Source organism: Pinus tabuliformis, chromosome 4_1 (genome assembly GCF_031772625.1).
Source record: "Pinus tabuliformis cultivar Carrire ecotype Pingquan chromosome 4_1, CPIR1, whole genome shotgun sequence".
NCBI classification, from domain to species: Eukaryota; Viridiplantae; Streptophyta; class Pinopsida; order Pinales; family Pinaceae; genus Pinus; species Pinus tabuliformis.
The window spans coordinates 511864126-511936214 of NC_142303.1; positions in this window are offsets into that span (position 1 = coordinate 511864126).

Here is a 72089-nt window from a genome sequence, read left to right on the forward strand (position 1 = left end):
CAACCTGAACTACTGTTCGGTCCAGAAGTTAATGGAAAATCAGCATATGGATTTGTCTTACCCTTTTATGTCAGTTTACATATACATGACAAAGTCTTACACAATGCCATGTTTGACTCAGGTGCCTCACACAACCTTATGCCTAAAGCTGTAATGGAAAAGCTGAACCTTGATGTTACAATACCCTACAAAGATCTATTCTCCTTTGACTCAAGTCAAGTCAAGTGTTTAGGCCTCATCAAAGACCTGTGTGTCTCCTTAGTCCAATTTCCTAACAAGGCAATCCTCATGGATGTGGTGGTTGCTGACATTCCACCAAAGTATGGAATGCTATTGTCAAGATCTTGGGGACATAAACTCCAAGGATCCCTCCAATTAGATCTCTCTTACACCACTATATCTGTCTTTGGGCAACCAAAGAGACTGTATAGAGAAACACTGATGAAATATGTGGTAGCTAGTGAGAGCAAGCCTGAAAATTTTCCCATTTATTCAATCCATTCTGATATGGATTCTTTTATTTTATTTAATGATGAAATAAGTCCTCCCATTGATGAAAAGTTGTTAGCTTTAGAACAATCAAGGCAACCAGCATACTAGAAGAACCTCCCCAAACAGAAATTTTAGATCTGCCCAATCCTAAAATGACTGAAACTCTTGATACTAACCACAAGCAAGAAATCACATGGTATTTAGAGTTTGATGGCTCTGTTAACAAGTTAGGAGCAGGGGCAGGTGTCTAGATTCACAATACACATAACAATCATGCAGAAGGCCATGCCTACAGACTAAATTTCAAATGCACTAATAACATGGAAGAGTATGAGGCCCTCCTCTTAGGCCTTAAACTGCTCAAAGCTCTAGGAGCTGTAAAAGTGTCCATTTTAGGTGACTCCAATTTAATCATACAACAGATGAGAGGTAAATTTGTTACCAATGACAATAGAATGAGGGCCTATAGGACTGCTGCCACTAGTATACTCAATGCATTCACTGAATCCAAGCTTGCCAAGATTTCAAGAGAGCATAACATTCATGCACACAGCCTAGCCACTTTTGCTAGTACATGCAAGCTTCCCTTTGAGCCAAATCATCATTTTACTACTGAGATAAAACACAGGCCTGTTGTCCCAAATAATGTTAAAGATTGGCAAGTGTTCGAAAATGATGTCGAGATTAACAATTTCCTCACTCTTGAGCATGAGTTTTCAAATATTAACATTGACATGGATGCTATGACAGATGAACAACAACAAACAAATGAAAATCAGCAGGCTGTAACTGCTGTAATAGCCAAACAAATGTTAAACCCAACTGTCTTTGATAATACAAACATAGAAGAGCTGAAACAGATGCATTTGGAGGACATAGCAGAAACAGAGGCCGAGATCGTTGATCTGAAAGGTAACTTTCTCCCTGCTAGCCTCACTCCATTGGAAGACATGTTTGATGCAAATGATGTTCCCAAAAAACCAAAAATGCAGCCCTTAAACACTGATATAGAAGAGCACAACATTGGAACAGTAGAGCATCCAAAAATTTGCCACCTGATCAAAAGCCTAAATATGTTGATTTGTTCAAAGAATTCCAAGATGTATTTGCTTGGTGTTATGAGGACTTAAAGTCCTATGACACCTCAGTAATCCAACACACCATTCCCTTAAAACCAAACCAAAAGCCCTTCAAGCAGAAACTGAGGAGAATCATCCTATGCTTCTCCCTTTGATTGAAAAGGAAGTGAAAAGAATGTTTGAGGCAGGTATCATAGCACCCATCAGGTTTTCTGAATGGGTATCCAATCTTGTTCCCACAAGAAAAAAGACAGGTGAGATTAGGCTATGTGTAGACCTCAGAAATTTAAACCAAGTCTCGATAAAAGACCACTACCCCTTGCCCAAAATGGATCATATTCTATAGAGAGTAGTGGGGTCATCTAGAATTTCTTTGCTAGATGGCTTTTCAGGTTTCAATCAAATACTGGTTCACCCGGATGACCAAGACAAGACAGCCTTTACCACACCATGGGGAACATTTAAGTATGTGAATATGCCATTCGGACATAAAAACATTGGTGCCACCTTTCGAAGGGCAATGGATATCGCATTTGCCAAAGAAATACATGATTTTTTAGTTGTCTACCTCGATGACTTAACCCCTTTTTCCAAATCTGATCAAGAGCACCTAAAACATTTGAGGCAAATATTCATGACATGTAGGAAATATGGCATTTCCTTGAACCCCAAGAAGTCTCTCTTTGGCCTTGAAGAAGGCAAACTCCTTGGCCATATCATATCAAAGGACAGGATTAGAATTGATCTTGAAAGAATCCAAGCCATCCTCCAAATCCCATATCGAAGAAACATAAAAGAGTTGCAAGCATTCCTTGGAAAAATAAACTTCCCGAGGAGATTTATTCCAAATCTAGCTGAACTGATACGATTGCTAAGCAACATGTTAAGAAAGGATGCCAAAGTAAAATGTTCTCTCGAGACCAAGCAAGCCTTTGAGAGCATCAAATCTGCCTTAACCCAAGCCCCTGTCCTCACAAGTCCACAATTTGACAAATATTTTATCATATTTTCATTTGCATCTGATCACACAATAGCAGCTGTCCTTTTGCAAAAGGATGAACAGGGAAATGAGAAGCCAATTGCATTTTTCAGCTAAGCCTTAAGAGATGCCCCTTTGAAGTACCCAATCATGGAGAAGCAGGCCTATGCACTTGTTAAGGCCATCAAGGATTTACGAATTTACATTTTATATTCACATGTGATTGCTTATGTCCCAAATGTTGTTGTAAAGGACATATTAACCCAAGAGGGGTTAGAGGGAAAAAGAGGCAAGTGGATTGCAATATCCTTGAGTATGACATAGAAATAAAACCAACTAAGCTGATAAAGGGACAAGGTTTAGCCAAACTGATCTTGGAAACAAACTTCCAAGCCTTAGACATTTACCAATTGGACAATGAACAGGAGCTGGCAACTCCACAGATCAGTGAAACCTTTTTGCAATCCCCATGGTATGTTGATATATGCTTTGTATTGTTAAACCTATTTTCTCCCCCAGGATTGTCCAGAACTAAGAAAAGATTTTTGAAAATGAAGGCTTTAAAGTTTTGGGTCGTAGATGGTGCATTATTTTGGAGAAATCATGAAGGCATATTGCTTAACTGTTTAACCACGAATGAAACTAACAATGTCATGAAATAATTCCATGCAGGTGAATGTGGAGGGCATCTATATTGGAAGTCCACTGCTGATAAAATTTTAAGGGCTGGTTTCTATTGGCCCTCTCTTTTTGCAGATGTAAAGAAGTTTGCCATGTCATGTCACAAATGCCAAATCTTTGAGGGCAAAAGAAAGCTATTGCCCCTGCCTCTTAAACCCATCTCAACTAAAAAGCCTTTTCAACAATGGGGTCTTGACTTCATTGGAGAAATCCATCCCTTTTCCTCAGGCCAACACAAGTGGATCCTAACAGCCACTGACTATTTCACTAAGTGGGTTGAAGCCATTCCATGCAGGCAAGCCAATGACACCATCATTATCCAATTCCTTCAATGCAATATCCTTTCTAGATTTGGCTGCCCTGAGAAGATCATTACCGACAATGCCGCTGAGAAGATCAACTTTTTCCATAAATTTCACATTACCTTGGGCCACTCTACAGCCTATTACCCCCAAGGTAATGGCTTGGCCGAATCCTCAAATAAAAGTCTCATTAATATTATCAAGAAGGTCTTAGAAGAGAACAAGAAGAACTGGCATAGAAAACTCACAAGTGCCCTGTGGGCAGACAAACTTTCAACAAAGAAATCCATTGGGATGAGCCTTTATGAGCTAGTATATGGCATGGAGGCTAGGTTTCCTTCATCCTTGGGCATCCCTACCATCAAACTGCTACAGGAGATCCAGGCTGAACCAAATGACATTCAACAAAGAATCAATCAGACCATTCATCTTCAGCAAACTAGAGAGCAGGTCTATGACAGAGCTCAAATATTGCAAGAAAAGCTAAAAAAGATGTTTGATAAAAGAGCTAAGGCAGAGGATTTCTATGTTGGCGACAAAGTTTTAAGGTGGGACTCACGAAGAGAAGACAAGGGCAAACATGCAAAGTTTGATTTTTTATGGAAAGGGCCATTCGTTATTTCTGCTGTTTAGGGAAATAACACATATTTTATCCAATATGTAGAGGGCAGCACTGCTGAAGAAGACCTTGTTAATGGCTGAATGTTAAAACACTACCATGATCCCTTTTAAAAGGATACAATCTAGCTCTGTACATATCTCTTTGTACATTGATATTTGTATATATCAGCACTTTGTTTTTATCTTTTGTATAAGCAGTCTGAGTGTTAGGACTAGCAGCAATGTTTGTGAAGACACAACCAATGCCAGTGTTCCTTTTTTTTGAGGCTCTGTCTCTGCATCAATCTCAGCAAAACATCAATAGTTGCACTGTCATATCACAGAAATTCATGGTAAAAGCATACATTGGGCAGCTTACAGTCTTCAGTCAAACAGTATCAATAAGAGAGGAGAAAATTTTGGTTTCACATCAGCAACTGTTTCCAGATCAGAGGCTAAGAGAAATACATCAGTTTTGATCCATATTTTGGATCTATTTTCAAAGATAATGCTCAAACAACATTGTATATAATATCAAGCACGCAGAAGAAAGCAGGCAGTGCTATGTATTTCACATTATTTCAGTTAAGGAGAGGGCTGCTCATATTTCAAAATTTCACACTTTTAGCAACCACTATAAAGAAAAGTTTTAGTCTACAGCAACCATAGAAGAACAAGGCAGTCTAACCTATTGTTCTTGGCTTTTCATAAGGAAAATCCATCCCCAAGTGAAGCCACTGTTAGCCTCCTATTGCAACAGGGGTTCATCTTTCATGATTGACAGTTTTACATGCCAAATATGTCATACTTTGCATACTGCAATGCTCCATATTTCCTAAAGAGGTCAAAGAGAGGCCATGAGAGTGTGCCAATCTAAATGCCACTGTTGTATTCCAATTTTGATGACTTAACCATTTTTGAAGCATTTTCTGTAAAAGGGAAGTCCAAACAGCTTAATCTTGGCTTCCCTAGGTTTCAATTTCTTGTTTTAGAAATAGAGAATGAATATCTGTCCAAACAGCTTAATCTTGGCAGATTTGTAGATAGGTAGAGAAACAAAGGAACCCAACTACTTAATCTGGGCCCTTGGCACAAATAAGTGTAGATTTAGATAGGAGGGTAGTCAAAAGAAAAATTGTAAATCAAGGTTTGCAAGTCTAAGTGCACCCAAACCAAAAAGAAGAAAAAATGCTAGGTAAGTAGGCTGGGTAAGTAGTTTTTAAGGTTGCAAAATGTTGATATGTGATCAATTTTGTGTTTTAAAGTGATATTTTACTTCAGATCACAAGTTGGAGGCAGTTTTCCATTTGGAGGAGCTCAAACTGGACATCTCTGACCTCCCCTTCTTCCTCTTCCCCCAAATCACTTACTAACTTCCCTGAAGAGGTCAAGATCTGCTTGATAACTCTTGAGTTCATCATCTCCCATTATATTTTCCTAAGTAAAGGTCCTCTTTGCTTAGGAGCATTGTTGTTTCACTCTATGAGTCATGTTCCCCTTCAAATGGCCTAAGGTCCCTCACCTTAGCGCTTTCTTGTCATTTCCACATTAACTCCTAACTCTATTATTTAGCTCCCTAAATCATTTCCCTATCCCCTAATATGTAAAAATATATAAAAAAATCCCAAAAAAATAATAAATACCCCCTTCTCGGCATTATAGCCATATTTTCCTAAGTCCGGGAAATAACAGTCCATCTGGGGCTGTTTCTAGCCCATCCGTGTACTAGCTGGAGTTAGTCTGATATCTGGTCAGACTAACAACCTTTTCCCCTAACCCTAGCCCTACAAAACCCATGTTTCGCCCTTATTCCAAAGTCTCAAATGTAAAATATTTAACCTGCTCGCTCATAAATCCATAAAACCCACATTTCCTAAGTTTTAAACCCCCCGTAGTGTTGTATAAAAATTCGGATATTCGCCGCGGGCCCGGTCCCTTATTCCTCCACCGCCTTGTTTGTTCCACCAGCCATCTGATTGCCCGCGTCGTAGATCAACGGTGGGCGGGTCTTTCCATCCGCTGATTTGCCGATGGTTAGTGCTCGGGAGATGGGCAGTTTTGCCGTTGTACTCCCACCACGCGTCACCTCCTTGGCTGTGGATGAGCCCCTTCCTCCGAAACCACTTCTGATCTAAGGTGGTGTGCCCAAAACCGTAAACCGCTTTCCGCCCTCCTGCGTCAGCACCACGTCACCATTGACGTCACCATCCCGCGTCGGCCCCCTGCCACCGTGTCCTTGCCACGTAGCTGCCACCGTACTACCACGTCACCTCCTCCGCCGTATCGCCACGTCACCCGGCCGTACTGCTGACATCACCCCGCTGATGTCACCCTGCTACGTCACCGCCGTACTGGGACCCGCCTGCTAACGTCATGCTGACGTCATCGTCAAAAAGTGCGAAAGGCGCAAATCGTAGCCTAGGAAGCCCAGAATGAGAATCTGAGGCAGTTTTTTCATGCGCGATTAGCGCCTAGCACTAAGCGCGCATGGCTACAGGAAATAGGCCAAAATGGAAAGCCCCTCCGTGACTCGGCCTCCAGCATGCCCGAAAGGCGCAGAATGACCAGATTTCTTCGCAAAGCGTTCAGAAAGGGGCGAACACAGTTTTTAAAGCAACAAAGGGTCGAACAGCTGCCATAAAGGTCGATGGGATAGTCTAAAGCACTCAGAAGACATTAAAGAGTCCAGGTTCAGTGCCAAAGAGTATCAGGAAGCGGCAAAGAGTATCAGTTCAACAACATCAAAGCAGGGGAAAATTAAAAACCTTCATCGAAGTTTGCAAAGCAATTAACGCCATTTAAAAACTTATCTGGTCGGGATTAGTGCACATTAATGCCACCAAACAGTAGCAGAACCAAGTTAGAGGTGGAGGTAAAAGACAAATCACAGTTATTACAGAAAGACTGCACCCAGCCACCCAGGATAGACATTAACTCAGTTTGATACAGCTGCCCTCAGTGCAGCTCAAAGATATTTTCATGCATTTATTTCTGGATAAGATTAGGTTAAAGTAATCATTTTCTTTCAGACCTATTTAGGTCGGCTGTAATAGATTATTTTTGCATAATTTTCCCTATTTATACCAACCCTCGGTATTGTTTAAAGGGTTGGTTGGTTGATAATCTTCATTAGAGACTCGCATTGGATATCTGAGATGTTTTACTTAATCAAAGATTGCTGAAAAGATTTGGAGGAAAGATTGTCTGCTCTGTGTCTAATGGTTTGAAGAATTGAATGTGGAATTCTTGTGCTGCAGTATGAATCAATAAGTGTTCCTTACCTCTGTTATTTCAATTTCACATATACTCAAGCCATAGAAAAAAGGATTGGTTTAGAATTTTCTTAGCTGCACTCTATGCTCAGTTTCTGTGGCTTCTTAATGTTTTCTTCTTGAATTAGGCATAAATATGAATTCTGTTATGGCTCATGTTTGATCTATTTCACATATAAATGATTGTTATCTAGGAATTCTTAACTGCTCCTAGATAGGGCTCATTTATCTTCCTTCTGCTAACCTGAATGAGAGATTCTTAATTGCCCCTCATTCCTTAGCCTTTAATCCATCTCTTTTACCTTGAATGATTGTTTCATATGCAGCTGTCTTGCTCCATAATTCCCTCTTGTGACCAAGAAAACACACCAGCAGTCCTACTCCTTGACTCCACGCCCAATGGTTCTAAAACTTTCATGCTATCCCTGCCTCTTTACTTGAAAGCATCATCCTTCCCACCAAAATCAAAACAAAACCCCTTGAGTTCAATAACTAGCCTAAAACCATATCAACAAAGCTAAATCAGAAAGAGAGAGCCCTCTCTGATTGCAGGTGGGCTAGAACCTGTGGTCCAAAGATTGGTCTATGGTTACCTATTTGAGCTGACCAGAAGGACAACCTGAGTGATAACAGTAGGCTCTCCTACTTATTGAGGTTTTCTAGCTACAAAGGAAGATTTGGCATGATAAACACATTAGGGAGAGAGATTTTCAAGAGGGTTATTGGGCCCTCCTATATGATTCAAGGTTCAAGTATTTCAAAGGGAAGTTAATGACAAGGTTTTTGGGCCCCTATCTAGTGGAAAAATGTTATGAAAATGGATCTTTCCAACTAAGAACAATTGATGAAGAAGGCATTCCCTTCTTGGTTAATCGTTATCGATTAAGGTTATATAAAAACTTCTATCAAAGGAGGAGTTTACTAGTTTAATAAGAAAGGAGATGAATGTAGTTGGGGGTCTTACAACCTTTAGTTCATCCATCCTCTGATTAGAAAAATAAGAATAAATAAATAAAGGCCCTAGGTTAAAACTGTAACACCCTCCTCCCACATCTACCCAAGTAACCGGCCAACCAAGATAAACATGTTACGAGAGGCTACTATATGGGATTCAACGTCCTATATGACCTTAAGGAAGTGGAATCGATGGAAACATGCATTCAAACCTTCCACATCAGCAACAAGACTGTCAGGAACCATCCCAACCTCTCAGGTAACCAGCCCTTGGGTCCCACTAAAGTTTAAACCATTAAACTCATGAATGCTCCATTGATATGGGCATATATGCGTAGAGAGTTCTTTGGACACTTCTACAACATGGCATGCCAACATCCAAGGACTTTTCTGCCTAGTGCTATGCCTACATCCCCAGGATGTGAGCCACTTTTTCAAGCCCAAAGCCTAGGTCATTGCCCAGAACTAAATCAAACCTTCAGAAAAGAAATATAACAATGGAATGATGATACAAATGCAATTACTTGAACAAGGACTTGACTGGACCCCTACTAACCATGAAGGTATTTCTTCAAACATATCACAACTATGTATTTACAGGTGTAAACAATAGATCTGAGCATAGGGGTCTCATACTTATCTGAGAATTGCTAAGAAGCATTGTTCCCTTATATCATTAGTTGCATTATCATCTATCAGGTAATAGATACATTGTTCATTCGTTTACAAATAGAAACATCAGGAGATCCATACATCATCACTATCATAAAATATGCTTATAACTAGCATAATAACAACATAAATATCAAGGATACATTAGCCATAGAATCCACATATAAACTAGTATAATAATCATGAATTAATATGGAGAAATAAACTCACATTAATGATGCAAAATCCAACCCAGGATGGGACTACAAAATTCCACCTAACCATAGAGTGGCTGAGCCAATCCTCTCTTCATCCCTTCACCCCCACACCATATTCCAAGCATGAATGCGGGAGTGAAACCAAAAGAACCAACCAGGGCATCCCAAGACTAAACCACCTCACCCTCATTAATAGAAACCATCCTTTACCTTAATCCATCCTAGATCACTAGGACAAAAAAATAAACATGTAATAACAGGCTTTACTATGATCTCCACTACATCACTAGGCCAAACAATAATGGATGCCAACCAAGGAAAATTTTATGGATGGAAAATTATCTTGAAGTTTAAAAATATTGGCAAATCTCACTAGTCCCTAATATGCAAACTGTAAATTTTTTATTGATATATTTGTAAAAAATTCATGTAATGATTTTATATATAATCTCTATATAATGTTGGTGATTTCTAAGGTAAATTAAATTTATATTATAAAATTTGGACGAATCATTTTTAGAAAAAAATGGAAGTTGGCGAATCTGTTTCTTGGAAAAAAAAACATGGAAAATTAGCCCACCTATGAATATTATCCCCTAAAAATTTCCATGAATTTCCACCATATTTTTCCACCTACACCGTGAGGAATTTTCCTGTCTCCTAGTCTCTTAATCTTTACCATGATCCAAATCAGATCACTAGGCCCTAAACCAAGACCCACTCTCCAGTCTTTAATACATGTCCCTTCCCAGGATTACTAGGCCTAATGGTGAGTAACCACCTATAGGCTTTACCGTATATCCTATCATTCACTGGACGAGGATTCCTAGGCCCACTGGAGCAACAAAAAATATGGCTTTACCACAACCAAAAGTCCGGTTCACGAGTTACTAAGCCTTTTTTTTTATCATTCAGAGATCCACCTCACTCAACTTCAAATCCATTCTACAATCCAGCTCAACCAAAACATGATAACCCCATCACAATATGGCTATCTAGAAATGGAAAGGATAGGTTGAAAAACCTATCACGCCTAGAAAAACCCATGCCATAACAACAAAGAACCACATGAAATACCATGCATACCAAATATAGAAAGAAAAACACACATGAAAATTGATACCTGCAAAGAATCCTATTGTAGTTTCTTGATCATGCTCTCGCTTGCTTACTTATTCCTTCCTCTTGCATTCTTTTCCTTTCTTGATCCAATGCCAAAGTGCTCCAAGAAAACTTTGTGTCCAAGAGTGTGAGAGAGAGAGACAATAATGAGAGAGCTCCAAAATTGAACTGACAAAAGGTACCAACTGATCCTCATAAGCCATTTTATCAATTAGGCCTCTATTTTTTTCATTTCCCATTATTTTCATTCATTTTCCTCCTCACATGCAACTTGTGACCTTTCACCTTCCTTTTCTCCTAATTTCCATTATTTTCATAAATAAAATTCCAATCAATGTCACTTTTCCTTTCCAAATTTCTTAGCCATTGCCTTTGCCAATTTCCTTAGCCATAATAAACCAAATGAAAACCCACACTAGGATGCCTTGCCCAACATTCATCTTGGAATAAGTGTCCCATCAACCTTATTACATGGAATTTTCACAAGGGTTGTTACAAAAACCTCCATTAGGCATCTACAACCAACACTAGGGTTGAAAACCTTCATGATGTAGCCCTAGAGAAACACAAAAGAGAGAAAAATAAGATAAATAGATCCCCTGGTGAAAGCCCCCTCTGTGGCACCTAGGGTAAGCCTGTAGATTGAAAACCTCTTCAGAGGTAATCTGTGTGTATCAAAAAAAAAGGAGAGAGGAAAAGTAAAAATGAAACAAAAGGAGGAAGCACACAAAGGTCAAGGAATCCTTAAATCAGTTTTGCTAAAACAATTCTTTTGCAGGATTCCATACAGTCAAAAGGACAGCAATCAAAGAAAAATATCCCATATTCCCATTTCTTCATCTCCCAAACTAGCCTCCTTCATTTCCTCTATAATTCCACCCATCTCCCTACATCCCTCCATCTCCAAGCAAGCAACTACACTCAATTCCGCCTCATTACTGAGGTGCTACAAGATTGTATTGAACTGCTACTGGATTGACCAGAAGTGCTAGAAGATTGCTATCTTCCTAGGGAAAGGGGTCAAAACTCATATTCCCCTTCGAGAAATGATAGAAGAGATTCATAAAGCCTCCTTCACCTTTTCCCCATACCCTCTAGCCACTTTCCCTTCTAAATTTCCAAATTTGTTCATGAAAAGACTATATTTTCACCCCTTTCTCATAAGTTTTTGTTACCATCAGATCTTCCATTCCCATCCATAGGCTCACCATGAATTATCCAAGCCATTGAGTGCAATCCATGAAGAAAGTTGAGGTTTTGTAAGAATTTGTGTGACTGCTACAAGAAGGAGATCAATCATGTAGAAGCCTACACAAATACTACAGAACTAGAATTAGGGAATTTTTGCAGCTCCCAAATGAATATTTTTCCATCCTTGAGCATCAATGAGGCAATCCTTTGGATTTAAAGAACCCACACCATCCTTGAGAGGCAAATACAAGGTCACTAACGCACTCCAACAATAGGAGATTGAACATTGGAAGAACCTACATGAAAGAGAGACTTCATCCGTCAAACACATATCAAAAAGCATCATCAGATTGTTTTTCTCAAATGAGGACTTGTGCATGAGAGAAAAGTATGGAATATAACATTGTTACACTAAAAAATGTCACCATGACTATTTGCAGTTAGTATGGCTCCATCCACTATCATACTATCCTCCTTGGCAAGTCTCATGCCTCTGCCTTCCATGTCAAACTCAAAGAAAGAGAGAAAAGTCATTTAAAGTCAAGTTATCTCTGGTATGCAGTTTCTCTCAGCCTTACCTGCGTATACGCAACCCAAGTTCACAATACCTATGTACTTGTACGCTCTGTATGTAAAGGGATGGGTGCATACTCCTGTAAAGGTCAAAAGGCGTAAGTTTCATCTTAAAAAAGTTACTTGTGGTCATTTCTAGAGCATTCTAGAAGCTTGTTTGACGTGTATGAAGCGCCTCCAGATGGTTCATGTATCCCTATAGAAGAGGAACTTATCCCATCAAGAGGGGAGCTAACCCACCCAAAAGAGGGGCTCATCCCATTGATGGTGGACCTGATTAACTTCTTCTACAGCACTATAAATACATGCATTAGGCCAGAAGGAGGAGAGGTTGAAAGCTGAACATTCCTAAGGGTAGATGCTGCTGGAATTGGGACTTCCTTGTGAGAGCTTGTGAGGAGAGATTACCATCTTTACTTGTTTCCATTGGGAGGTAGGTGAGCTGATCAGAGTAAAGGAGGACTCTTGTGGACCCTGGGAGGAACTTGCACAACACCAAGGCTCAGGTTGTAATGGTTCTTTTTGTTACCTTTAATACAAATTAGTCCATTCTTCTCAACAATTTGTTATCTATGAGTTGTTTCATATACTCCTTGGTCTATATGTTAAATATGTTTTATTTTATGTGATATTCAGGTGCTATTTAATTGTGTGACTGTTGGTGAATGCAGGTTTCGAAGAGAAGGAGGAGCTCATCCGGATCAACGAAGTTGGACTACTACAACAGTGTTGGGTTACAGGTAAGATCTAAACACTTGATGTCTCATATTGTAATGCATGTTTAGAGAAGGATTGCTCTCATTTGTCTTGTTTGTCACTAGAAAGTCTTAGGCTTCTAGGGAGGTCGGTTGTGTCCGCACCGTCGACTCTTTCCGTGTGACAAATTTGGCAACTCCGCTGGGGACTCCATGAATGTGTTTGAGTTCTTTTTGATTTGTTATTTTGGTCTGAGAAAAATCGTTTGTTTTCTGATTTTTGGCTGTTTGACTGTGTGTTTGGGTGGGTTAGCTTAGAGTCAACTTAGATTTTCATTTTTCTTAGCTTTGCCAGTAGTACGCAGGCTTTGAGTTCAGCACAGTGCGTACTTGTACGCACTGTGACTGTGTGCACAGAGCGTACCCGCACCTGTGCAAACAGGTCTCCTGCGTACCCCTGTCAAATTTGAGAAAATTTCAATTTTTGCTTTTAGCTCTTTAGATTTTGTTTTTAATTTGCTTTTACTACCCAGATCCATTAGTTTACTGTCAGAGATCTTCACCTGGACTTGTTCCATTAGTGTCGAGGGTTTTTGGTGGAATTCATAGAGATTTTGCCTTAGGGTTTGATTTTTAACTGGTCCTGTAGTGACTTTGGCATTAGAGGTTGTCAAACTTTGGATCTCCTTGGTTTTGGTCAGTCCTCTTAGGAGTTGGGCCTGTCATAGAAATCACCCTTGTGAGAGACCTATCTTTGTGTCTTCTCTTTGCAAAACTCGAAAAGTTTGTTTGTTAAAGCCTTGAATTCCATTCTTGATAAAAAGAACAAAAAGATTTCGATTCTGTTTTTTGATCAGTTTATGATTCTGCATGGACTGATCCTTAGTTACATTTTGACTGAGTAAAACATCCGGGAATCATCCTTGTAGGCTTTTGTCCTCATTAGTTTTACTTTTAGGTAAATTTCCCTTTAAATTACTTTTGAGTGATTTTGGTTTGATTACCTTAGATTTGTTACATTTGATTTTCGATAAATATTTTTACATGCTTGATTAATATAGGAAAAATACAAAAAATTCTTTGGAAACAAGTTTGCTTTGGTGGCATTTGTAGTCTTTTGAAGAAAAGGGTTTTTCGTGTGAATAATTAGTGGTCATGAGTTGCATGTTTTGAAAAGATAAAGAGAATTGTTTCTTTGATTGTCTTTGTTAAGAAAGTTGTTTTCTATAAAATTTGCATTCTCTCAACTCTCTTAGCTACGAGATTCATTGAAAAAGGAAAGTAGTGTAAATCATCTTAGGTGCATTTTTGTAGTGGTTGCGAGTCGAGTCTACACACCACCAGTTTCATCTCCACTACCTTTTGTCTTAAGGAAACCATAAAATTAACGCTTAAAGTAAAATCAACATAGTAACTTTTATTTACTAGGGCTCTGAAACACCAATATAGATCAGGCTAGTGTCTTGGAATAGGTGAGTAATTAACTCTCCAAGACAGCAAAACCAAACAAGTAGCTGATCTTGTGGTAGGATAAATCCAACTGTTTCATTTATACTCTGGGAAAGCTCCTCTTAAAGGAGAAGCACGAGCTCGTGTCCGAACCAGTGAGGGGATCAATCCTCCCTTGTTGGGAACGACGCCAGACACGCACGTATTACAAACGGTAAACCTCGGATTAACCATTGTCGAGGAGCCAAGGGTCACTTGTCGGTAAACCTTGGATTATTGTCAAGGAGCCGGCAAGGGGATTGAGCTTGATACTCTGCCCTTGCGTGCTGTCGGAGTGTAGACTGTTCCCCCAGGTGTATTTGTTGCTGTTGGTAACCTTAGTGACCATTATCTTTAGGATTCTACCCGAGGTGACGGTGGAGGGAAGATCCCACTGTACCTGGAGCAGACGTCGGCTAGACTCACTTGGATTTTCCGGGGGGTTCACTTCACTCGAGACGGTTAAAGTGGAGGAACTTGTGTTGTTCTATTCATTAAGCAGGTTGCCAGGGTAACTGTTCCACCCACCACTTCTGTACTGAATTCGGTGATGTTGGGCTTCATCACCAACTAGCATTTTCAGTCCGAAAGGCTACTGTTTGTGCTTGGTTTGACGCCCTAGATTCTTTAGGCGTGTGCTTCAAATTTGTTTGGTTCTTTAGAGACTTTAGGTGGTTTGATTTGAGATTTTACTTTGTTTTCGTGTGTAGTAGTTAAAAAGTTTTAGCTGTGGCGGAATTACCGAGACAGTCCCGTAGACTTCAGGGCAAGTCACCTGAGATTGTTACCGGAACCGATTTGTTGAGGAAACTCCGTAGATCGCTGAGTGGACCTCCTGAAGACGTCCCGGGTCATTACGAAGGTTTGAAAGTCCTCGTAACTCCTCCTAGTGGCAGTAAAGTAGGTTCACCTGAAGAAGGAGAGTCTTCGTTGGTAGTCCATCCAGATTACCAAGGTTTAGAGACAGGTTACAATCCTGAAGCTGTTGCAGTTTCTGAGCTTGCTGGTAGTTTTTCATCTACTAGTGATATAGGCGAAGAACCTGAAATATCTGAACCTGTTACTCCAACTTCTAGTGTTCCTGATTCACCTAGGATTGAAAGAGTCATAACCGAGAATCTTCCTTCTGGTTTGTTAGCTATTGAAGAGCTTACCCTAGAAGAAGAAGTAGGCCCTGTTCTTGAAAATCAACCTACTCTTGACTTAAGAGAGCGTGAATCTATCTTTTACAGTCCACCTAGGAGTACTACTTGGTATCTTTCGTTAACTAATTATTTCGACAACTCAGGGATAGGTTTTTCTCCACCTCGTACTCCTTATCCACCCGGAGGTATTTATACTCCTGTAAATATGTCTAGTCCGTCGTCCGTGTCTACTCAATCTCCTGAATATTTCTTGTATGGTGGTCCTTCTGTTCCTACTGGGTATCAATCACTTTCTGGTACCTTTGCGGGAGCATCTCCTCAACCCATTGGACATGGGTCATTAGCTAGAAGCAATGGTAATAGACCGTTGGGTGTAGGAGACGTTTATATGATGTCAGGTTCAATTCCCGGTTCTCAACCTCAAGGTGGTCATTTTCTGCCTAGGGGGCAGCCTCAGTTAATGCCTGGGGGGCAACCTCAAGGTACTCAAGTTGCGGCTGGGGGGCAACCTCAAGGACAGTATGTACCTATGGTGCAATACGTTACTCAGGGTCAACCCCAACCTCAATATGTACCTCAAGGTCAACCTCAGTATCAATTTATGCCTCAAGGTCAACCCCAGTATCAGTACTTACCTCAAGGGTATCTACCCCAAGGTCAGTACTCGAGTCAAGGTTATCAACCACCTCAGGGTCAGTCTTATGTTCAAGGTACGGGAAATGTACCTTTCAATTATCAACCCTACCCTCAACCTGGTTACGGATCTCAGTATCCTCAACCTGTTACGGGTCAATACCCCGGAATGATAGTGTGGGATCCATCACAAGGTCAATAGGTGTTGTAGCCAAGTATACAGTCGTTACCTCAAACTGGACAACCTGTAGTTTCTGGTCCACCCCAGCAACCACAACCTGTCCAGTCAAATGTTCAAACTTCTGTAACTTCGGTAGTTACTCAGCCGCCAATCGCACCTAGTACTCCATCTCAAACGGCTGCTGCAACTACCGCAACATCTACCACACTTACTTCTGGAGTATCGACAGCTCCGATTTCTACTGTCTCTGCAACCACCCCTCAGAAATCTTTACCGTTGTCCGGATCTACGATTCAAACCATGGTCCAGATGCCTGTAGGGCAGCCTGGTTTAAGTACTGTTGTAACAAGTCAACCACAATTTACTTATCAACAGCACCAGGGACAGTACCAATACGGGCTTGCTGTCCAACAACTGGTTTACCAGTATCAACCGTATCCTGGGTATACTTATCAACAACCTCAACAACCCCAGTACGGTCCGGTTAATCCTGGTTTTCCAGGAGGATATAATATCCCGAATGCGATTCCTGTTCCAAGTTATCCCGGATATCCTCCTCCTGGGACTGGCCTTGTGACCCAGAGTTTTAGAGATCCTAACCGGCAATTGCCATTTATCGCAACTTTGGATTTACCTGACTTGACGCGCCTGACGAACGATCCCATAAATTATCTTCCGTTCTGGCCGCCAATGCCAAATAAGTTGCCCAGCGATATACCCAAGTTCGAAGGTAAGTCTGGAGAGGATCCATCAAATCACGTGATGACTTACCACCTCTGGTGTGCTTCGAATTCTATCTCGGATGATTCGATCCGCTTACGTCTTTTCCAGCGTACGCTCATTGGTCTCGCGGCCAAGTGGTACATTGAGTTACCACGGGCCTCTTTTTATAACTTTAGCCAGTTAGCTACCTCCTTCCTAACTCATTTTCAGTTGCCGGTCAGATACGATAATGGTACTGAGTTATTGACTTCATTAAAACAATCGACGTCCACTTATATTTCTGATCATATCCATGAATGGAGACGTCGAAGACGTTTAGTGAAAGTTTTTATCCCGGACCAAATATTAGCTGAATGGTTTGTCAAATCATTATTACCGAAGATTACTGAAGATGTAGCTAAGGCTGGAGTAGTTACTGAGGAGCAAGTCATTGCTCAAGCCCAGTATCTTGACTTAGTTTACACTCAGTCGGGTACGTTGCACGAGAAGATCCCAGATCTTCCGAAGTCGAACCAAATTGCTGCTGCTCCTTCGGGGTCTCATGCTGCTGATGGCATGATTGGTACGGTGAACACCAAAAGTAAGAAGAAGTCCTCAAAGAATTCTTCTCCAATCATAACCTTACCAGATTCCTCGACAGGAGAGTCTTCTCCTGAAATTACCGCCGCCGTTCATGCTGTAGAGTCATCTACGGCTAAATCAAAAAACGGTGGTAAAAAGAAAGGTAAGAAGAAGGATAAAGCAGACAAGGCTCCAAAAGATAAAAAAGAGAAGTCGGAATCTAACGACGAGAAACGCAAACCTCGCTATCCTTGTTTAATTTGTGAAGAAGATCATTTCACAAGAGATTGCCCTCATCGGGCAGAGGTTGTGAAAATCGTTAAAGGTTCCCCAACTCCTGCTGTTTTGAAAAATCCGTTTGCAAAGCAGGAGAGTAAGATGATAGGTTCTTCCTCGAGTGTCAGTGAAGAACCCATATTGATGATGTCTCATGTACGGATTGCGACTCGATCACATGATTATGGTAGTAAGAGTCCTGTTGATGGCAAAGAAGCAGAATCTTCTCATTCTAATCCATCAACCTCAGCTCCCGGTTCCGATCCACTACAGATCAAGAAACCTAACGTAGACTTGGTAATCAAGCCGCCCGCCAAGGGTATAATTCGAAAGTCTGCTTTCAATCCACATGCGAGAGCAGCTCAGAATTATAACATTGTTGAGGACTTAGCTGTTTCACCCTCAGCAATGTCGGCCTTAGAAGTGCTGCAATCATGCCCAGCACAGCGAAAATTACTTTTGTCGGCTATAGGAGCTGTTGATATTCAGGACCCAAACCTCATAATCTTTGATCTAGAAAATAGTACACCACGTCTCCCTCATCAGATGGCTTTCCAGATTCCAGTGATAGTCAAAAACAGGTCTATTCATCGGACTGTAATTGATGAAGGAGCTTCTACGTGTATTATGTCGATTCAGTGTTGGAGATCACTTGGTTCTCCTTCACTGAACCAATCCCCGACTATTCTTAAGGCCTTTGATGGCCGTGGGTTCCATCCGTTTGGCATTCTATAGGATTTGCCTATAGGGGTTGAAGGAAAAACCATTAGTCTAGATGTGGAGGTGGTTGATGCCCCTCTAGACTACAACCTTCTCTTAGGTCGAAGTTGGTCTTACGCTATGTCAGCGGTCGTCTCATCGGTCTTCAGAGTTATCAAGTTTCCACATAATGGCAAGATCGTGACAATAGACCAGCTGGCTTTCTTTTCATCCGACCCAGCCTCTTCAGAAAGTATCCAGCATGTCGGTAAGACGAATATCCCTTACAGGGATGTTGGCGTAGGATTAGTTAAAGATTCCATTTTACTGGGAACTTTTCCTTTTCCTCCAATCAACGCAGACCCTTCGTTCGCTTCCATTCATATGATTTCTTCAGACACTATTATTTATGATGATCCTTGGATTGTCCCATCTGAATCTGAGGTAGACTCATTCGGTGATGCTATGCCTTTGAGTCCATATGAAATTGCTTATGAAGCTGTGCAGTCTTTTACCGACTCGCGTTCAACCCAAATTGACCAAATGAATGTGGTCGGCGAAGAATCACTTTTCACATCAACCTCAGAACGGATAGCGTTTCCTGAAGATGTGTCATCTGACGAACAACTTCGCGAAATCCTAAGTGTAGACGATCTACCGTGGGAAGATCTTCATCATAGATCTTCATTTTTACCTGAGAATGATGGCTTTGAAAATGATTTTTCATCAATCTTTACGGCTGAATATGTTAAGGACACTCAGAATCCCACGAAACATCCTGATTCAGAGTTGAATTTAGGGAACATTTCCCGAACTATTGCCATTGACATTTCAGTCAAAGTTGGAATTATTGAGAACATTCATATAGGCACCTCGTGTACAGATGACGAAATTCAAACATACAAGGCCCTATTTCAAGAATTCTCTGACGTGTTTGCCTGGTCCTATGAAGAAATGCCAGGAATTGATCCCTCCATTGTTGTTCATGAAATCAAGACTTACCCGGATGCTAAACCCGTTCGGCAACGTCTGCGTCAGATACACCCTAGGAAAGTGGCTGCAATTAAAGCAGAAGTAGAGAAGCTGTTGAAAGCGGGTTTCATTTATCCGATCCCGTTAACGGATTGGGTATCGAATATTGTTCCGGTGAACAAGAAACAGGGAACAATAAGAATATGCATCGACTATAGGGATATTAATCGTGCTTGTCCAAAAGACAACTACCCCACGCCCTATATCGATCAAATAATTGATGATTGTGCCGGCAGTGAAATATTTTCCTTTATGGACGGTTTTTCCGGTTACAACCAAATCAATATTCTACCTGCCGATCAACCAAAAACGGCTTTCATTTGTCCTTGGGGAACATTTGCTTATTGCAAATTACCTTTTGGACTTAAGAATGCCGGAGCCACTTTCCAACGGGCTATGTCTTATGCGTTTCACGACATCAAACACATTGTGCAGCCGTACCTCGATGATTTGCCTGCTCATTCTTTACATCGAGCTGATCACCTTGTTCACTTACGAGCTATTTTTATGAGGTGTCGGCATTATCGAATTCGATTGAACCCACACAAATGTGTCTTCTACATAGAAGTGGGATGATTGCTAGGATTTGTCGTTTCAAAAGCCGGTATCCGCGTCGATCCCTCGAAGGTAGAAGCTATCATCAAATTACCTCCTCCTTCGAGTCTGCGTCAACTCCAGAGTTTGCAAGGGAAAGCAAACTTTTTACGTCGATTCATTCCTAACTACGCCGAGGTTACAAAGGGTTTCACCCGGTTGTTAAAACGAAATGCTCAATTCTCTTGGGATGAGATAGCTCAGAAATCTTTTGATGCACTTAAGCACGCGTTGACCCATGCACCGTTGTTGCATCCTCCCAACTACAACCAGGATTACTTTTTGTATCTCGCTGCCTCCCACTCCACCATTGGGATGGTCTTAGTTCAGGAAGACGAATTCGGAACGGAACATGTGATATATTACCTTAGTCGGACATTAAATCCAACCGAGCTAAAATACTCGCATGTGGAAAAGTTGGCACTGGCAGCCGTTCAAGCTGTCCAGCATTTTCGTCATTACATTCTTCTTCGTCAAACTACAGTGATTTCGGATTGCAACCCTATGATCTATATTCTGACAAAACAATTGCTAGGGGGCAAGTACTCCAAATGGATCGTTATCCTGCAGGAGTTCAATTTGGAGTTCGAAAAGTCCAAGTCTAAGAAATCCTTAGTCTTTGTCGAGTTAATGTGTGATTTCCCGCGTGTTGATACGGAAACAGTGGTAGAGGAACCTATTGCAGATGAATCTTTGTTTCTTATCAGCACTTTAGATCCGTGGTATGGAGATATAATTGTCTATCTCCAAACCCAATCCTTTCGGCCCGAAGCTTCAAAGTCAGAACGTCGAAAAATTCGATTCCAATCCCAACAGTACAAAATAATTGGAGATACTCTTTATCGCCGTGGGGCGGATTTGGTTTTCCGACGTTGCTTAACTCACGAAGAGGCTGAAAGGGTTTTGAATGACTGTCACTCTGGGGTGTGTGGCGGTCATATGTCTGGGTATGCCACAGCTCAGAAGGTGTTGCGTGCTGGCTATTTCTGGCTGTCCATGTTTAAAGATTGTCTCATTGCGGTCCGAAAATGCCACAACTGTCAAGTGTTTGATCGCAAGATGCGCGCACCACCAGCTCCTCTCCATCCTATAATTGTCGTTGGTCCTTTCGCCAAATGGGGTATCGACTTTAATACTTGTAACCCTCACTCGGCCGGGGGGCATGCGTATATCATCCTTGCGGTTGATTATTTTACTAAGTGGGCCGAGGCGATGCCTACATTCGAGGCAGACGGCAAGACAGCAGCAATTTTTGTATTCAATCATATTATTGCTAGGTTTGGTGTTCCACAAGCGATAATCACTGACCATGGGCGTCATTTTCGAAATATTATGATGACAGAACTTACAGGCCAGCTTGGTTTGCGTCACGATAGTTCTACTCCTTATTATCCCCAAGCGAACGGTCTGGTTGAGGCTATCAACAAGGTTCTAGTTATCATGATCCGACGGATCATTGGTATTCATCGGTCGAATTGGCATAACATGTTATTTTCAGCGCTTTGGGCATACCGAACTTCAGTGAAAACATCAACAGGGTTCACTCCTTTCCAGCTAGTTTATGGTTTGGAAGCTGTGCTGCCCATTGAATGCGAAATCCCGTCACTGCAAATGGCCATTGAATTACTCCCAGCTACTTCCGAAGAAGAGAAGCGTCTATTATACTTAGCTAAATTAGATGAGACTCGACGTGAAGCTGCCTTAGCAATCGAGACTCATGCAAAACGAATGAAAGCTCAATATGACCGGAATGTGACCCCTCGAAATTTTTCGGAAGGAGACCTAGTGTTGTTGTATGATCAAGCTAATGATAAGTTAGGTGCTGGAAAATTCGTTCCTATGTGGCATGGGCCCTACATTGTCAAGCGAAAGCTAGCAAAAGGGGCCTATGAGCTGGTAGACTTTGACGGGAACTCTTTGGGTAAACCCAGAAATGGCCTTTACCTAAAGAGGTATTATGCTCAAGTGATGGGTATGGAGATTTTAGTTAGGATAGTTTTCTCTTTCTAGCTGCTATGTGTGCTTAGTTTAGATTATATGCTTAGTTTAGGCAGTGTGCTTAGTTTAGAAAGTGTGTTTTCGTCTTTAATCTGGCTTATCTTGGTTTTACTCTTGATATTGCAGATGTCGACGCCTCTCCAAACGTACATTGGATTTGCTGATGGTGCTTGTCGTAGTACACGGAATATCTCTTCCGCAGCTTGGGATATTTACTCGCCCTCTGACGAGTTAGTTTCTATGCATGGGGTGAGCCTCGGTCAAACAACAAATAACATTGTAGAATACAGTGCAGTGATTGAGTTATTATCTGAATCTATTTCATTTGGGATTCGGAGTTTGATAGTGAGGTTAGATTCTGAACTCGTTGTATTACAGCTTAATAGAGTCTATGCCATTAGAAATCCAGTGTTATTAAGATTGTTTTTGAGAGTGCGTCTCTTGGAACGTGAATTTGATTACATTGAATATCAGCATATTCCAAGGTCTTTGAACACATTAGCAGATGCAATGGCGTCTCGAATGTTAAATAGACATTTGTAACAATCATAAATGTAAAGTTATAAACATTTCATCATACATGTTTAACAAAATAAGCCGGTAATAATGATATATATAGATAGGAGTGTGTCAAAAAATATACATCGTCTTCAATCATAGGTTGAAAAACACCTTATGATCGGCAAAACTGATAAGTACAAAAAACAAAAATGTCACATGTGTCTACAGAGTGACTAGCCAATCACTGGTGATGCTCTCTATACGACACCACTGCACAGGCTACTCTACACAAAAAACTCCTAAAGGGTCCCGGGACTGCGACTACATAACGCTGCAATCTGATAGGAATGTCATCTATAGTCGTCTCTGGTATACCCGTCGTCATACGCTCTAGATCCTGCTCCAACTCAGCTAGTATCTCTGCAATCGCGTCCTATGGGGCCGGTGCCGGTGCAACTGGTTGTCTCCTCTCAAAAGCCCGGAGATTGGCCGGACGCCGTGGACCTACATCTGCATTTTGAAACATTTTACTGTCAGTTTGAGACGATATATATAAAAAACAAAAAAAAATAGATAATTTAAAAACTTGTGAAAAATGAAAGTACCTCTGTCATCCCATTTTTCTCCCTGTGGAAGAACCATGTCTGGATCGTTTCGAAAATCCATTCCGGCATAAGGAAAATCCTGAATCGCAAAGACCTGGTTTTCCAACCAGTGAAAGTAACCATCAGGAAATCGAACAACTACTGCTCCCTCATCAGGATGTTGGGCCATTACCGCAACCCATCTCGTCAACTTAGGCTCCCGAGGAGGCCCAACTGGAACAGTAAGATGCTGGGGGACTAGCATTGGAACTCTCTCTAGGGCAAAGCTCACAACCAAAGGCCCATATCCAAAGGTCTTCAATCATCCAGTCTTTGCCCTAGTCAGTTGGCCCTTCATATTGGCCAACACAGCATCACACCAGTTGAAAATGGTGCCTTGGAAGCAATCTATAGCCATCCGCATTTGGGACCCGGTGGCATGGTGCAAAGCGGCTGCGCCGCAAAGTCTGGTAACAGTGAAGGCTATCACCATAAGTTCAGGTCGGGATATGTATTTGATTTCTATCCCCTTCTCCTGGTTTTGGTTGTTACACCACTCTAGCCGGAGACTAGTAAGGGATTGGCCACCCGGCCTAGTCCCGAATAGAGAGAGTTGCTCGCCCCTGTTAGGCAAGCCAGTGAGAAAATATATGTCGGAGGACTCTATCTCGAGCTGGTGCTCTCCGATGTAGAAACACTGATCCTGAACGTTCCACCTTTCAACCAGCCACTCAAGGAATGACACCTGGCCCCTCATGCCAGGTATGGCCCAGTACTTGTAGAGACCGCATGCCTTTAACGCATCAATAGAAGGTTGATGACCTATTGCGGCCAAATCAACGTCCTCGTGTTCTCTTTCACGCCAATCAAGCATGGTGTGCACCCTGCACATCATAAAACATCTGTTAAAGTCCATAAAATTTGAAATTTTTGGTCTATTTTGGAGAAATGAAGATGTCAAAATGCGTTTTGCGGGGTACGCACCCCGGCCTTTAGGAACAGGGCGTCCGGACGCAGCTGCCCTTAAGGCCGGGTGCGTACTCCAGGTATTTTCCCCATTGAGAAAATATCGGGGTACGCAGGTCAGCAGTGCATGACTTGCGTACCCCGAAGGGCGCATCTTGAAACCCCAAGACCTCCAAAAAACCAAATAAAAACCTAAAAATGAATTTTAAACGGATGAAAAGCAAGAGAAGGATGTTGTAGAATACCTGATGAGACGGCGTTCGATTCTGACGGTCGGATTCTCCGCAATGTCCACAGGAAGTTTCTTGTCAAAAGCCCTTTTCTCAACCTCAACAGTGAAATGGTAAAAATGACATGGTAAAAGGTCTTTTTATAGGTTTTTTGGATGAATAAATGCTAAGTTTGTTTATTTTTCACCATGAAAAGATATTTTTCAATGTATTTTTGCCCATCTTAAACAGGTATGAGTAATGTGTTGTTTTTGTGCAGGACAAAGGGACTTTAGGGTAAATTATCATTTTTCACATCAGAGTCATCTTTTAAGCCCTTTTCTGACTCCCAAAACATGAAAAGATTGCCGATCGTTTCTTTTACACTCGTTAAAATGGAATTAAAAGACGGTCCTCTTATAGCCCTTTTCTGACCGTAAAAACACGAAAAGATTGCCGGGTTTTTGTCGTTTCAAACTCGATATTGGAAATAAAACGACGTGTCCTTGATCGCTTTTTACTTTTCAGGTCAACGGCACTAACATGAAAGTACTCCTTGGTCGCAAGATCAAGCGGTTCTCTCAGGTATTATTTTATACTTTTTCGGGCTTGGGAGACACAAATTTACGAAAAAGTTCACCTTGGAGTCTTCTTTAGTTTTTCAGACTCTCTAAAATTGAAAAACGCCGAGTTTCTCCTATACTGGACTCGTTAAAATTTCACAGTAAAGGACCTGTTCGATTACAAACAGGAACGGACCACTCCTTCTTAGGGTCCAAATCTAAACTAAGTTGGACTCATCCGAAGGATGAGCTTATAATCAAGCATATGTTATCCTCCTCAAGCTTGTAAAAAATAAAGAGGTACTTGCCAGAAATGGTGGGGGAAAAGAGAGAAGAATGAACCTATTTGTTATCCTTTGTTACAGAAGAACCTTATACCCGCTCTTGAACACGACACTTTACATTCACCTGGGTTGGGAAATCCTTTGCCTTAAAGTTGATCAAACCACTTTGAAAGACTTCAACCATTTCTGGATATTAACTTTGGGTCAATCGTCACCAAGCCATCTGTCGTGTTGTTATGTGTTCAAGAGGTCTCTGCAAATAAACCATTCATATGCAAAATACTTGTCATCCATTTTGACCATCCCTGAGTCAGTCCTTACAGCAACATTTCTTCAACTTGAACAATGATTTCGTGTTGTGGGCATGCCTGCAACGAGTCGCTTTCTATCGACATCAACACATTATCTAGAAAGATGGCTTAGAGATCGTCAGTAACTTGAAGTCTGCATGCATCAATGGCAGGTTTCTCGCCTTTGACGACAGTTTACATCATTGACTTTCGATCAAAGGACTCCGTGACGTGTTCGACATCAACCCATTCATTCACATTTCATGGATTGTACTGGGTACTTTGAGAACCATTGACATCACTGGTGGTCTCTCTCACACTTGTTAACAGTTTACATCATCAACTGGTAATCAAGTGGTTTCTACCATGTTCGACATCGACTCATTTATTCACATGGATAGAATCGTACCAATTCGAGAAGTAGAAATGAAGACCCTGGATCTAGTTTCCACCATCCAGGCTGCGAGGAGTTTTGTATTCATTATATAGTAGACTAATCATAAACAGATGGTTGCGTCCATACCGTGTCTACAAAAGTCTATAATTATGATGTACTGCAAAATCATTCCTGTATCAGAGCAGTAGTTAGATTGTTAGTTAAAGTTTTCAATCTGAGTATGGGAATGCCTACCTCAGCGATGATATCATCTTATATATGTATTTTGTGTTGAATATTTGTAGGTTCTGACCAGGCTCTCTGCAAGATACTCCTTGAAATGATAAAGTACTTCACCCTTCCTAGATCATATAAAACCCTAATCTACTACAGGCTTCGCACTTTAGGGGGCAATCTGTTACACTAAAAAATGTCACCATGACTATTTGCAGTTAGTATGGCTCCATCCACTGTCATACTATCCTCCTTGGCAAGTCTCATGCCTCTGCCTTCCATGTCAAACTCAAAGAAAGAGAGAAAAGTCATTTAAAGTCAAGTTATCTCTGGTACGCAGTTTCTCTCAGCCTTACCTGCGTATACGCAACCCAAGTTCACAATACCTGCGTACTTGTACGCTCTGTATGTAAAGGGATGGGTGCGTACTCCTGTAAAGGTCAAAAGGCGCAAGTTTCATCTTAAAAAAGTTACTTGTGGTCATTTCTAGAGCATTCTAGAAGCTTGTTTGACGTGTATGAAGCGCCTCCAGATGGTTCATGTATCCCTATAGAAGAGTAACTTATCCCATCAAGAGGGGAGCTAACCCACCCAAAAGAGGGGCTCATCCCATTGATGGTGGACCTGATTAACTTCTTCTACAGCACTATAAATACATGCATTAGGCCAGAAGGAGGAGAGGTTGAAAGCTGAACATTCCTAAGGGTAGATGCTGCTGGAATTAGGACTTCCTTGTGAGAGCTTGTGAGGAGAGATTACCATCTTTACTTGTTTCCATTGGGAGGTAGGTGAGCTGATCAGAGTAAAGGAGGACTCTTGTGGACCCTGGGAGGAACTTGCACAACACCAAGGCTCAGGTTGTAATGGTTCTTTTTGTTACCTTTAATACAAATTAGTCCATTCTTCTCAACAATTTGTTATCTATGAGTAATTTCATATACTCCTTGGTCTATATGTTAAATATGTTTTATTTTATGTGATATTCAGGTGCTATTTAATTGTGTGACTGTTGGTGAATGCAGGTTTCGAAGAGAAGGAGGAGCTCATCCGGATCAACGAAGCTGGACTACTACAACAGCGTTGGGTTACAGGTAAGATCTAAACACTTGATTTCTCATATTGTAATGCATGTTTAGAGAAGGATTGCTCTCATTTGTCTTGTTTGTCACTAGAAAGTCTTAGGCTTCTAGGGAGGTCGGTTGTGTCCGCACCGTCGACTCTTTCCGTGTGACAAACACCTTTAGAGAGTAGTTGAATGACCACTAGTTTAGCAGTAAAATGCATGCATCTACAACAGCTAGACATCACAGATACACTCAGGTGTGTTAACCATCACCTCTTCCCCTATGCACATAGTAGTTAATAAAATGTTTTTAATGAGTGAGGATAGAGTTTTTATGGGGTGGAGGAAGCGAGAAAACATGTCCACCCTCTAATAGTAAAACGTGAAATTTACTCAACCACCCATGGAACGTGGAAAACTTAGAGTGGGAGGGTGATAATCACGAGTGGGGCCAATGGATAAAAAAGGAAATACCTGTAGGAGCCATCTCACCAAGTGCGCTAAGCCCATTACCACAAGAGGAAATAAAAGTGCAGGTCCCGACTCTAGTTACATCGATGCTCATTCCCAAAGTAGTTAGAGAGGCTCATTAAGCCATTGAAGGTCGCGCTAGCTACTACCAAGGGTTCCTTAGGGAGTTATAGAGGAGCTAAAGAGTTAATTTGGAGGTGCTACAGGATCAGACATAGTTACTACAAGATTACCGGAATTGATACAAGATTGCAAAGGAGGTGCTATAGGATCAAGCCGAGAAGTGAAAGACTGTCTGAGTCAATGAGGACCTTCCTCCAAACCCATAAAAAAATAAATAAATCATCCCCAATAGGATAGGTGGCATATTTTCTCCTCACTCCCCATGCAATTGTTGAGTAAAATTCTCCCTGCTATAGGCATCTTGTAGCAAACCCCTACAGAATTGATTTCTTTTGAAAAAATAAAATTCACACAAGGAAGGAAAAGTAGGAGAAGAGGTAGTTCTCTTGGAGCTTAGGATATAATTATCCTCCTTCTAACTAGAAAAAGAGAAGCACCATTATCCTTACCCTACCGTGACACCCTAGACTGCTCAGAGAACAATTCTCCACCAAAATTCTCCTTAAAATAATTTGAGGAGGTAGAAGTAGGAGCCATGGGGAAAACTTTCAATAGAAGAGAACCCATAAACACCAATAGAATCCATCAGTATCCTCCCGTCAGATACATTTTCCTAGAACACCATTGGATGGGGTTCTTTGAAAAGTTGAAAGGGTATGATGATGAGATAACCTAAGAATTTTCCATGGCCCTCCACTCTCAAGGAGAACACAGTGCCACCATTGTTATAATGGAAATTTCCATCCATTTGAATGCAAATGCCATTAGTAGAGTGAACACCATATCTCTTGGAGTCAAATGGTGCAAGGAATATAGAACAAAATCCATCATAGCTAAGAGAAATTTCTTCATCCCTAAAGAGAAACTTGTTGAATACAAAAATGTAAGAAAGGAGATCCCCCCTTACCCTTAGGAAGAGGTGGCATATAACATCCTCAAGTACATATCCTGCAAAGGGAGTTTGAGTGTTATATATGCCTATTAGTTTATGTTTATTTGTGATTTAAGGTTCCAAACATAATTTCCCATTACAAGTAGGCTCAGTGTTCCGAATTTCTTCCTTCAGTCCATAATCGAAATGACCTAGAGGGTGAGGGAAAGGAAGAACCGGTACATTCCTCATCATGGAATCATAAGGCTCATTATTATGGATTCCTTAAGCCACATATCATAAGCCATTTTTTTTGGTATGACTTTTTGGACATGGATAGGGAGGCCTTTATTGAGACACAAACGCAAACCCTAATACAACATGAAAAGACCACAAAATCCAGTGTTGGGGATAAGCAAGAGGAAGAAGGAGAGGTTGAAGAACAAGAGGAAGAGGCTAAAGAGAAGGTATAATAGGTTGAAGGAGAAGCTAAGGAAGAGGAGAAGGAAGGAGGAGGCGAACAAAAAGTAGAAGAGGAGACCCTCGGAGATCCCTATAAATCTTAGAAGAAAGGAAAACAACAGCAACAAATAAGCCTCTTAGAGGGGAATACAAATAAGAGGTGTTTGCTACTCTTGTAACCCTTAGAACACCTAGAAAACACAATATAAGGTACAAGAAATATCCCTTATATTTAAAAAGAAGAAATAGCACTAGAATCAAATAAGGGAAGCCTCAACCTCCTTCAGCATTTCCAATCAAAATTTATGAATCAATTAGCCACTGAGAAGAATGATTGGGATGAGGAGAAAGGAAAATTGAGGAATCCATCTCCCCTAAATCCAAGGGAAAACAACCTTTTACACCGATTAGAAGGCCAACCACTAGGGAAGTCACAGCCAAGAAACTCAAGGCACCAAAAAAATCCTACAGGAAAGAACAAAGTTGTTATAGGAAAGAAAAGAGTTGCTAGAAGATGAAGAAAAAGTGCTATATGAAGGGATAACATCCACTCAGGAGGAGGGAGAAGGTAAAAAAGGACTCCAAGAGGCCACTCCACATATTGATCTTAGATCCTATTACAAATTTTTTAAGGGAAGGATAATTATACCTACAAAATTTGCAATCCCCCTCTTGTTTGAGTTAGAAAAATAGAGAGGCAAAACTCACTGGTGGATGCAAATTGAAAAATCCATGAAATTAGACTCTAGAGGATGCAAGACTCATGGAGGAAAAGGTGTAACAAATGGTTAAGTAATTGGTTGAATTAAGGCTTATGGAATCCCTCATGAGGTAACAGTTGCAATTAGAAAACCAGAGACTAAAGGAGCAACTATAGGAAAGGGAGGCACAACTTGCCACCATGGAAAGCATGTCCATGGAAGCCATTGAATATAAGAATCCTTTCAAATCATATGTCGTCTTCCTCTAAGAACGATGGATAAAATTCCAAATCAAAACTTTGGCACAATATGGATCCCTACCCTTTCAGGACTATCGAAGGTTCATTGACTTCTTCCAATAGGTAAGCATTGAGGATAAGGCAAAATTAGTTGAGTTTTATATGGACAACTTGATCCTCATAGATATGAATTTCTAAGACCCCAATTCAAGATCAAGGGATACACAATTCATGACAGTAGCCTCTTGGATTAAATATGAAAAAACAAGGGCTGAAGAAGTAAAGAAAGTCATGGCCAAAGAAACAAGTGAGCCCTTATACATCATGGCAGAGTTAATAAGCCCCAAGGTTGTCATCAGTAACCACAACATCATCTTTATTGATCCTTAATTGGCCCCTCGCTACATATCAACACAATAATAAGCTATCCTCCATTTTGAGGATACCTTTAGGCTTTTAGGGACTTAAATCTTGTGGACTTGCCAAAGGAGATGGCATGATCTGCCCCACAATCTGCAAATCTGATAATATCACTACCCTGAAAGGTTGAGGAATGCCCTAGAAAGGACCCCACTCTACAAAAGAATCATTCAAAGGTTTAAAATAAATTGGATAGGGATAAAACTTGATACTTCCTTTCTATTGGGCCTACAGGAGAGAATATATCAAGCGAAGGAACAAAGGGAGCGGTAAGCCATAGAGGAAAACACAGGGTTTTATCCACAAGGAGGCACACAACTTGAAATGTCTTGAGAACTGGGATAGGCCACCAAGGTCATGCATGAACTACACATTAGTGAGTAAGTTTCTCAAATGATGAGAAACACTTTTAGCAGGGGGGTGATGATGGTTCCCATCAATAGGTATATTTTAAGGCCTATTTTTCTATCCTCCAAACTATAAAGTATTATTTCCTCACATTAATTAAATTTTTTTTCCTATAATGTGCTTAGTAGGAACACTAAAGGGTGTTTTCCATACTTCATGGCCTAATGTTGTTTATGTGTAGGAAAAAGAGAATTTTTTAGTACATTTATGATGTAGGGGTATGTTGGAGGTAGCTAGAGGAAGTGTACGAGGCTTGTCCCCTGAATTTACTCTCTGATTTAAAGTGATCCCTAGAATCACTAATATACGCTCATCTACAGCTAAAGGTCCACAGACAGTCAATGAAATCAAGTGCATGAGAAGATATAAGGGATCTAGTTCCACTATTTTCGAGGTTTTGGAGGGAAGCAATCCTCCTTCCAAGGGAGTTTCCCCTCAGTCATCTTTTGTATAAATAAATAGGCCTAAGGGCTCATTAGGATTCAAAATTTTGGAGCTAGGAAGAGCTATTGAGAGCCAAGTACTTGATTTTGTTATTTCCATTTTGATATGATGTATTTGAACTCCATTTCTTGTTAATGAAGGGTTCATTTTTGGTCGACATCTTAGTTAACTTTGGACTTTGGAGGGCTGAGACCCTTGGGTTAGGGCCCGACCCAGAGGCTCTAGTCTCTCTTACGTATTTCCTTTTATCATTATTTGAGTAGTGGTATTTCTTTCCTTGTTTAGGCAGAAGTTAGATTGAAAAAATTGGGTTTGCAAGCTTGATTTCCACCTCTCTTGTGGAAGTGTGGTTAAGGAGTCTACAACAACAAGCCAAAAATGTGTGTTTGTTTTCCTTTGAAAGTTGCTAGGATTTGGTTTATAGCTCTCTTTCCTACTCTGTTTCCACATCCTAGAATCTAGTATCATGTATTTTCATATGGATTGGATGCATGTTGTAGGATAGAGTAGCTATTGATGAAATAAAATTCAACTCATCCTTTCCATCTTGATTTGTTTTGCTACAATTTTATCATTAGATTTATGTTCTTTCCGAGAGTAAGAAGGGGGTTGATTGTTAGTTTGAATTTACTACTAGTGACTTGCACGAATTGGAACACTCATCCTGCATCCAATTTTTCATCACCATCTGTTATAGACATTTTTGTGCCTTGCATCACTGAGCATGAAATGTCAATAATCAAGGGATCCAAAGTCCCTAAACATGTTGTTCCTACCACTAGAGGAACAAGGCCAGCAAACCACAGCAATTCACAAAATTTCTCCACCTGAAAACACTCAAAAACAAGGCAATTCTGGATCATGTCAACTGCTCCACTGAGCATCTGCACTGAATGTCAACTGCTCCACTGTCTACCTGCTTTGAATGTCAACTGCAACAAAGGCTACCTGCGCTGAGCGTAACTGGACAAGTGGCAGGCTCATTTCTCAAGGTGTCAATGCTCAGGAAGCTTCCAAAATGACACTTGCATCAAGGAATTCGACTGGTGATGAGTAAGAGGTTCCAAATCTCCAAGTGGAAGCAAGAACCTCCAAGTGGACTCAAGAACTGAAGTGGGAGAGGACACTAGTCAGTTTCATACCAGCCTCAAGCTGACTCATCCTCTCTCCAATATCCCTATATATAGATCTCTCCTACATGAGATCAGGGAGGATGGAATTTTGTGATTGCAAAGAATTGCTGTTGGTTTGTGGTTGGATCATTGGGTGCTTAATGCTTTGAAGGGAGCTGAAGAAGGAATTCCATTCTGCTGGGAAGGAGATGTTGGATTGGAGCCCTATGGGTTGTATCTCTTCCTGAACCTTGTTATTAATCAATAAAGCTATCTTGGTTCTTTCCTATATGTTGGTGTATTTTGTATGATTTGCATTAGTATATTTGATTTACTTCTAATCCTGAATCATTTATGAATATGTATATTTGCCTTTGTGTTGTGTTCTTCTCTTGTCGCAAGTAGCTGTTCTCTTGTCACAGGGAGCTGTTCTCTTGTGATCTCGTGGGAATCAAGTAGCTGTTCTCTTGAGCAAGCGAGGAGGCAAGTAGCTGTGGACACCCAAAGAGAAGAGGATCTAGATCGAGGGACAACCGGAAGGCAACGGTAAGTCTACCAATCTCCCCTCTTTCACATTTCATAAAGGAAGAAACCGAAGTAGTTGTATCTGTTTGTTGCTAAGGCGCTGTCACACCTTAGGTGGATAGGATCGTCCTGCATAGGCATTTTTCCCCACAACAAATTGGTGACTCCGCTGGGGACATTTGTTTTAGTCATTTTGTTTGTGTTTACATCATTGTTTACTTCATAGACTCAACGGCAACAATCGAACTGCTTTGCAAAGTAGAATGTTGCTGCTTTGATCCTTCACTATTTTTTTGTCTATGATCTCAACAATGGACTCACAAATGACTTGATGATCCTTTGTGATAGTCTTTAGTACCCTCTAAAAGCATCCCTCTATTTATACCTTGCTTGTGTTTCTGATTTGGCCTAAAACAGTTGATTTTTGAGCATTTTATGACCTGGAACCCAAGGGAAACGAGAGTTTCTCTTTCAGCGCAGACACTGTGAAGGCAGTCTGCATTTCAACGTAGGTTCCGTGAAGGCTACCTGTGCTAAATGTCAAACTGACAGTGTTAGAATTGCGCTGAACCAGTGTGGCCTTGTGCAGCTGGGGTTCTCTGATGTCTTTTACCCTATTTTGATCTCTGTTTTTGCAGCCTTTAGCCAGCATAGGTACCAATCTGATAACCCATTTTCTTTGCTTAAATTCCGCCTCATTTTTGTACAAAAAGACTGTAAGTGTTTTTATGTGTTTGTGGCATCATTTACAGTTTTCCTTTGCATGAGTAAAGTAATCATCCTGTAGCCCTTGATTCAGATCTGATTGATTGATTGATTGTGATCTTAGGAGAGAGTTCATTGGCTGTTTGCAGTTTGATTATACATTCGTTCTTGCTTATTGGTTTGAATTTGTCACTTTTAAGTGTCGAAACAAGTATTCCTTTCGAAAAATCGCAAAGTGATTGTAATCTCTTCTACCCTTGTTGATTTTGGAAAAAGTAAACTTGTTTATTTCAGTCATTTAAAAGAAAATTCGAAGTTGTACAAAAAGCTTTCCTTGTAGGCATTTATACTAAGAAAGTGAAAACAAACACCTGCATTGTGCATTTGCATTTTGATAAGTTTGCATGTTTGATTTAGGAAGAGTGCATTAGAGTGTGCTGATTGCTCTTTGAGAAAAGATAGTCGCTCTCTTTTCCCTTAGTAGCTAGGATTTTCAAAGTTGAAAGATTATAAAGCTTGCTTATCATCTTAGACTGCATTTAGGAATTTGTACCATACATCTCGTGGTGATCCTGAAAGAAAAACTTTAAAAAGATCAACTTAAAATAAACTGAATGAACCTAACAACGCTTTGCAACATAACGCACAACATAGAGGTCTAGGTAGAGACGTGTTCCGGCGTCGTTAAACCTAGTGACTATCGATCTCGGGGAAGGTGGGTGATTCCTCCTGAGGGACGATAGCGCTAATACAGACTTGTGCTCCCACGTACCGTCGCGTATATATTGGGAGACCCCTATAGGCATATATCCTTTATCCTTAGGAAGCCGTGTCGGCCGCCCTACTGATCGCAATGCAGTGAACACAGCATTCACGAAGATCGACCACCCGTACCGTAAAAAGTATTCTGTGGTTTTGCGAAAAGTTTGGCACACCCTCTGCCTAGATCTCCAGAGCAGTTTCTTTTGGCCTTTTTCAGACTCTATAACAAAAAAAGTCCATCCGAGCATTTGTCACTTCGGGCTCGTTAAAACATCGAAGGAGACTAGAGTCATCTTTAGCTTTTTCTCGACTCTTTAAAACTGAAAAAGCAAGTTGTGTCTAAAGCGTCGTTAACAATTTATTTTAAACGGAACAATCACCCATTATTCCCGCGTTGGTCTTTAGGTTGAAAAGATGGAGCACACCAACCAAGGAGTTCCCCTTGGTGGAAATCCTAGTCCCTTCTCCTCTTGGGGAGATGTTGGTGCGCCCCACATGGCCACATTGTCGCTTCCAGGACTGACAATTGGCCTACCAGTTTGGCTCTTTTCAACCAATGTCGTTCAGAATGCCACCATTCCTGAACAGTCGAGTCAACAGTTAGATCAGACAAGAGTTTCCCACCAGCCTTCCACTTCATCTTCCTCTCCTCCTTCCTCTTCGCTTGATGGAACTGGTCGGTCAAAGAACCGAGTTCCTAAGGAGAAGAAGGAGAAGAAGAAGAAGAAAGAAAAGAAGCAGAAGGAGCCTAAGGCGACTGGGGGCAAACAAGCGTCATCTAACAAAAATCCACACACAGCACTCGTAAGGCCTAAATCGCCATGCGTCATATGCAGGGGAGACCACTTCCATAGAGATTGTCCCTGTATCCCCCGGATACTAAGAGACTGGTCCCCCCGTTTGCACAATTCGGTAGCATCGACCTCTGGTAGCCATGTCGACTGTTCACCGTCAACTAGTGGGAGTGAAGCTCCAGGACAGAGCGGGAAAGCTAAATTTCCCTGCAGATTGTGTGAAGGTGATCACGCCATCCACCGTTGTCCCTTCTTAGATGAGGCAAAAAGAGTTCTGGAAGATCGCCCGATATTACGAGCGAATCTTCCTCCTAGATATCAAAAACTCTTGCCAAGTCCCTCGCTAGTTGAGAATCCGGTTGACCCGCCCAGGTGGTCAGCCGAAGCACCTGTCATTGAAGATGAACCGTCTGAATCCATACCTAACGAAAGTCTAAAGGTTGAAACGACAGTTGACCCGGTTTTGCCTTCAGAGGCTCTATCTTCGAATGACACCATCACAGAGGAGAATAAAGACGACACCGTCCAAATTCTCTTCATCAGCACTGACTCTGATGATCAAGGGGGCAATGCCACCATTCCTTTATCGCAGGAAGGAAGTTCATCAGAGCGCTATCCGGCCATTTACTCGGTCCCACCACCAAGCAACCTGGTTGTGTCCTTTGACTGGAACCAACTAGGTAGACCCCGCTTGCCAGCTAGCATACCATTCAGAATTATTGTACAAATATACAGAATGGTAATGGCTGGTACAGTTATTGATGAAGGGGCATCTGCGAGTATCCTTTCCTCTATTGCTTGGAAAGAGCTTGGTTTGCCTGCACTTTTGCCTGAAATGAGAAATCTATCAGGCTTTGATAAGGGAACCAGTCGCCCTTTAGGGATCCTCCCCAATGTGCCAATAACATTGAAAGGGAAGACCGTTCAAATGAACGTGATGGTAATTCAAGGACCCTTGGATTATAACCTACTCCTTGGACGAGACTATATATATTGCATGGGAGCCATAGTCTCCTCACTCTTTAGAGTAATGTGTTTTCCGCATGAAGGAAGAATGGTCAAGCTCGTGGACCAACTTTCATTTCCCGGATCATACATCGCAAATAGTCATATACCATCCCTAAATGGTCTATTCACGAAAGAAGTGTCTCAACCCACGGTCCGTCCTCCTAATGAGCGCGAGTAATCCGGGAGGATATGACTGGAACCCAGGGGGCATGCGTCCTGGTCTACTTCGGCAGAGAACTTTGGGTATAAGATAGGTTTCCGCGGGAGAATATGACTAGTCCGTACCTCGTCCGTAAAGGAAAGAGGGTTGTTCTAGAATAAGATTCTTTTGTCAAAGTTATGTGAGGTGACGGGATTGCGTCACTCACCTTTGTCTATTTCGGTAGACATCGCTAAGGAAGTGTTTTGTTTGAAGAAAAAACGAGACAATCTTTGGGTAACCTGAAAGAGGTAGGCCTCTCTCGGTAAAACGAAAGTTTTGGCGGAAAAGAAGTAGAGGTAACCTTGAAACTCTGTTTTATGCCTGGGGGCATGCAAACCTTTTGGAGTGTAAGCAAAGAGCGGTTATTTATCTGTTTTTTGGGTTAGCCATTTCCGAACTTGCATAAAGAAAGGATATGGAGCAGAGCGTAGGGAGATGAAGCTCCATAAAAAATAGCAATCTCCCATGAGACAATCTTATCATATGACTGGTATATCGAGCAGTTTTACCGCGGAATTTATGCTCGTTAAAAAATAGAAAAGCGAGATCCGAGCAGTTTTAGCACATAGTTCATGCTCGTTAAAAAATAAACATAAGATTGAGCAGTGTTTTGGCGCATTCAAGCTCGTTAAAAAATGAACCCATCTCGGTAAATAACCATTGTATATGTAACCTGATCAACCATAAAAGCCTTGGTCGTGTTTGTGCACCGTCACCTCCATCGTTCATTTGGCCGATCGTTTACCTCCATATGATTGTTTACCCATTTTGAGGAACAGCTGCGAAGAGTGATTTCACCTAGCCATCCTTGTGACACTGCCGTGATTGGAAAATTCCAACCTATACCTGGAATCAGATGCTAACCCTGTTCATCACTCGTTCCTCAGAAGACGAGTCTTCTTTAAGCTCTTTTCAATTGACTCGTAAAATATGAAAAGATTGCCGAGTTTTGGCCTTCCAGCTCGTTAAAGTGACCGGAAGTGCTATCCCTCCTCTAGATTTTAATCTTTTTGGACCTGAGGGATTATTGCACAAAAAGATCGAGCGCTTGTTTTGTTCGGCTCGTTAAAAATACCGAAAACTCATCCCTTCTGTATTGTTTTATACTTTTTCGGACTTAAGGGATTAGATGACGAAAAAGGAATTTTGGAGTTAACTTTATGTACCTTTTCAGACTCTCTAAAAATGAAAAGGGCCGAGTTTTCTTTGTCGTTAGACTCGTTAAAATCACTAAATAGCGACAAACTTGTCTTTAGACGAGAACGAGTTTCACTATCGCTAGGCTCGTTAAAACATAGCGATGGGCTTGCCTGAAGGGCAGGTTATAGAACAAGCATATGTTATCCTCCTCAAGCTTGACAAAAATAAAGAGGTACTGGTCAGAAATGACTGGGGAAAAATTGGGAAAAATCAAGAAAACTTTGATGGTAGCAGGTCGCTCTTGAACATGACACTTTTCCTCCGTACCACAATCGGGTTGGGTTGTTTCATTCACCGGTCACATCACCATGGTCTCGCCATACCATCCATACTTGGGGTAATGCTACCAATCCATCGCATCAGTGTCGCCATATGTTCAAGAGAAGTCGTTCAGAAAGAGTCAACCGGGTCCCATCCACTGCCATACATTATCCTTCATCCATTCATGACCGCCACCCTGAATCATATGTCACATATCGTTTTCACCTCCATTAAAGTCATTAGCTCCGTTCCGTGTCACTGATGTGGGATTCATTAAGGCCCTCCTTTGACGGATCGCTTCTTGTCGACATCAGCTCATTATCCAAGAAGTTGATCTAGGAACAACCCCTTCAGTACTTTGAAGCTTGCATGCCTCAATGGCAAGTTTCTCACATCCAGCGACAGGTATACATCAATGACCTTCGACCAGAAGATTTTGCGTGGTGTTCGACGCCAAGTCCTTTATTCACACCACGTGAATTGTACTGCAGTACCTTGAGGGTCATTATCATTATCGGCGATTCCTCTCGCGCTTGTTAACGGTTTACATCATTGACCGGTAATCAAGCGATGTCTTTCCATGTTCGACTTCAGCGCAATTCTCACATGGATCGACTTGTACTTAGAGTGAAGATCGAACGAGTTTGAAGACCCCGGATCTAGTTTCATCCATCCGGGCTGCGATATATATTCAGGAAAAATAAAGACATTTGACACGTACATCATTGCAGCAGATGATCATCCTACTCAAAGGATGATAGTTTCACCAGAATTATCAGTCTACCAACAGACGATCGTCTGTTCTATGTACCAAAATGAATTTATAAAGCTGAGCATGGGAATGCCCGCCTCAGCTAGATCATGAAAGCAGTATGAATCATAATGTATTGTATTGTATCTTATTACAGGTCTCCTCCCAGCAAATGGATGAACTTCGGACCCTCCTGGATAAAGCATTTCACCCGATAAACGGCCTCATACTTTAGGGGGCAACTGTTATAGACATTTTTGTGCCTTGCATCACTGAGCATGAAATGTAAATAATCAAGGGATCCAAAGTCCCTAAACATGTTGTTCCTACCCCTAGAGGAACAAGGCCAGCAAACCACAGCAATTCACAAAAGTTCTCCACCTGAAAACACTCAAAAACAAGGCAATTTTGGATCATGTCAACTGCTCCACTGAGCATCTGCGCTGAATGTCAACTGCTCCACTGTCTACCTGCGTTGAATGTCAACTGCAACAAAGGCTACCTGCGCTGAGCATAACTGGACAAGTGGCAAGCTCATTTCTCAAGGTGTCAATGCTCAGGAAGCTTCCAAAATGACACTTGCATCAAGGAATTCGACTGGTGATGAGTAAGAGGTTCCAAATCTCCAAGTGGAAGCAAGAACCTCCAAGTGGACTCAAGAACTGAAGTGGGAGAGGACACTAGTCAGTTTCATACCAGCCTCAAGCTGACTCATCCTCTCTCCAATATCCCTATATATAGATCTCTCCTACATGAGATCAGGGAGGATGGAATTTTGTGATTGCAAAGAATTGCTGTTGGTTTGTGGTTGGATCATTGGGTGCTTAATGCTTTGAAGGGAGCTGAAGAAGGAATTCCATTCTGCTAGGAAGGAGATGCTGGATTGGAGCCCGATGGGTTGTATCTCTTCCTGAACCTTGTTATCAATCAATAAAGCTATCTTGGTTCTTTCCTATATGCTGGTGTATTTTGTATGATTTGCATTAGTATATTTGATTTACTTCTAATCCTGAATCATTTATGAATATGTATATTTGCCTTTGTGTTGTGTTCTTCTCTTGTCGCAAGTAGCTGTTCTCTTGTCACAGGCAGTTGTTCTCTTGTCATCTCGTGGGAATCAAGTAGCTGTTCTCTTGAGCAAGCGAGGAGGCAAGTAGCTGTGGACACCCAAAGAGAAGAGGATCTAGATCGAGGGACAACCGGAAGACAACGGTAAGTCTACCAATCTCCACTCTTTCACATTTCATAAAGGAAGAAACCGAAGTAGCTGTATCTGTTTGTTGCTAAGGCGTTGTCACACCTTAGGTGGATAGGATCGTCCTGCATAGGCATTTTTCCCCACAACACCATCCTCCTCCTTAACACCTCATACTTCTCTCAAATTCTTCCACCAAGATCATCTTTGCAAGGTCATTGGGGGACACCATGAGTATGTGATTTTCTGCAAGATGGGCATTTGAGGGGTGCTAAGCTTGGAAAAGACCTCACATATCCTTCATACACCTTCATATACCTTCTACCACCTTTGTAACACCTTTCTTACCCTTAGGATGCTCTCAGATCCAATATTGTAGAAAAACAGGGCAATCCTATAGCATCCTATAGCAATCTTGTAGCAGTCATATAGCATCCTCTAGCATATTGTAGCACTATATAAAAATGACCATATTTTCTTTAAGAGATTGATTTTTGTATCTTGGGATTGAATAATGACCTTGAGACTTTGAATCCATGGTTGGGGAGGACCAAGGACCACTTTAGACCCATCCTTCCTTTACTGCAAGTACAGAACAAAAATTAGAATTAATAGGCAAATTTCCACATTTGAATCACAAATATTGTTCTCTTATGCAATGTGTAAAGACTTTGTTACTAAAGCTAAATTATCTTGAACTTAGTGATAAGAAGGGAAACTCTTCATTACAAATAGATAAGACCTAGTTTTTGAAGTTATGTTGTTATACTTTCTAGTCATACACTTTAGATCAAGTTTCCTTTCTCAAGCAATTTTTTAAATTCTGCAAGTAGAGTAATGATTTACATTCCTCAACTAGAATCTTGATTTGCATCTACAAGTAGACTAACATATTTCATCTCTGCATGTAGTACAATTTTTTACCTTCCTGCAATTATAGTTAGTCTTTACATTTGATTAATGGCACTTTGATTTATGCAAATAGCATCATGCTTACCTCCTTTCAATTAGAGCATACTCTTGTCTTTTCGTAAAAGTTCTTTTTGAAATCTAGTAAAAGGAGTGACCTTTGTATGCCCTGATCTGATTCACTCACTGAATGTGACATGAGTAGAGCTTGACCTACTATGTATCTAGCACTATCACCTTTAGGTTTGTATGAACATCAGGTTGATAATTAAAGTTGGTAGCCTTGGGAGTCTCAACAACCTTGTTGTGATACTGGGGTTCATCACCTATCTCGAAAAGAATTAGATATAGATCTGATTCAAATCAAAAGAAAAGTGATTAAAACAATGGAGATTTAAGATGTATTGTATGATTAATATCAAACAGTTGAAAAAGTTCTAACAATTGATATTTTATGTGCTATGCATGCTTTGTTTTAGAGATTATAATAATAAAGATAAGCCATCAAAAAATAGAAATAGTTCATATAGTTTAATGGAAACTAAATCTATTTCTCATGACAATTTTTTGAGTAAATAGTTACTAAAAATTTTGACTAAGCATAAGAGGAAATTGGAAATAAATAATAGATCTCTAAAAACATCAGATCAAATAGCTGATTTGTAATAAAATCGTTTTCATATCAAACAAAAGTGCAAAACATGAAATAGATTTTCCATTGAAAAAATAAATTTTTTATCAACAAACAAAAGTGTTTGAATACAAGTTGATAAAACATGATCTCCTTTCTCTATTTCTTATTGGATCTCCAACAGTCCTTTCAAAATCATGAGCTCTACCAATGGATATAAGATCTACAATAGTGCAAGCTCTACCTCAAAAACAAAAACCAAATCTCAAAAATCATATCCCCAAATGCTTACATCTGAGTATTCCTCTCTAACTACAACAAGAATTCTCCTCACAAAAGTGCAAAAATCTTCGAATTATGCAACCAATGGGACCCATTCCTCATTCTCAAAATAACTATTTTGTAATTGACAAGAAATCCTCAAAAATGGAGAGTTGTTTTAGATTCACCTACTTTGGAGCTGAAAATCCTCTTCTCCTTTCTTTCTCAATCAATCTATTTCCTCCAAGATCGTTTTGTTTCATCCTTTCCAATAGATCTCCCGCAAAACCAATCAAAATTTAAAATAAAATAAATTGATTTTCTTATTAAAAACAAAATAATGGAATTGGGAAAACACACTCTCAAATTAAAATCTAATTAAATAAATAAATTAAAAAAATATATTATGCTTCTCATTTATCTTTGTCAAAACTTATTTGGCTCAAGAATATAGTCTTCAAACTAGTTTGCACAACAAAAGTTTTGGCAAATGAAAATGTTTCAAAATGGATTACAAAATTGATTTTTGTTACAATTTTGTAGCTTTTTTTTTTTATTTAGGCACAATAAATGACCAAATATAGTCAAACAACTACTCCAAAAATATTCTCCATGATTTTAGCTTTCCAATGAACCATCCAAGGCTTCATTTGGCCAAATATAACTCAAAATATTTTCTTTCAAAGTCTAAGTATCAAAACTATTCAATGTACTACAAAATGTACCATTGTGGCCAAATTTAATATAATTTTATGTTTTAAATACAATTTAAAAAATTATTAAAAATAAAATTATAGATGGAAAACCGAACACAATTAAAGTATAAATAAAATAACATTAGTTAACGTATTAAATAACAATATGTTAAAGAATTATTTAAACAAATTTAAAAGACAACATATCAAGAATTTTAAAACAAAATAATTCTAAATAATAATAAAAATGGCTTGCTTTTATGACATCTGAGGTTTTAATGTTAATACAAGGGATTGTATGAAATGAATGGAGGAGGAGTAGCCCAGGGTTTATAAGGAGAAGGGGAGGGAGGAGCTGGGCTCGACCTGTTCCCTCCATACCATATATTAAATTTAAAACATAAACAACAACCTCGGTTATAATAGCATTGTGTGCGCCCTCCATTCAAATGTTATCCGAGGAGTCCGAAAATATAAGGAGTCAGGCTCATGTGGAGTGGGCCCTCCCTCAACCTATTATACTTATTATAATAAGAGATCTCACCCTTTAATTCAATACATAAATGCCTATGCACCATGACTTGAGCCTAGAAGCTCAAGCACAGGAGTTTTAGAAATGAAATTAAGTTTTTCTCCGAGCTCCAAGCTCAAGACACATTTATTTTTTTAATTTTTTTATTATTAGTATTTAAATTAATATAATTTATTACTTGGTATTTATAATATAGCCTTATATTAAATGGTTATTTATTATACATAAGTTTTGGAATCTGGAGGTTTTGTAGACTAGTTTGAATTAATAATAATTAATAACAACTTAATTAGATATATAATAATGGTTAGATAAATTAATTAGATAAATTTTAATAATGTAGATTAGTTAAATATAATAATACTGTTTACAAATCGATTAAATGAATGATAATTAATTAAATAATTTTATTTTCATTTTTAAAATAAAATACATTTTGTACATTTTAAAGCAGCAGTTAAGATCACTCAAACTTTGAATGAACGTCATTTTCAAACCATAAGTCTAAACTCAATAAAATTAGAGTCGTTGGGAAGATGGTAAAAAACTACACACGATGAAGCAATCAAAGGAGAAAACCAAGAAAAATGAAAATCCTGCTAAATTAACAAAATGAAAGTATGAAAGGAGTGATATGACCAAAATTTACATAGAGGGTCCCCATTAGTATTATAAAGATAATAATGTAAAAATGGAGGTTGTTGTTTTGACACAACATAACCATGGATACTCCTTTAAATATTACCATGTTCGGGGTAGAAATAAAATGTAACTATTTTCCCTTTCTCATGATATATGTGAAGTAGCAAAAAATGAACATGCCTTGGTAATTTTCATCTATTTTACATTATGCATGTGGCGTTTGGATGTACAGAAATGTGTCATAACCATACACATGTAAAGATAAATAGATATGTTTTTTTGGTTACATGCTTTTAATTAATGCATGTGTGGTGTCAATAAAATAGGTGTGTCTTGATACTTTGTATACATTTGACTTATGAACAAGAAAATATGTTTGGAGTATAACTAGTAAAGATTTATTATTTGGGTTTGATAAAAAATTTATATAGTCATGATGTTAGAGTTTGTTGATGGTAGTAATTTTACGAAATGATTGTGACCTATGTGAAGGATGGATTATATTTTACATTCTGATAATCAATGAAATAATGGTTCACGTAGATTGAGGGATTGTCAATTGGAGGATAATCCACTATAGGGAACAACCAAAGACACAATGCTCAAGAAATTGTGGGGTGAATAATGTAATGACTTATAGATAGTTATGTTAAATAAAATATTTCTTTGTAATATTTTAACAATGTTCAAGGGATGGACTCCCTTACTTCCATTGAGTAGGGCTGAACACCCTCATGAAATGCTTAGTAAAATAAATGTTTGTTGGTTTTTACCTTCAGGTTTTCCAGGGTATATTGGTATCCATTGATGTGTTTGCCTATTATGTCATTTTAATGATGTAAGGTTATAACAAGGATATTTATGTTAATATGTTGCAACAATGTTTGTTATGTTATGTGACTTATTATTCTATTTCTAAAGTTACTTTATGTAATAATGATGATTTTATATAATGGTTTGTTAAGTAATATGGAATAAGTGATTGGGAATATTACATGTTATTAAATTTCGTAAAACAGTTCTCATCTTATGTATTTTTACACGAGATTTACCAGGGGATATTACAAGTGGTATTAGAGTGAAGGTTGTAACACTTGTGCTTTTTTTGGGTTCTATAAGAATAAGGAATAGAGGTATGATGTTATTGGTATAGGTTCATATATGACTCTAACGAAAACTTCCATGGAAATGTATGTAGTAAAGTGCATTTGATATCAGAGGCATGATAGTGTTAATAATTGTATTAAAGAATGATAAGTGTTAGATTCTACTTTAAAGAATAATTGTGCTTATGGAATTTGAGTATTTATGCAGAAAAAAAACAATAGAACTTATGTTGCATTATTTGTAGCTAGATCGCGAGCAATTTCAAATACTCACACTGTGATTAATGATAGTGTGGATTAACTACCAACCTTTACATGCATACTTTTATGATAATGTTTAATGGTGCATTTAAATAAAAATGATTAGAGTTACAACACACTGCTTATAAGAAAGGAATGAATTCATGTAATGTTTTGGGTGATAACAAAAGAATGTAGAAAGGTGCATGTTGTCCTTGAAGTGGACAATAGAATGTTTTAAAGGACATTGAAATAACCCCTTTGAATGTTGAAAATAAACAATGAGTCAAGTGGTAGGTATTGATTGTAATGGTTAATTATCGATGAGTGTTTTTCATGGATTTTGATTGAGTTTAAGATGGTTAGTAGTATTGATTATTTTCTATTTTTTTCTACCTTTCATGAATCAATATTGCATGACTGTAAGTTCTTTAATGTTAAAAGGAACTTAGATCGTGATAATAGTAGTGTCTTGAAGTGACAGATTTGATAGAAATGCATTTTTAGGTCATTAATAAAATAAGAAATGGAAAATAATTGTGGATTTTCATATGAAAATACATGAATGATAATTTGTAGGATGAGGGTAACCAAGATTATGTGATAATTTAATGCATGCTCTACCAACTTAATGATAGAACTAGTAGTAAGGAGATGTTGTTGATTACATTGTTTGTTTAAAATTCACATCTCTATGCATTTATGATTCAATGATGTACATGTGAATATTATACATATTAAACCTAATCAATTCATTCCATTATGATGTGGACATTTGGTGTCTTCACTGACGTCACTAAACAAAAATTTGGATGCCAGTTTGAATCTTTTAGCATTACTAATTTATTTAGTTAAGGAAAGTATGTTTGATGACTTCAATTTAGTAATGTTGCATAATTATTGTTGATTAGATACATATGCATAAATTAAATTTCATTTTACATGAATTAGAACTATGGGAATGTCAAGGATTAAGGTATTATTCCCTTAGCTGTTGTTTTGGAAAACAACTTCATGCAAACTTGGTTTTAATTTTCTTATATATAGTATGGAAGAGGTATTCTAATTTTGTATGGTTACTCCTAATGCATGTAAATGGTTTATGATAAAAAAGAAACATGACCAATACCTTTCTACATTTCTGAAATATTGAACATTAATGCATGTGTAAGGAAGAAATGGCAAGATAATTTGTAAATAACATTATTTTGTAGAATTTATAATTTTATCAAAAGTAGTCGTGAATAATTTTGCTAGTGTGATTAAGAAGAGGTAGCTTAATGGAAACATAGTAATGTCACTAAAATTCTAGTAACACAGAATATAAGAACCACTAAAAGGTAAAATGTTGCAATGTGATTTACAACTCCAAATGTGAAGGTATAATGTTTACCATTATGATATGCAAGGTTGTGCATAGAATTATAGTATTGTTTTTTCTAAATTGCATGTTGATTATTATGATGAAAAATTGAAATGAATACCACCTGCATGACATGAGATATCGGTCATGATTTCTTGTTAAATATACTTTTACAAACTATGGGGCCCATGCTAGGGGTCAAGTATGAATACATGATGTACATAAATGTCCTTTCTACTTTAATGTTAATGTGCATATTATTAGTTATGTAAATTAAAGTGGGGAAATGTGCTAAAGATAATTCACTTCCCTAAAAATTATAAAATAGTTGGAAAAGGCCCAAGGAGAGTGATGGAAAGAGGTAGTTTCCTACTCGTATTTCCTCTCCATAGAGATAGATGTTCTCAATAATGGAAAAGGGTTGGATAAGATGGTGAGAGGGAAAAATTCTGAGGCAACCCTATTGGTTATGGAGCTTGTTGGAGGAGGCCCAAATGAGTTAGTCATTGAGCTAAAATCACTTAGGATAGTACATTGTTGGAGGAATATGTAGGACGTTTCCAGGAGGAATCCTAGACTAGATTTGATGTCGTTAGTGAAATCCTAGGCTGGACTTGGTGTGATTAAGAAATCCTAGGTTGGACCCAATGTGGTCACTATCAGGGAACTATCCTAGATGTAAACTTAGCTCAATTTGGTTGTGGAAACCAATTCTCATTGGTTTGGAGGAGCATTCTTTTTCCCACTATGGTTTTTTTGGAAAACCAAGTTAACTAACCACGTAAGTTATGTGTTAAAATTATTTTTTTTGTATGCTTGTGTAAAAAAAAATTGTACATCCTGGCAGGAAAGGAGCCTATTTCTTCAGAAGGAATTAATGGAAGTGTAGTTCCTCTATTGTATTCCAGTCTTGTGGATGTGAACAACAAGGGTTAAGACAATATGCATTTGGTGCCTTTATAACTACTTTGATCATTTTGATGATTAGAGAGCTAGGTTCTCTTTAAGTACTTGCAAAGGTACTGTGATGAATGATTGATGGTTAGAAATATAGTGAATATCACTTAATTAAAAATGTTGTGATTAATGTGATTATATTAGATTTTTTGGTCATATGCTTTGGCGTTCTTTCCATGGAGGTTGTTAAACCACCCAAGGTGCTTATTGTTACAATGATAAACAACTCATAGAGTGCTTACCCCAACTATTATACCACCAGTAATTAAAATTATTGCATGAAGTAATCATGATTTCCAAGAGCATTGGCAAGTAATAATAAGTTGTTATAGAGACTTTGTTTCCATGTTTGTGAAATTGAACAATGACTAAATTATTGAAAGTTAAAAAAAAAAAATTGAATATTTTTGTAGTTGTAAATGTTTATGATTATTGATTTTTCTTAACTATATTTCCTGGAAATAAAATCTTTCATTTTGAAGGGGAAAGATCTCATTTTGGTTGTTATGAGATACATGTCATGATCAAAATATGATCTAAAAAGCTTATTGCGAGAGAGAAAAGAAATCTGAATGAAAATTTAGAGTTCCAATGGGAAATCAAGACTGGGAAAAGACATAACAAGGACGAAATAAATAAGAGATGAACACTGAGGGCAGTGTTATCTTTAAGGGGGAGACTATTAATATCACTAAAGAATGTTATGCATAGAATATATACATATATATAGTAATTAATTAACTAGTATAAGGATGTGACAAAATTGATTAATACCAAGATTTCCTTAGGGTTTTGTAACAATTAAAAACTACCTCACGATCCATTTCATGGAAAAAAATTGGAGGGAAGGGCATATAGGTTTAAAAAAATACTTTGCACCTCTCAAAATTTCTCCACATATTTTTCCAGTTTATTGTTGTTGTGAAATATTCAGGCAGTCTTTCTTTCATAGGTTTTTCTTTCACAGACTTTCACTTGTATTATATCCATAGTCCGACATTTTCAGAGAATGCGTACTTCATTCCTTTTTCAATATGTAAATCCATAGTGAGCAACATCATAGGCCTGAGTGTGAGGGATCAAGTTTTCTCTCTTGACAAATGCATTTGAAGTTGATCTGTTTGCGGTTATGTTTGCATTGTCTGGATGATTTTTTAACAATGATGATGAACACCCTCATTGGGTTTTCTTATGGTTGGATCTTTATCATTGTCTGGATCCTTAACATTTCTATGTCTTAAATCATGGCCACGATCTAGGACAAGTATTACAATGAAATTTCAAGGCCAAGATCGGCATTACCCTAATGAGCATCGAGATCATGGGCTTAAGTGATCAATGTGAATTTAAATGGAAAAGAGATATAAGTAACTACATCTTTGTTATTGAAAATAATAGGTAGTTCATGTGGTGTCTTTAAAAAGGAACATGTTTTTGCTCATAATTATGGTGAAAAGATAAGTAACTATGTCAATTCTTGGAAAAGGATACATATTTATTTTTCTAGTTCTTGGAAATGAATATATGTTTATTTTGCAAATAGAAAATAGGTATTTTTCTTGAAAAAGAACATGTACTCATATGCATAGAAACAATAGATATTGCATTAGTTTTCTAGGAAAAGAGAATGTGTTTACATATACAAAAAGAAATATCTACTGAGTTAGATTTTCTTAAAAGATAAATATGTAATGCATGCATAAAAAGAATAGATATTTTGCTATATTTCTTGAAAAGAAAATATGTATTTAAATGCACAAAAGAATGCATATGAATACCATTTGCATAAAAATATTAGCCATGTTTTTCCTTGGAAAAGAGTTCATAGTATAAGATAAATTAATTATGCCAATATTTTGGAAAGGAAATCTTATGAATTCTTGTGCATGAAATGATAAGAGTCAACGTTATTTTCTTGAAAGTTTGGCATACGAATAATTTGCATGAAGTGGTAAGAATCAAGGTTATTTTCTTAACAATTGCATATGAATCTTGTGCATACAAGGATAAGAACCCATGATAGTTTTCTTGAAAAGGTTATGTGTTGCTATACATAGAAGTAATGGTTATTATGTTAGATTTCTTGAGAAATAATATGTGTTTACATCCGTCAAGATAATAGTTCTTATGATAATTTACTTTGGAAAAAGAATATGAATTTACATGCACAAAGATCATAACTAATATGCTAGTTCCTTTAAAATATCAGTAGTTGTGGTAGTTTTTCTTTTTGGAAATAATGTATCTTGTGCAAATAAATAATAGTTAGTGTGGTGTTTATATTTGGAAATATTTCCCTCTTCTTGTGCAAAGAGATGGTAATAACCATGGATATTATTTTAAATATTACCATGTTCTTGGGGGCAGAAGTAGATTGTAACTAGTTTCCCTTTCTCATGATACGTGTGAGGTAGGGATAAATGAGCATGCCTTGGTAATATTTATGTATTTTACTTTGTGTATGTGAGATTTGGATGGACATACATGTGTCATAACCATACACATGTAAATATATATATAGACATGTTTTGGTAGTTATGTGTTTTTAATTAATGCATGTGCGGTGTCAATAAAAGAGGCATGTCTTGATACTTTGTATATGTTTTACTTACACACATCAAAATATGTTTGGAGCATAACTAGTAAAGATTTGATATTTGGGTTTGATAAATATTTTATATAAACATGATGTTAGAGTTTGTTGGTGGTAGCAATTGTAGGTGATAGGTTCCTATACCAATAGGAGTCATAATTTTGAATGGCTAAGATTAAAACTTGTAATATGTACATACCTTTGCTTTCTGTAAATGTTTTCCATATTGAAAAATCAAAAAATGAAAAGAGGGTATGTCCTGAAAGAAAATTTAAAGGACAAAAAAGAATAAAAAAGGTCAAAAAAGATGAAAAATATGAACCCCAAGAAAGAAAAGACCATGAAAGCGTGCAAGTCAAAACTCCACTACTATTTACTTTTTGTACAAAATAAATGATTGTGTGCAGTTTGTAATCTTTGCCACAATCCATGATAGTCAAAATGTTTAAACTTGGCTACTTCATGTTTTCAATTTTACGTCTATAGGTAGAGAATAAAGATCTAACCAAACAGTATAATCTTGGAAGATAATCAGATAGGTAGAGTTGATAAAAGGAGCTCAATTGTTTAATTTGAGCACTTGGATGTAATAAGGTTAGATTTAATTAGATTACCATTGTAAAAGAAAGAAAAATGTTTGATAAGGGTTTGCTAGCTCAAATGCACCCTAATAAAGAGAAGTAAAAATGGTAGGATGATTAGGTGGGTAAGTAGAAGAAATGTTGCAGAATTGTGATGATTATTAGACAAAAGCATATTTATCACCCTGATCATGAAAGTTCTAAGTATGGATGAGAAATTGGACTGGCATAAAATTCACAAAGTCAAATTGATTAATTTCCCCTCACTCATTTCACCTTTTACTTAACTAATTTCCCAAAATAAGTTTTAAGTACCCAAAATGTTAAGGTCAAAGGGGCTCAGAGCATTTCTTTGACTTTTGAAGAGACTGGACCCTCGGCCCAATGACTTATAGATCTTAAGTACTAAAAAGACCCTCATAAACATTTTCCCCCCTTCACTTCCCCTCATTTTCCCTAAATAAATCCCTTTTCCTAAAGGATAAAACTCTATTTTCCTTGGAAAAGCAATCACCCCCATGTAAACTCCTTTTTCAAAAAAAACCAAAAAAACACTTTTTAGCCTAAGTTATAATGTATGTATGCGAAAAGCAAAGAAAACACAAAAACACATTATGCTTAGCGCAATTCATTCTCTGCCATTTTCATATTAATTTCTAAATTTATATACAGTACTTCCTATAAAATACCCTCTCTTGTATGTATTTATTATATCCCTTTAATTTAAATATCGCTAGACCTATTTTGAAATATAAACTATACTATACCTAAACCTGACAAAGGACATAATTAATCAATCCGTGATTAATTAAAGTCAAACCAATCAAATCACGCCCAATGCGTTAATCCCCACCTTGACCCCTCATTAAACTAAAACCATCATGATTAATCACTTGTCGGGCACCTCCAAATTACCCTTCGTGCAACTCCCGCACCCGACCACCCCACGATCTCCCCCCTCTCCATCCGATGACCCACGTTGATTTTGGAAGGGCCTGAAACTCGAACATTAGCCACCAAAAATGGGTTGTTTTTCGTCCGGCCCCCAAGGCGACGAGGTGCTCGATGAATGGAATTGGGAAACCTCCCCCAATACCACCAAGCGTCCAAAAGCAGTTCGAAGAAAACTGCATACTACTGCCCGCTACACGAAAAACTGTCTACTGTTCATTTTGCGCCAAAATTCAAACAAATCAAAAGTTTACCCGTTTAAACACAAAAACCCCAGTGTTGCTCGTTTTTTTTGTGTGTACAGTAAAACCTTGTGTAACCCTTCTGTGCCACCTGAAGCCTTTGCTAACCAATTCAAACATAGTTTACCTCCCGAAATCACTTTGTACTTACTCCATAGACCTATAAAGCTCGATAAAGACATTAATGACCCTCCCTGTCAACCCAATGTGTTCCTAACAAATTTTTTTGTTTTACAGACGATCAAAAGACCGCAGCCTTAGATAAATAATCTTAATACTAGTCATAAGACTTGTTTACTCCAATATTGTTATCAAATCTATTCAAACAAATATGGAAAATAAAAATACCATTAAAAGACAAGCAGAGGAAACATGAAATTAAATGATTTACTGTTGAAACAGATAGTAAAAACCTAAAATATACAGTGAAAGTAAAAGGACACAGTAAAGAATAGTCAAAGTGTATCAAGGTTAAAGAGTATCAAATTGAAGACCAAGTCAAGTAAAGCAGCTAGCATGCAGACAAATAGTAGGGAAGACAGTTACAAAGCACACAGATTCATGTCAAAGTGAAGATAGATGAAAAACATAGTGGTAAAATTAAACAATAAAATTAAACATGGAGGCAATAAGGGTAGAACAAAGATGAAAACACTTTCATCTGCAACAATGAAGTTTATCCAAAGTAAAAGTGAAAAATAGTTAAAATAAATTTAAGAGTAAAAGATGAAATCAGTGCAGAAATGGTACATTCTTCAAAAATTTCCTATTTAAGTCATAGTTTTGCAGAAACTATTGTGGCCAATACAAGATTCATTTGGAGAAACTTAAGGAGTTTTGATTTCCTAACAGACCAATCTACAAAAACCTATCTCACTTTTTAAACAGGTATTACCAAAAGTGAGATAAGTGCGTGTCTTCACAGCCTATTGTTCGGACTATGCAAAGTCTTGTTTTTGACATCGTTTTGCAGAGAATATTGTGAACAGCTGGAGCTGAATTTTGGGAAACAGAGAGACATTTACCTCAAAAGCATATGTATATACAATAACCTCTTTCACTTTTTACATATCTATCACGGATTGAGATAGAAAAATGTATCAATGGAACCTAATCTTGCAGAATTGTTGGAGCAAAATGCACAAAGAAAAGATGCAGTTAGTGACTAGGATACCTCCTCATCAACTAAGAGTTGCTACAAGATTCTAATTCCTCTTCTTTGTCACCATAAATCCATAAAAATAGTGACAAATAGATTCATTAGTTTTGAGTGTCTTTTATTTAAGTTCTATTAATGTAAAATAGTTTGAGATATTTGTAAAACCAATCTTGATATTTTTTTCAAGATATTTCAACTTAGAATTTGTATAAATACTTCTTCATCTAAAGTATTTTGTGTGGATTCAAAGACATTTATGTAGACATTTTCCTATCAAGTTAAAGTGTTATTGTATCAAGACTGGATTGGCTTGCTGGACTAAGGAATAAAGTAAAGACATTTCACAGGATTCTTGTGTAAAGTGGAAATCAAATAAGTATTTTCTCTCATGTGTATTATTGTTTTCCCTTATGTTTTTAATAATCGTATGTGTTTCTATGAAATCTGGATTGTCAACTAGGAATGGTATTTCAGAACTTGCTTTAATGCACTCTGTCTTGACTTTTTACCTTCCTAATGTTTTTTGCTAAACTATCTTAGTTAGGGAATTCGAAGTTACTCCCTTACTTCCGTAGTTTCCCCCTCGGTCTATAGTAAGGGATTCTTAGTTGCCCTTTTCTCACGATCACCTCCTACTCTTCATATTGATCCCGGTCTAAGTATTTTTCATTGCCCTTTCACCCTGGTTAGGACTATCTCATCCATTGAACTTGGATATTTGCCTTTTTCTTTGCTAGCCTACCCTGTGAACATTCCCTTTAGTGATCTGGTCTGGTTAAGCTATCCTTTGATTGAATCCATAGCCCAATGGCTTGAAGGCCTTGCTCCCTCCATCTATTCCTAGAATTCCACCACCCAACAAATTCAAAACCTTATGAGCGCTAAGAAATAGCCTAAAATCCCACCCAAAACAAAGTTAAATTATAAGGAGAGAGCCCTCTCTAGACTCAGGTTGGATAGAACCTGAGTCTAAAAGATTAGGTTTGCGGTTACCTCGGATTATTCCTTCTTTTGATAACTTCTAGGGAAGACTTCTGACTAATAACATAGTGGCGACCATAGTGGGGAAGACTAACATTTTCTTCAAAAATCTTTTACAGGTTTAGATCTGATCTATGATGGTGGACAGTGGTTAGACACACAAAGGTTTACATTTTCCACTTGGCAACTCCAAATCAATTTCACAGTCAAGACTCCATTAGAGGAATAAACCTGAAAGAACTATGTGAAAAGATCAGGGTTTTAACTTGAATTGTTATCCAAGACATTATGTTCTTTCTCATTGATAAAGTTTTTCAATGTATAGTGTATTTTAGAGAATATTTTAGATTAATTTTTTATTATTTCCCTTTGAAAAATGTAGATATAAAGTCTCCTTACATATTTTAACATCAGTCTTCTAACTCTTATGAAGATCATTTTCCAATTTAGGAGCATCAAACAATAAAGACTAATCATACAATCCCTATACATATTCCAGTACCTTATAAAGTTCTTGACAGATATAAGCCACTCATCTTACTTCTTACACTGCATGCTTTTCCTAAAAATTATTACAAGTACCTCCCTAGGTTCGATGGAGAGAATGGTATCACTGCTCAAAAACATATTCAAGGTTTTGATAATTATCTAGACTTATTTGAAATTGATGAATATAATGTTATTATCGGGCTTTTTGCTCTTTCTTTGCAAAATAGAGAGAAGAGCTGGTTCAAGAATTTACCTAATGCAAGCATCTCAAATTTCCAACAGCTGTCAAAATTTTCCTTGATAGATGGATGATCAGATTCAATCTTCTTGTGATCATAGAATAATATAATCAGTTAAGAAGAAAACTAAATGAAAAAATACAACAATTTTTAGACATATTTAGTCAAGCCTATTATTCAATGCCATAAAATATAACACCTCCCCTGATTCAGATTTTTTTCATTACCCAAGAGCATTTGATCCAGAGATAGAATTTCAACTAAGAGAAAGAAACCCCTTAACACTAGAACAGATGCAAAACATGGCAGTAGATGTAGAAGTTAATCTTCAAATTAGAAGAGAAAAGTTGAAAGCAGAAGTAGAGGAAAACAACATTGCAGAGGTAAAACTCGACATTTTGGTAAGAAAGATAGAGGAAAGGATACAAAAGATCACCATGAAAGATGAATTTATTGCTCAAAATCACCATGACACATTTAGTCCACAACAAGAAGAGATTGAGAATCATGAACAAATTCTTACTATTTCCAACTACCATAGATTAGAAGATAGATTCAAAAAGCTATATGTGGAGGAGAAATCTCCCAACCTAATGTGTATGTTTGATGACATTACTTCTTTTGATGATTTGCCCAAATATGATCAGTATGATGATAATTATGTTCTTCAAATCCAAACTAACTTTACAGAGCAATCAGAAGCTAGTTTGGGGAATAAGGAAATTCAGTTTCAGCAACTTGAAAATAGTGATCATTTTATCCATATCAGCTATGAAAGTGAAGAAGAAAGTGTAAAAAATTTGGAAATAAGTGAAGCTTCTTTTCCTCTTTGTTTTGAATCATTTGAGTTTTTAAAGGAAATGTGGTATAACATCTCTAAAGAAAAGGATGAGCAGCTTGTAGAAACCTATGAAGTTCCATTCAAACCTATATGCAATAAGTTGCAGCAATCCTTCCAAGTTGTTTATAGTCCAGTAGTTGATAGGTTGGATGATGAGTGCAATTAGAATTTTTCTCCATTAACAGACTATGAGATTCAAAATCAAGATGATAAAGGTTTCACCATACAGACATTACAATCAGTAGAACTATCATCACAAAGCTCATCTGAAAGTTTGTAGGGTGTTGAAGACAAAAGTGATATTTTATTTTCATGGCATGGAAGCCATCCAAAACAAATGTGCAGTTGCTTAAATCAGTTGAAAAATAGTGTATATATTTTGGAAGATCCTTTTGTACATTTTTTAGAGCCTACAAAGGAAAGCAAATATTTCCTTATCTTCTCATTGGTGGAAAAGGTTATATTTGGATTTAGAACCTCAATTTTAATCACAAATAAGCCCAAGCAGTAAAATCTACCAATGTATATGATGCTTGAGTGTTTGCATTGGTTGTTTCATTTTACCTAACCAACAGTTGGACAGTTGATTAGAGTAAGTAGGTGGGATTTCAGTTTGAATAAATTCAGTTTTCAGTAGCAACTTTATGTTAGATCAGAGTTCAGTTTGCAGAAAAGGATGTATTTTCAGTTCAAAAGTTTTAGTAACAAATATTATACAACAGAGCATATACATGTGTGGGATTGGCCCAATGCATCAAGCTACTAGTCAATGGTGTTCTTGACATTTCACAAGGAAATGTCATCCCCAAGTGGAGCCACTGTTAGGTTCCTATACCAATAGGAGTCATAATTTTGAAAGGCTGAGATTAAAACTTGTAATATGTACATACCTTTGCTTTCTGCAAATGTTTTCCATATTGAAAAATCAAAAAATGAAAAGAGGGTATGTCCTGAAAGAAAAATCAAAGGACAAAAAAGAATAAAAAGGTCTAAAAAGATGAAAAATATGAACCCCAAGAAAGAAAAGACCATGAAAGTGTGCAAGTCAAAATGCCACTTCTATTTACTTTTTGTAAAAAATAAATGATTGTGTGCAGTTTGTAATCTTTGCCACAGTCCATGATATTCAAAATGTTTAAACTTGGCTACTTCATGTTTTCAATTTTATGTCTATATGTAGAGAATAAAGATCTGGCCAAACAGTATTATCTTGGCAGATAATTAAATAGGTAGAGTTAATAAAAGGAGCTCAATTGTTTAATCTGAGCCCTTGGATGTAATAAGGTAAGATTTAGTTAGATTACCATTGTAAAAGAAAGAAATTTTTTTGATAAAGGTTTGCTAGCTCAAATGCACCTTAATAAAGAGAAGTAAAAATGGTAGGATGAGTAGGTGGCTAAGTAGAAGAAAGGTTGCAGAATTGTGATGATTATTAGACAAAAGCATATTTATCACCCTCATCATGAAAGTTCTAAGTATGGATGAGAAATTGGACTGGCATAAAATTCACAAAGTCAAATTGATTAATTTCCCCTCACTCATTTCACCTTTTACTTAACTAATTTCCCAAAATAAGTTTTAAGTACCCGAAATGTGAAGGTCAAAGGGGCTCAGAGCATTTCTTTGACTTTTGAAGGGACTGGACCCTCGGCCCGATGACTTATAGATCTTAAGTACTAAAAACACCCTCATAAACATTTTCCCCCCTTCACTTCCCCTCATTTTCCCTAAATAAACCCCTTTTCCTAAAGGATAAAACTCTATTTTCCTTGGAAAAGCAATTACCCCCATGTAAACCCCTTTTTTCTAGAAAAAACAAAAAAACACTTTTTAGCCTAAGTTATAATGTATGTATGTGAAAAGCAAAGAGAACACAAAAACACATTATGCTTAGCGCAATTAGTTCTCTACCATTTTCATATTAATTTCTAACTTTATATATAGTAATTCCTATAAAATACCCTCTCCCGTGTGCATTTATTAAATCCCTTTAATTTAAATATCCCTAGACCTAGTTTGAAATATAAACTATACTACACTTAAACCCTGACAAAGGACATAATTAATCAATCCATGATTAATTAAATTCAAACCAATCAAATCATGCCTGATGCGTTAATCCCCGCCTTAACCCCTCATTAAACTAAAACCATCGTGAATAATCGCCCACCATGCCCCTTCATTACCCTCCGTGCAACTCCCACGCCCGACCACTACACGATCTCCCCCCTCTCCATCCAACGACCCACATTGATTTCGGAAGGACCCAAAACCTAAAAATTACCCACCCGAAATGGGTTGTTTTCCACCGGGCCCCCGAGGTGACATGGCGCTCGATGAATGGAATTGGGCGACCTCCCCCCAATAACACCAAGCGCCAAAAAGCGGTGCAAATAAAACCACATACTGCTACCTGCTACAGGAAAAATTGTCTATTGTTCACTTTGTGCCCAAATTCAAACAAATCAAACGTTTATCCGTTTAAACACAAAAACACCAGTGTTGCTCGTTTTCACTTGTTTGTGTACCCTTCTGTGCCACCTGAAGCCTCTGCTAACCAATTCAAACATGGTTTACCTCCTGAAATCACTTTGGACTCACTCCATAGACCTATAAAGATCGATAAAGCATTAATGACCCTTCCTGTCAGCCCGACATTTTCCCAATAGTTTGTTTTGTTTTATAGGCGATCAAAAGGCCACAGCCTTGGATAAACAGTCCTAATACTAGTCATAAGACCTGTTTACTCCAAGATTGTTATCAAATCTATTCAAACAAAGATGGAAAATAAAACATACCATTAAAAGACAAGCAAAGGAAACATGAAATTAAATGATTTATTGTTGAAATAGATAGCAAAAACCTAAAATATACAGTGAAAGTAAAACGACACAATAAAGAATAGTCAAAGTGTATCAGGGTTAAAGAGTATCAGATTGAAGACCAAGTCAGGTAAAGCAGCTAGCATGAAGACAAACAACAGGGAATACAGTTACAAAGCACACAGATTCATGTCAAAGTGAAGATAGATGGAAAAACAGAGCGGTAAAAGTAAATAGTAAAATTAAACATGGAGGCAGTAAGGGTTAAATAGAGATGAAAACACTTTCACCAGCAACAATGAATTTTATCCAAAGTAAAAGTGAAAAGCAGTTAAAATAAATTTAAGGATAAAAGATGAAATTAGAGTAGAAATGGTACATTCTTTAGAAATTTCATGTTAAGTCATAGTTTTACAGAAACTATTGTGGCCAATACAAGATTCATTTGGAGAAACTTAATGATTTTTGTTTTCTTGACAGACCAGTCTACAAAAACCTATCTCACTTTTTAAACAGGTATTACCAAAAGTGAGATAAGTGCATGCCTTCACAGCCTATTGTTCAGACTGTGCAAAGTCCTATTTTTGACATCGTTTTGTAGAGAATATTGTGAACAGCTGGAGCTGAATGTTGGGAAATGGAGAGAGGTTTATCTCAAAACAATACTTGTGTACAATAACCTCTTTCACTTTTTACATAGCTATCACAGATTGAGATATAAAAAGGTTATCAATGGACCCTAATCTTGCAAAATTTCTGGAGTAGAATGCACAAAGAAATGATGCAGTTAGTGACTGGGATGCCTCCTCATCAATTAAGAGTTTCTATCAAATTCAAATTTCTCTTCTTTGCCACCATAAATCCATAAAAATAGTGCCAAATAGATTCATTAGTTTTGATTGTCCTTTATTTAAGTTCTCTTAATGTAAAACAGTTTGAGATATTTGTAAAACCAATCTTGATATTGTTTCAAGATATTTCAGTTTAGGATTTGTATAAATACTTCTTCATCTGAAGTATTTTGTGTGGATTCAAAGACATTTATGTAGACATTTTCCTATCAATTTAAATTTCTATTGTATCAAGAATGGATTGGCTTGCTGGATCAAGGAATAAAGTAAAGACATTTCACAGGATTCTTGTGTAAAGAGGAAATCAAATAATTATTTTCTCTCATGTGTATTATTGTTTTTCCTTATATTTTTTAATAATCATATGTGTTTCTATGAAATCTAAATTGTAAATTAGGAACGAAATTTCAGAACTTGCTTTAATGCACTCTGCCTTGACTTTTTACCTTCTTAATGTTTTTGCTAAACTATCTTTGTTAGGGAATTCTTAATTGCTCCCTTACATCTGTATTTTCCCCCTCGGTCTATAGTAAAGGATTCTTAGTTTCCCTTTGCTCATGATCACCTCCTACTCTTCATCTTGATCTCGGTCTAAGGATTCTTCATTGCCCTTTCACCCTGGTTAAGACTATCTCATCCATTGAACCTGAAGATTTGCCTTTTGCTTTGCTAGTCTACCCTGTGAACGCTTCTTTTAGTGATCTGGTATGGTTAAGCTATCCTTTGATTGAATCCATAGCCCAATGGCTTGAAGGCCTTGCTCCATCCATCTATTCCTAGAATTCCACCACCCAACAAATTCCAAACCTTATGAGCGGTAAGAACTAGCCTAAAATCCCACCCAAAACAAAGTTAAATTATAAAGAGAGAGCCCTCTCTAGACTCAGGTTGGATAGAACCTGAGTCTAAAAGATTAGGTTTGTGGTTACCTCGGATTATTCCTTCTTTTGATAACTTCTAGGGAAGACTTCTAAGTGATAGTAGTAGGAAAGGGTTGTGACTTATGCGAATGATGGATTATATTTGACATTGTGCTAGACAATGAACTAATGGTCCATGAAGATTGAGGGATTGCAACTGCAAGATAATCCACTGTAGGGAACAACCAAATACATAATGCTCGAGGAATTGTGGGGTAAAAGTGTTTTGATGACATGAATAATGTAATTGATTCTAGCTCGTTATGTTGAATTATATATTTATTTTTAATATTTTAACAATGGTCAAGGGATGGACTCCCTTAATACCATTGAGTGGGGGATGAACACCTTAATAAAAATTTAATAAAATAAGTGTTTACTAGTTTTTCCCTTTGTGGTTTCCAGGGTATATCAGTATCCATTGATGTGTTTTCCTATTATGCCATTTTAATTATGTTACTTTCTTGCATGATGTTGACACTTACATCATCAAATATGTGATTAATTATCCTAATTAAATAAACAATGATAATAATGTAAGATTACAACAATGAGCTTTATGTTAATATGTTGCAACAATGGTTGTTATGTTATGTGACTTGCTAATCCATTTCTAAAGTTACTTTATGTAATGACGATGATTTTATATAATGGTTTGTTAAGGAATATGGAATAAAATATTGGGAATATTACATGCTAGTAAATTCTCTAAAAAAAATATAATTCTATGTACTTTTACATGAGGTTTACCAGGGGATTGTACATAGTTCATAAATCAAACTTATAATTCTAACAAATTTGTACAAGGTTTTGGACAAATTTAATAGATGAAGAAACAATAAAAAATAAAAAATAAGCCTAATATAGCGAACCCTATTCTTTACTTATTTTCAATTTAACAAATTAAATTAAATAACCATTTTTAAAATCTAATCTACATCGTATGGCCAAATATCCAATCTGAATTCACATATTGACTAAAGAAATGTTTCCTTTCAAGTTTGGATGGATGTTTGTTTAGATCACTTGATCTCATACTCTTTTGTTTGGCTCCTTTGCACCAGCATGATCGTAATTAGCCATAAGTATAGAGTCGCTGACTTGAAGGTTATCTTGGTCATGCTACCAATACTCAGGGAATCAATTAGTAGTTAAAGAGAGAATATTTTTAATGCTGGTGATGTCCCTGTTGTTGTTCCGGTGCACTTCCGGTGGAGCCCTTGAAAACCCCTATTGTCTATTTTTCCATTTCCATACAAGTCTATTTTTATATCATTAATTGAATAACAACATTCTCGAGCATCTAAGCTTATAATTCAATAAGATTTTAACCTGAGAAACAATTATGGTTCCTCGATTTCTCCTTTATCAAGGATGAAACAGACTCAATATTGTACATAATTCTGGATCAAATATGTCGTCTGAGATGCTACAACATCTAGTGATGGAGAACAAGTATGAGTGCCTAAGGGACGCAGTGAGACAATATCATAACCATTTGGTAGGCCATGGTTAGTGTTGTTTAAAGGTCCAGAGTTTACTTGAGTGTATAGGAAATTTTGTATGTTGTGTGGTGCTTTGGTAGACCACAAAGATATAAGTATTTCACCTGAAACTATTCCATGTTGGGGAGTATAAGAGAGTTTCGTGTTGTATCGGGGATGCGACTAGTGGTAGTACCAAGTGGTTGGTGGTAGCACCAAGTGGCTGGAGATTCTCAACGATGATTCCCATGTTATTACCTTCAGATTCATTGAGGAAACCACTGTTTGAATAATGACGTAGTCTAATGAGGGCAAATTTTCACCCGGAAAATAATGAAAATCCTAACATATTTTTGAGAAAATTTGGCACCATTTTTTTGGAAATTCTAGTTACAGCTATTGATCTTTAGAATTTTTGGTGCTCCCAAGATTTTGTATGGTGTTGATTCCATTTTTACCATCAAAAAATCAGTTAAACACTCCCAGAATTAAATTTATCGAAACATTTATTTCTAGATTCCAGCAAGAATTTCCCCGTAGGGCTAAATTGTGGCCATGTTAGACAACACCTTGAATAATTATTTCTCTTTTGAACATAGTGGGTTATGTGATAAGGTGTTGATGGGGTGTGTTGTCTTTAGCTTCACCTAGGTTCAAATCTCATGAGAATTTGTTAGTAATGTAATTATCTACCTTAATTTGTGGAAATAACAAGAAGATGTTGTTAGTGGATATAATTCATATAATGAACCACATAATAATAATAATAATAATAATAATCACTTGGGAACTATTATTAAAATAATCACTTAAACGCCGTAAATGTCGACAGCCACACCTTCATAATAAGTATTAAAATATTTGCTTCTTAAATTAGAAAAACTCATATAAAACAACTAAATTATAATTTTATGTAAAATAATAATAATAATAATAATAATTGATAGAAAGAATTAATATATAAAAGTATATAAGCCCAAGGTCAGTGTGTTGCTGAAAAAATTGTTCAATTTTCATCTTTTACACCAAGAGGATGATGAGAAGATTATGTAGTCACCATGGGTTCATGGACACAAGTACTTGGACCTTCATCACTATTACATTGGATTTAATCCATTAATTGAGGTTCCTAGTAGGCGATTACTTTCGGTGAAGCTGTTGAGCCTACCCTTAGAACTATCGTCAAGGCAAGCCATCATTGAGATTAGGAATATAATTGGTAGATTTTTTTACATAGATGAAGGTTGACTTGGGCATTTGGATAAGAGAATCACTTGATTTCTAGTGGAACCAAAATTTTCAAGTGGACTTTCAACGGAGGTGGATATGAGGTGGGGTGATTCATCCATCAAGAAATGTATTGATTATTGGGTCATCCCTTTTCACTACCTTGCTTGCCACTAGACTAGACACCTACTTGCAAACTACCCCAGTAGATGTGTTGGGTATTCTTCTGAACATTATATCGAGTCATTAGGGTGGGAAACATATCACAGTTTCTCCAACTCTACACCATACATGGAGGATGTGGATCCCTTATGTTCGACATCTCCTTACACATCACCAGGTACTGATGATAAAAATATTCCTCCCAAATTTCCTTTTACTTCTCATAAATCTACTCAATATATGTGTGATGTGGATGCTCAACTTGACAATTCTTCTAATAGTACTTATATGAGCCCTTCCCCCTTTATAAACCCCTTGATCCATATGGGTATTGAATGCATTTCGATGCTCCATAATACACTTCCCTTTCTAAATATGTATTCATCTATCCCACCCTCTAGAAAAATCTCAGATCCATCAGGGGATGGAATTATGTGGACATCCCCCCTTCTTGGAATATAGCCTCAACTAGTATATCCTTTCCAATTAGTTTTGGGTCTTTCTTGGGTGCCCTCTCCCCCACTAATTCAATGGGTACCAACCTTGAATTTTTGCACCAAAATCAAGCCCTAGAGATGGTGTCACTCTCTATCCACAAAACCTCTATTTCACCGTGCCCTAAAATCAACATGAACTTTGCGATGAACATCATTATTCACAGGAAAAACAAGGGTCACAACAAATCTACTCCTCTGGAGGGTTCGGTTCAATCTGATATATCTTTAAAATTGTTGGAGAAATTAGACCTACATGAGGTTTCCATACTACATGATTCTAATATGGAAGCCCTTAGAGATAAATTGACCATTCATATTTCCCTGACATGAATATTATGTCCCTCAACCTTCAATTTCTTAGGGATGCCCCAAAAATAAATTCCCTAAAACACATTATAAATTATGTATCTCCTATGAATATCGTGATTCAAGAGACTATGGTCGAAATTGACTCGACACAACCTTATTTTATTAAAATTTGTTCCCAATGGAATATCATCTCTACTAATGCAAATGGACTCTCTAGGGATATGGTTGGCATATGGAATCCATTTTCGATTGACTTCTTGACTTTCAAAATATTTGCAAGAATTCTATAGATAGATTTCATTAGGGTATCGCTAAGGAGGATCCAAATCCTAAATAGTTATTCTCCATATGATTCAGGAATGGATTTTTGGAATAGGTTAGATGGGTGTGGATTACTAAGTATTAGATCACTTATTGTGGTGGGAGACTTAAACCTTATGATCTTTGGGGCTAAAGTATATGGGTCTAGAGGTAGAATGGAGCATTTGGATCCTTTTTTAGGGAACTTTTCGACAAGAATTTCCTTATGGACATCCCTCTATGACCATGAATTCCAACTTGGCAGAATGGATGATTTGGACCAAATAATATTTCTAAGAAGATAGACCATTTCTTAATACATGAAAATTCGGTGTAATGAATGGGATATTTGAAATCATGGGTATCCCTACCCAACTGTCTGACCACTCTCATATTTTTTTACAATGGAAGGGATATTGTATTTTTTGTGGAATCCCCTTCAAATTTAATCAAAAGCGGCTTAGGGACCAAGATTTTGTTCATCTGGCATGATAGACATGGACCTCTATGCCTTTTCCTAAGGGGACCTATTGCATGGGGTATGTGGGTGATAAATTAAGGATTTTAAAAAAGGTGGTTCAGTGCTGAGAAACTAAAAAAAAAGTGGTGGCAAAGAGAAGAATTGAGGTACATTGAGAGGGAAATGACAAGGTTATATGGTCCTTTTATTCTTGAATTTTCATATAAGGAGTGTCAAGATTTGATCATGGAACTTGAATCTTGCAAGTGTCACATATTGTGGCTTCAAGAGGAAACATGGTGATTGAAGATTCATGCAACCTCGATAGAAGTTGGTGATAAAAACACCAAATTATTTCACCAATTTGATTATTATAGGTGGTAGATGAATACTATTTGGGAATTATTGGATGGTGATGGGGAAAAATCACCAAACTGCAGGACTTACACAGGGAAGCTATTAGATTTTATAGGGGGATTTTCTAGGAGATAATATGATTTGGTATCAACAATCAACTTGATTATATCCAATCTTATCCCCGAACATTCTATGAGGAAGATAATAGGGTTGTTGGAGGCATGATATCGATGGAAGAGATCGAATATGTTCTCAAATCATTTGCCAAGGAAAAATGTCCTAGGTCAGATGGATGGAATGTGGAAACTTCGATACACTTTTGCAATATCATGGGTCATAATTTACTGATGATGGTGGCAAAAGCAAGGAATGGTCACAATATTTAAAGTTACCTAAACTTGACCTTTATCGCTCTCATCACTAAGACTTATAATGCATCCACATTCCCTGATTTCTGGCCTATATCTTTGTGCAACATCTGTTGAATCATGTAACTATAAAATTCAACTTGGGGATTAGACTAAATATGGGTGAAGAGGTTTTTTAGATCCATTTATTTTAGATCTTGATGATTATTGTAATTAATACTTTCCCAAACATTTTGGATCTAAGATTTATGTATTTTTCCTATATAATGAATGAAAAGGAAATAAGAAGGGTTGAATTTTGGAAACAAAAATAGTCTTTTTTGTTGTGTGTGATCAATTTTTATTTTATTTTTGTAACACACTCCTCCCACATCTACCCAAGAAACTGGCTAAACGTGGTAAACATGTGACGAGAGGCTACTATGAGATTCATTGTTCTATGTGACCTTAAAGATGTGGAATTGATGGAAACACAACATGCAGACCTTCAACATCAACTAGAGGACTCCCAGGAACCATCCCAACCACTTACGTATCTATTCTGTGGGTCCCAAAGAAGTTTTTAACCACTTGACCTTTGTATGCTCTCATGTTATAGGCATGCCAGTGTCTAGTACGCTTTGGATACTCTCATGACAAGGCATGTCAACATCCAGGGACTATTTTTCTTAGTGTTGTGCCAACGTCCCTGAGATTTGAGCCAGCTTTTCAAGCCCAGAGCCCAGGTCACTACCTAGAATTTAATGACACCTTTAGAACAGTAAGATAACAGGGAAACAATGATGCAAAATTAAATACTTGAACAAGCCCTTAACCGGACCCAGACGAGCCATGACAGGCATTTCGTCAAACATACCACAAGTATGTAATCTAAAGGTGTAAACAACAGATTTAAGAATAGGGATCTCATACTTATCTTATAATCATTAAGAACCATTGTTCCCTCATATCATTTGTTACATTATCATCTATTAGGTCATAGATATATTGTTCATTCATTTACCTGTAAAAAGATGATGAGATCCATACATAGTCATTGTCATAAAACACATACATAACCAACATAATAGCAACAAAAATACCAATGAAATCACAACCATATGATCCACATATAAACCAGTATAATACTCATATAACTACAATGATAAATAATCTCATATTGATTATGAAAAATAGAAACCCGAGATGGGACTACCATGTTCCACATAACTATAGAATGGTTGAGCGAAATCTCTCTTCGACCATTCACACTCGTGCCATATTCCAAGCATGAATGTGGGACTCAAACAAAAAGAACCAACCAGGGCATCCCAAGGCTAAACCACCTCACCCTCATAAATAGAAACCAACCTTTACTGTAATCCATCCTGGATCACTAGGCCAACACAATAGACACGTAATAACATGATTTTCCATGATCTCCATACGATAACTAGGCCAAATAAGCATGGATGCCACCAGAATTCTCCACCTACACTATGAGGAATTTTCCTATCTCCTAGTTTCTCAAGCTTTACTGCAATCCATATGAAATCACTGGGCCCTAAAATAAGACCCACTCTCCAGGATTTTCTGCGTATCTCAACCCATGATTACTAGGCCCAATAGAGAGAAACACACCTTTTGGCTTTACCATATATCTTGTCATTCACTGGCAAAGGATTCCTAGGCCCACCGAGGCAACATAAACTCCTTCTTTAGCACAACCCACAATTTGTTTTAGGGGTTACTAGGCCATGTATTCTATCATTCGGAGATCCACCTCACTCAGCACTGAATCCATCTAGCAATCTAGCTCAACCAAAACATGAGAACCCCATCACACCATGGAAATCTGGAAATGGCAAGGCTTCACTAAAAACACTATCACAAGTGTAAAAACCCATGTCATAATAACAAAAGAACCACATCCAATATCATGCATGCTAAATCTAGCAAGGAAAATACACATGAAAATCGATACCTGCAAAGAATACTGATGTAGTTGCTTGATCCTTCTCTTCCTTGCTTTCTCCTTCATTCCTCTTGCCTTCTTTGCCTTTCTTGATCCAATGCCAAAATGCTCCAAGAAAAATCTAAGTGTCCAAGAGTGAGAGAGAGAGAGAGAGAATAATGTGAGAGATCCAAAACTAAACTAACAAAAGATTACAAACCGATGCTCAGAAGCCTTTTTATCAATTATGACTCTATATTCTTCATTTTCCATTATTTTCCTTCAATTTTCTCCTCACATCTAACTTGTGACCTTTCACCTTCCTTTTCTCCTAATTTCCATTCTTTTCAAAAATAAAGGTGCCAAGAATGCCATTTTGCCTTTCCAAATCCTTAGCCATATTAACCAAAGTTAACACCCACACTAGGATGTCTTACCCAACATTCAGCTTGGAATAAGTGTCCCATCAACCGTGGTTAATATTTTTCCTTTATTATATTTTATTACATGGAATTTTCACCATGGTTGTTACAGAACCCTCCCCCCTCGAGGATACCGTCCTTGGTATTCAACCACACCTATACCTCAGCAAAGCCACTAAAAAGAGAACATACTGCCCATGGAGATTAACATAGCTTGATGCAATAATTACAGTGATCACCCTACTGAAAAGAAAACCAACATGAAAACATAAAAAATATAACATCATAATGACATGCAATCCATATCACTTATTGGAGCTTTATAACATAGCTCATGGTGGTATTTACATCCATATACATATGCACATATACAAAAACATCACCAAACATGTACCAAAACATATACTAAAGATATATACCAAAAAACTGGACCAAAATTGCTTTGCATCAATGTTTTGGGAAGTTTTAGTGTCTATGGATAAACGCCTAAACCCCTAGACTAGTAGCTAAGTCTAGAACAAAAATGAAAATCATTATCTACTTTTTCTATAACCAATAGATTAAATAAGAAAGTAAAGAAGCCTACCTGAAGCTTTTGCTTACTCCTTATCTCCCTTGACCAATTCTATCACTCCTTTCCGTACTTAATCCACTTGAGAAGTACCTGCACATAGACAAAATACAAAAACCAATCAAATCATATGATAATGATCTATTGATTAAATATAAAATGGAATCAAGTGCATAATACACATATGAAAGCATCAATAAACAATAAAAACATATGGAAAAAGCTTTGAACACTTTATTAGTAAAAGGAAGAGTTACAACCCAATTTGCTTGATTCAGTGCCATTCCTCAAGTTCAATCCCATCCTCTCCTCATAACAAGAAAGACATTTTGACATCATTACAATAGTTAAAACCAACTCAAGTCTCATACTAACAACATCTCCATATAATTCAATGATTTCTAGCCCTTGATCACTTAGATGAGTGATCTTTTTATATGTGAATGAAGGAAGTTATGCCATAAATTGTGACAATGAATGCCCTCCCAAACTTAGTATTTAGTTCCATGGAGGAAGGGATAATGGAATTGATGTTCCTTAACTTCCTCCCTCATCCAATTTTGAGCCCAAAGGAGTGGATAGCCTTCGGAAACTTCTAGAAGCATCCTATGGTTAAGAATATTCCAAACCCCAATGCATATTTCACACAAATTTGCCCAACGTAGGCCAAAGAGGGCTCAAGTGCACTGTAATGCATCCTGGCAGTGTACTGCGCTGCACTGCAGTGCACCCTAATAAAGGTCTGCCTGCACTGATCTTCTTAGAGGCAGTTTTTAGATGATTTCAATCATGGAATATCTTGGGAAGGAGGCATTCTGATGATTGACATCATTAGGCAATATAACAACTGAAATAGGGTTTGATGGGCCCTAATAATACTAATCTGTAAGTCAGGGTTGATGTCCCCAAATGGACCTGTAACAATTGCCCCCTAAAGCATGAAGTTGTAGATGTGTATGTCGAGTGAAATAATTTACTATGTGGAGAGGAAGTTTCAAAGTGGAAGGTGACCTGCATCAATTACAATACATATATCATGATAATTTGATCTTTTCTCATGAACATGCTGAGGGAAGGCATACCCATGCTCAGCTTATAAATTTTCATTACTTGTACAAATATAGTTTTCTACAGATATAGACCCATGAATTGGTGACCATGAATGTAAGGCCATTGTACATTTGATTTAGCACTCCTGAAAATATCATAGTCCGAATGGATGAAACTAGATCCGAGGTCTTCAATATTGTTCAATATTTCACTCAAGTACAAGTCTAACCATGTGGAAAGATGATTTGAAGTCGAACATGGGAAGACATCGTTTGATTACCAGTCAATGATGTAAGCCATTAACAGACACGATAGGAATCACCGATAAAGATAATTACCCTCAAGGTACTATAGTACATTTCGCATGGTGTGAATAAATGATTTGATGTCAAACACCATACAAAGTCTTTCAGTGGAAGGCTAGTGATGTCAACCTATCGCTGAAAGCAAGAAATCTGCCATTGATGTATGCAAGCCTCAAGGTATTGAAGTGGTGTTTCGAAGTCAACTTCTTGGATAGTGTGTTGATGTCGACAAGAAGCGACTCGTCGCAAGAGGGGCTTGATGTATCCCACTTCAACGACATGAAACAAGGTAAATGATTTTGGAGATGAAAATCGACTGACGACAGAAGGTTTAGGAATGGTGGTCATGAAAATGAAGGTTTACGTTATTGCAAAGGATGAAGTTTGAACTGAATGACTTCTCTTGAATATGTCGGAGACACTAAAATTAATCGGTAGCATTGACCCAAAAAAAAGTAATGGATGGTATGATAGACCAATGGTGTGATAACCATAAAGCCGAATGACCCAACCCACATAGCCACAGTGATGAGGTGAAAGTGTTATGTTCAAGAGCGACTTGCTACCATAAAGTGTTCTCCCCTTTTTCCCATTTTCACCAGTCATTGCTGACCAATACCTCTTTATTTTTATCAATCTTGAGGAGGATAACATATGCTTGTTGTATAATTCCACCCTTCGGGTGAATCCATCACTATTTGATGCTTTAATGAGTCTAGAAAAGGTGAAACTCGGTCTTGACTAGATGGACAAGTTTGTCGCTATTTGAGGTTTTTAACGACAAAGATAACTCGTTCTTTTTCATGTTTAGAGAGTTTGAAAAGGGACAAAGAGGAAACTCCAAAAGTTCTTTTTTGTAGATTTGTCTCTGAAGTCCAAAAAAGCATAAAACAATACGAGAGAGAACGTATTGACCATGTTCGATCAACATATTCCTTTTTTGTAGTTAATCTATCTTAGCCCGAGAAAGGGTTAAACTTACACTGAGTAGATATCAATTCCAATCCATTAACGAGCTGGAAATGACAAGCGTTCAACAATCTTTTCATATTTAGAGAGTTTGAAAAAAGTTTAAAGAGGACTCCATTTTGAGGAACGAGTGGTGTCTAGGGTAGCAACTGGTTCTGCTGATGTTGGAACTTCTCAAAACATTTTGATTTATGTGAAGAGGCTAGCTAATAAGGCCATTCATTGAAACTGTTCCTCAAAAGGGTAAAACAATGAAGTGAAAGCGTATGATCGGCCAAAGGGATGGTGGCGATGGGATGAAAATGACCAAGGCTCATCTGATGAAATAGGCTGATAGAATGGCAACCACGAGGGTTAAAAATGGAAATGAGTGTTATAGACATTTTTGTGCCTTACAGCATTGAGCATGAAATGTCCATAATCCAAGGGATCCAAAGTCCCTAAAAGAGTTGTTCCTACCCCTAAAGGAACAAGGTCAACAAAAGACAGCTTCTCCCAGAAGTTCTCCACCAAAAACCACTCAAAAACAGTCAATTCAGGATCAATTCAGGAGCTCCACTAGCTGCCTGCGTTGAAATGCAGAAGCTACACTGGCTAGGTGCACTGCAACGCAGGTGGAAGCACTACCAGGGTGCGCTGAGCGGGAAATGACAAATGGAAAGCTCATTCAACGAGGTGGAAAGACCCTGGAAGCTTCCAGAATCTTCTCCAATGACACTTGCCTCAATGAATTCGACTAGTGATGAGTAAGAGGCTCTCAACCTCCAAGTGGAAGCAAGAACTGACAGAGAAAAGCCACAAGTCAAAACATAAGCTGACTCATCCTCTCTGCTTACATCTATATATGGATCTCTCACCCAGAGGTTCAGAGGGGCTGGAATTTTATACTTTGCAGAGAATTGCTGTTGGTTTGAGATTGAGATTAGTACATTGGGTGATTTATGCTTTGTTGGAGGAGAGGAAGGGATTCCTTTGCTGGGAGGTAGATGCCGGATCAGGACTCACTTGGTTGTATCTCCTCTTGAACTTTATTACCATATCAATAAAGCTATTTGAGTTTCTCCTATATGCTTGTATATCAAATGATGTTTTGTTATATTTGCATATTTAGTTTATATCCGATCCTAAACTAGTTATGAATGTGAATCTATGTCTTTTGTTTAGTTTTCCTCTCTTGTGATCTTGCAGGAACTGGATGAAGCTGGACCAGTGAAAGAGCAGGCAGTGGGAATCGAGCAGAAGAGAGAGTGATTGGATCGACAAACTAGCGGAAGACACCGGTTAGTTACATCCTTCTTTCTCTATTTACATTCCATAAAGAAGAATACTCAGATAGTTTTCCTTGTTTGTTGCTAAGGCACTATCACACCTTAGAGTGGGATAGGGGCATTCCGAATTGGATACTTTTCCCAACAACAAATTGGCGACTCCGCTGGGGAGAGTATCTTGTTAGTTTATTTGTGTTTCTATTGCTATTCATTTCATAAACTCAAGAGTGCCGAATCGAACTGCATTTTCCATTTACAAATGCAAAGTAGAGATCTGCTACTCTAGTCCATTCGCTGGGCCTGTTTATGATCTGAACAGCTGATCCACAAGTGCTCTAACATCCCTTTGTGATAGATCTTAGTCCTCCTTTAAATCATCCTTCTAATTGTACCTATTTGATAGCTTTTATCCGGCCAAAAACTGTAGATTAAACTGCAAACCGTAACCCAGAACCCAGAAACAACTCTCGTTTCTGCTTCAGCGCAGACTCTGTGAAGAGGTTCTGCATTTCAACGCAGGTCCCATGAAGGCTACCTGC